Genomic DNA, 72,089 nt, shown 5'->3' with positions numbered 1-72,089 from the left:
GAAACGGAAACATGGTACGTATCGGAAAATATTATTGGAAATGGAAATATTACCAGAATCGGAAATATTGCCGGAAACGGAAATATTGTCAGAATCGGAAATATTATCGGAATCGGAATATAATTCCGGAAACGGAAATATTCAATATTTGTTCGAAACGGAAATTGATTCCGGAATCGGAAATATTAAATATTGTTCGTATCGGAAATGAATTCCGGAATCGGAAATTTAATCGGAAGCGTATCGTACGAATAAGCATCGGACGAGGCCTGCCGGACGAGGGCCCAGCACGAAGCCAGGCCATCGCCCAGCAAGCCAAGCGCGCCACACGAACAGCCAAGGCCACGCCAGGCCCAGCGCAAGGCCAGGCCCAGCAGGCCGTGGCAGCGCGCACAGCGCGCGCAGCGCGCGCAGGAGCTACGTGGGCTTGTAGCTCGCGTAGGCCTCGCTGCGTGGGCTGCTGCTCGCACGCACGCGCATGGGCGGCCCATCGTGGCTGCCGTGTGTGTGTGCGTAAGTGTTTGTGTTCATGCACGATTCCTAAAACATGCAGAGTTCGGTTAATGATTAAATTCCTAATTCTATTTGATAAATTAATTAATTAGAGTTCTTGTAGGATTCTAGGTTTAATTAATTTGTATCTGAATAGGATTCCAATTCCCTTTCCATACCCCTATAAATATGTGGCCTGGGTTCACAATTTATAACGAGTTTAAAAGTATTCAAAGTGAGTTTTTGAGAGAAAAATTCAATCACACATCTTGCTCAAAAGTGCCGAAAATTCTAGTACCTTGAGGGCGATTCTAGTTGGTCAATCTTAAGGCGGATCCGGACGTGCTGTGGACTATCTACGGAGGGACGACACTTGGAGTCCTAAAGACTTGTTCTTGTTCGGTTCGGGCGCAGCTAGGGAAGGCACGCAACAAAGAGTATGCATCTAAATTATGCTATATGATTATGTGTAAATAATATGTAATCCTGGGTTAATGGTTGTTTCCGCATGATTTATGTAATATCATATGTATCATAACCTAACATGAGGACATTGCTGATTTTGGCTTGGGGGAGGTATGTGTTATTGCTTTCTAGAGTAGTTTATCGCTTTTGAAAAAAAAATAAAAAAAATACGTTCCGATAAAATACAAAATCATGCTTCCCTGTGCCCCTTGATTGAAAATTGTTTTGATTCTTGGTTTTTGATGACGAGCAATGTTGATATGTTAGCCATGATTTGATATTTGATTACTTTGATGCCTTGATATGAGTCAACTTTGACCAACTATTTGTGGACTTGGTGCTTGGCTAGTTGATTTGTTTAGGAATGTGTGATAGCTTCCTAGTGTGTCATTGATTTTGAGTATTGATTTGGAACTGTTAGTAATGTTTTATGACTCATATACATGCACATTGAGGAGGACGAAGGCATTTTTCTATTTAGGTAGCCTTCAGATGAAATTAGATACATTTGTTCCCTCTTTTCTGCCCATGTTGTTGCTTGAGCCCCTTTATTCGGTGACTAGCCATATGACAAGCCCATGAAAGCCCCATTGGTTACTAGTCCCAAGCCTAGCTTGGGGGAGCTAATAGTAGTGAGGCGAGGGAGTTGTAGTGTGCTACATTTTGAGCACAAAGTGAGTATTGAAAATGGGAGTTCTTCTTATCATGTTTATTGTTTGAAAAGGAAAAAAATAATGAAGAGTGAAAGTGATGAGAAGAATAGAAAATGTGAAGGCTTCCAAAAGAAAAAAAAAAAGGAGATCGAGCAAAAAAGAGAAAAAATTCATTACTCTCAGAAAAATTCAAAGCATTGTTTCACTCAAGTATTGTAATTTCTTATCTTTATGAGTGATTGATTTTAATTGTGAAAGAAAGGCAAGAAAGTATAGTGTGGTTTGTTTGTTGTTTCATCATGTGTTGAGTGGGAGAGTTGTGGTCATCATTTGTTGTTGATCATGGTTTTGCTAGGATTTATGCTCCCCAAAGCCAAGGCTTTAACCTCACATTTTACCCAAATTTACCGCACCCTTACCTAAGCCTATCATTACAAGCTTTGAAGACCTTCCGACCTTTGTGCATAGAGTCATATTAATGTGAAAGTAGTTGTTTACCAATGCAAGTTATGACATGACACATTCCTGTTAGGTTATGATACATATGACAATTCATAAATCATGCGGAAAAACCATAAAGCCAGGAAAACATATTATTTACACATAATCATTTAGCATAGTTTAGATGCATACACTTTGTTGCGTGCCTTCCCTAGCTGCGCCCGAACCGAACAAGAACAAGTCTTTAGGACTCCAAGTGTCGTCCCTCCGTAGATAGTCCACAGCACGTCCGGATCCGCCTTAAGATTGACCAACTAGAATCGCCCTTAAGATACTACTTATTTTCGGCTAAATGGGCAAGAGTTATGGCTGATTTTTCTGCTTAAAAATCCTAGCTTTGAATACTTGAAAACTTATGTATAAATAATGATCCTAGGCCCTTATTTATAGAGGTATGGAAAAGGAATTGGAATCCTATTAGGATACTAATTTATTTAATTAGAATCCTGCTAGGACTCTATTTAAATAAACTTTATCTAATAGGTTTAGGATTTAATCTTTTATCGAATCCCGATAGCTTTAGGATTCGCACACGAGCATCGCACGAGCACCGTACACCCGCGCAGGCCTTGCGGCCCACGCTAAGCGCACAGCGCTCGGCCTATGCTACTGTCCGCGCGCGCCCATGGCTTCGGCTGGGCCTGGCTTGCGCTGGGCCTGGTCGAGGCTTTGGCGTGTGTTGGTGATGCGTGTGGCTTGCTGGGCGATGGCCTGGCTTCGTGCTGGGCCTTCGTCTAGCGAGCCTCGTCCGATGCTAATTCGTACGATACGCTTTCGATTAAATTCCCGATTCCGGAATTTATTTCCGATACGAACAATATTTAATATTTCCGATTCCGGAATTAATTTCCGTTTCGAACAAATATTTAATATTTCCGTTTCCGGAATTATTTTCCGATTCCGATAATATTTCCGTTTCTGACAATATTTCCGTTTCCGGCAATATTTCCGATTCCGGCAATATTTCCATTTCCGATAATATTTTCCGATACGTACCATGTTTCCGTTTCCGGCAACATCTACGACTTGGATAATATTTATATTTCCGATACGATCCATATTTCCGTTTCCGGCAATATCATCGTTTCCGGAGTATTCATTTCTTGCCTGTGACGATCTCAGCTCCCACTGAAACCAAGATCCGTCGATTCCGAATATCCATAGATGGAGTATTTAATGCCATTAAATACTTGATCCGTTTACGTACTATTTGTGTGACCCTACGGGTTCAGTCAAGAGTAAGCTGTGGATTAATATCATTAATTCCACTTGAACTGAAGCGGCCTCTAGCTAGGCATTCAGCTCACTTGATCTCACTGAATTATTAACTTGTTAATTAATACTGAACCGCATTTATTAGACTTAACATTGAATGCATACTTGGACCAAGGGCATTATTTCCTTCAGTCTCCCACTTGTCCTTAGGGACAAGTGTGCATTTCCTAATTCCTTTGTCGCTCGATGCTTGCTCTTGAACATAAGGTAAGAGTTGTCATCCTTATTATGTCCAGAGGTGTTCCTCGGTTTCAGAGTTCAACTGATCAAATAAACAGATAATCATAGCCTATGATTCATCCGAGCACGGCCATGCATTTCACAGTTTCTAGCTCTCCGAGTGGCCTTGTACAACTTTTAAGCATCTCATCCCGATTTATGGGAGGACAATCCCAATCTTGCGATCTTGAGATTAGACTTCGTTTGATAGGTGATTACCTGAGCGTTGCCTTTATAGCCTCCTTTTACGGTGCGACGGTTGGTCAACGTCAAAGTAACCAGTTCTCAAACAAGTAATCTCAAATCACTCAGGTATTGAGGATTTAGTGTCTAATAATTTTAATGAAATTTACTTATGACAGATTTTCATCTCTTACAGTAAAGTTTCATAGGTCTTGTCCGATACTAGTCTTCCCAAAGTAAGTATCTATGCAAATGATTATGACATTGCCATGTCCACATAGTTCAAGAAACAGAACTACTAGTCATCTTGCATTCTAATCGTCTAACGTTTTCTATGCGTCCAATTTTATAGAAAACTCCGACTAGGGACCATTTTCAACCTTTGACATTCAAGTTCACTTGATAGACATTTCTTAGTCACAGGATTGGTCCTGACAGTCTATCTTGAATATATCGTCAAATTGAAGGGACTCATCATTTAATACTAAACCAAGATTAAATGGAATATGAAAATACATTTCATATATGATAAATGTTCAACCCCTAATGTTTTACAACCATGGGCCTCGAACCCATCTTTAAAACATTTCATGGAATTCAAAGCTATGCTTGATTTCCAGTGCTACAATGTGAGTGTTGCTTCTCACTTGTTGCATAGGTTTAGTTATCATGCTTTGCCAATCTTAATATCTTTTTCATCGAATGATATTCGAGATAGGATGATAAGATCTTTTGAGTTTGTTTATTATGTGATCTAGTCTTTCTTACTTCGATAGTGGTTCTACGCATTTTGCAATGAAGAGCCATCAAGTTAGCAGACATGTGATCCACCCAAGTTCAATGAAGAACTCATTAATATAAACAACTCTGTTTTATTGCTTCTTAGGCAATAAGTACTTTTACTTCAACTGTTTAGGTTGCTAGTGATGCTTTGCTTGGATTTACTTATCCAAGCAGTTCACAGACATGTGGAAGACTTTCCAGCTGTATCTTAGAACATAGAAATTAATATTTTAATTTCCCACGCAACAACTCATGGTCTCCAATCCATGTTGCCATTTCAAAACACGATGCTCTATAGCTCGTCCTTATCAATGGTTAACTCCAAAGGGTCTTGCTTGATCCTTTGCCAGTGTTTATGCGTGTAGCATCAATATTTAGCATATCTTTATTTCCTTGAATCAAGAACTATTCCTATGTACCTTTTCAAGTACTATATGTATTCTTGATCTCAATCTAGTTGATCTTCACTTAGATCAATAGAGATTGGTATATGTTCGTCATGCCTAAAGTCATACGATACGTTTTTGGCGATCCTCATATTATATCATACATGATAAATTCTTTTGCAGAATAATTCCCAATTGAATTCTATTCATGTAACTTTAGCTTATCTAGTTTCAGTAGATACTAAATTCAGCTAAATTCTTTGACATATAATATAGGTTAAGAATCTCATTTAGACTCTTTGATGTTTAACTTAGTAAATGCTTATACATAGTTCAAACATCCTTTACTTAGATTTATTCACATGGGTCGAATATCTCCAATGGAGACTTTCGTGTTTGATTTAATAAATGCCATTACTTAATCCAAAACAATATCATAAGATCTTTGTAAATAGATCTTAATACCCAGTATGTACTAAGTTTCGCCATGGTCCATCATTGATGAATAATCTCAAATCTAAGTCATTAGCATTTTAATGTTATTTTACAATAGAGAGATATGTGTGTGATACACATAGGACCAATTAAGTTTTTATGTACTCCCACTAAACTTCTTATATATCTATAAGAATCATGTATATTTTATGAAACTAAAATACTTATTAGCTTCATTAAAATATAATTCAAATTCCCAATTGCTTGCTTAAATCTGTACTTAGATTTTATAAGCTAGCTTTCTCTTTCAAGCATTTATTTGGATCCACAAATCCTATGACATACCATGTACATAGTTATTCCAACATTTGATTGAGGAATAAGTTTTGTCATCCAATTGCCATATGTACCAATATGCAATCATTGCTTGATTTATAGACTTGAGCATTACGATTATGCATGAGGTTTCAACACAATCCACGCCGTGAATTTGCTTGTAACCTTTAGCAACTAATCTAGCTTTGTGTGTGAACACAATTTCATGTTTGATGGTTTTTATCCTTAAAACAAACTTGCAACCAATAGGTGTGAAACTATTCTTGCAAATCAACAAAATTTCAATTTTGTCATCAAAACATTGAGTATGTTTTATGGCCTCTAACCATTTAAAACATTTGAGTCTATATATATGGCCTCTAACCATTTTAGGGAATCTGGGTTTCGTCATAGCTTTCTTACAGGTCACAAACTCATTAATCTACATGATAATAGTTTGACTGCAAGTTGTCGGTTTCTTCACTATCTAATAGAAGAATCTCATAGTTTCATTGACCAGAACTCTATGTTTCTTTACTATCTAATAGAAGAATCTCATAGTTCCAGTGACTTGAACTCTATGCCTACTTGGGTATAGAACATCAAACGATAGAATATCAACAGGCACTTTGAGAGTCCTTTGAATATTATATTCTCTTTGAAGCACTTGTAAAGTCTTCTAAGAGATGTCTATTCTTTAAAGCCACTTCTAAAGTCCTTAAAGAATAAGTTCGGTTTTTCTGAAGCACTTCGAAAAGCCTCCGGAATGTCCGTTTATGTTTGTTGTTCGCCTCGAAGACTTTCGAGGTCTATTTTCTCCCACTTGTCATTTTGGAAAGGAATCTCCAAAAGGACATTATTTCTAGCAAACAAACATTATGTTCTCAAAAATTCGTGGTAGAAACAATACCCTTGTGTCTCATTTGAATAAATCACAATGAAACATATATCTAGACTTGGGCCTTAGTTTGTTGAATAACAAACACTAAGCTCCCACTGAGTTTAGCAACTGTTTAAATATATATATTTGAAAAGATATCCTGAAATTACTTTTCAATGGCTTTGACGAATTTGGTTTAGTTTGGTGGTAGTTGAGCATTTTGTTTTAGAAATTATAGGAAAGGTCTTTATGATTCATCATTGATCGAATCAAGTACTAATTGACTTCGATTATTCCAACTAAGATATGCCATATCTTATGGACCTAGATTGTGAAATTACAACACACAATCATTGATGATCATATTTGGTCTCAAGTAATCATCAACATGATCTAACCTAGATCTTTATGATTTCTTGCCAAGTGGATTTTATACTTCTGAATCTTTGAACTAGCCAAACAAATTCAACTTATATCACATTTGAGTAAATAAACCTATATTCACTCAAATCCATGTGGAATAATAAAGTCATAAAATCTTTCTTTAGCTTTGAACTCTATTGTCTAGGCGTTCTAACAATAGTTCATATCTTTTGTTACTTTCAACAAGTAAGACTAGTTGTCTTAAAATGATCTAGAAATCAATCAACTTTCAAAAGTCCATCAAAATAGAGCTTTTGAATGTTAACTTGTTGATATGGTCTAAGCAACAATGCCAAAGATTAGTGGAACTCAAATCAAGGGGTTGATTTGAACCTAGTAAAGTTCTTTAAAGAGTTGTTTGTTTTAATCAAGCATATTGACTCAACCCGTAAATGACCATTTCATTCAAATAAACAAACAAACATTTGTTTTTGTTTTTCTTGAATGTGATTCTTTCTGTGTTTGAAGCAGAAATTTAGGTATGCTGATTATGGAACAAAATAGCCATTAAGTTCCAGCCTTTGAAAGGACTTAAAACAAACTAGATGACCCTACAACTAATGTAGCATTGCCATGCTTCATTTCCCACTTGTAGGTCATTAGTGTATCCTAGCTTCCATCGTTTGAGTTATTACCGAAGTAAGAACCTCAAGCGGTATATGATACCAAGGAAGTTTGATTGCTAGGTCACTGTTCTTTAAACATTTACTTTTAGGTAGAAACGGAATTGTAAATTCCTTTCATTTGTTCCTTGTTTTCCTATTTCTTGTACCCTTTCTTATAGTTTTAAGAATTGAATTCTCTAGTGTTGACTTTTATACTTTGTTAGACATGTCCAATGTCACTCCAACAAAGTTCTTACCATTTATGTTGAATATTCTGCTTCAACTAGATGATCTTACCAGAAGCTTCTAAAGTTCTCTAAGCATCGATCTATTCGAATGTCTAGGGTCTAGACTCATTCGAGAATTAAATGGAAAAAGATATTAGGTTGTTAACCATTGGTAAAGCTGAGCGTTTAAGCTCAATGCTTTATGATCTCAAAACTACAGTGTATTTTGAATCCACAAGCACCAATCGGTTCGCCATTCGATTTTGATACTCGAAAACAACCATAAAAGTCATTAAAAGAAACGTACATTTAAATTGCTCATTTTCTCTCATTTCCGTGAATCGTTCTTGGATTCATTACCAATAGGAAATTTACTGTTACCTTTCTAAAAGGATTTACCGCAGTGCAAGATTTTTAATTATAAACAATAATTAAAACATACATTGAAGAATGCAAAGTCTAAACATTTATCATGAATAATAACTTGAAAATGAAAGCAATCATGCAATTTAAACAAGTCATTAGCATTTTATTCGAATTATGTGTTCCGGTAGGTGTGAATAAAATGATTCCAAGACCCTAAAATCATTGAAGAACTAAGCACAGTTTGTCGACTTAATCCTAAAACATCTTAGGTAAGCAAAAGCCTTTTGCTAATAGTCTAGAAACTATTCTTGGTTGATAGGTACGTCTAAGAACTTATTAGGTAAACCTATCGATTTTGCCACGACATAAAAGGACTCCTTACTTATATCGTTGAGTTTCACCAAAACTAACATGTACGCACAATTATTTGTGTACCTTGCCCCTTTAGGACCAATAAGTAACACCTCGCTGAGCGAAAACTATTACTAGATTAATGTAAAGGATATCCAAGTAAGTGTATATTTTGGCATGGCACCTTTTAACTCAATTTTTTAAGTTAGGAACTTAAGGCTCTTACTATGTTGGTTAGATTTTAAGTGAACTAAAATCCTTAATCATGCAACATAATCAAGCTTTGATCTCATGCATAATTAAGACATATTTAAAGCAATAAATAACTTAAAGCATGCATAAGATAAATGTGATCTAGTATAGCCCGACTTCATCTTGAAGCTTTAACTTCAAAGTCCGTCTTGAAAATCTCCGTGGGAGGCACCATTTTCTTCAAATAGAATAAGCTATAATTAAAACTAATTACAACTATTTGATGGTACGCAGACCATATTTGAATTGAAAAACAACTTTGGTCCTTTAGACCAATTACATTCAAATTAATGGTACGCAGACCATATTTTCTATCCTATTTGGGCCATACTAGTCACTTCATAACCTGCAAAACAGTACATATACAATATATACCATTCATCCATTCATTAACATGAATGGCCCACATAGCTGGTTAGTAAAACACATTATGCATCACATAAACATTTGCATCAATTAATCAAGGGCACCAATAATCTACAAATTATTCAGTCCTTATTAATTCTAATCAAGTTGTTTTAACCTTAAGGTTTTGTAGACCTAATCAAGAGTTTATGACTAAAAGGGGCTCCCACTTAAACCAATAAATTCATATGCTTTACTAATTTTAAACATAAAAATGTATTTCTAGTCTAACCGGAAACATACAAATTTAATTAAAATTTAAAGCTCATATAAATTTATAATTGAATCCACAAAGTTTAATTTAATTTCAGTCGTATTTAAATTAATTCATGATTTTAATTTTAGAAAAATAATTAGAATAAATAAAATTTATTACAATATTCAAAATTAAAATCCAAGAAAATAATTTAAATTATTAATTTTAAAATTAATTAAAATTACGTAAACTGAAAATTTCAAATTAAAATTTCAAAACGATCTAATCTCAACGCAACAATCCCACGCAACACACGCCCATGGGCCACACGCACACAGCCATCGCTGCCATGTGCGCGCAGCCCATGCGCTGCGTCGCATCGCTGCTGCTCACCATCGCAAGGCATCAATCGAACACGCGAGTTGGTGCTCGCTGCGCGCGCCAGCGCTCGATGCACGAGCATGCTGCCGCAGCCCATCGCTGGGCGCAGCGCTCGTCGCACGCAAAACAAGCACTCGCACGCCATCGTTGGGCGCAGCGCTCGTCGCACGCACAATAGCGCTCGCACGCCATCGCTGGGCGCAGCGCTCGTCGCACGCACAATAGCGCTCGCACGCCATCGCTGGGCGCAGCGCTCGTCGTACGCACAACAGCGCTCGCTGCGCGCGAGCGATCGATGCTTGGCGCAGCACTCGTGGCACGCGAGCTTACGCTCGCTGCGCGCGAGGCTCCGCACGCTTGCGCGAGGCAGTGCGCGCTGTGGCGCAGCTCGCTTGCTGCCCACACGCGACTGCTCGTTCCTCGCTCTCGCCCTCGCCCATTCGCCCATTGCATACAGCCCACGACACAAGGCAGGGCTGCTGCCTTGTGCTCGTGCACCATGGCCTTGCTCATTGCATTCGTACCGCATGGGCGACGTGTTAGGTTATGATACATATGACAATTCATAAATCATGCGGAAACAACCATTAAGCCAGGAATACATATTATTTACACATAATCATTTAGCATAGTTTAGATGCATACTCTTTGTTGCGTGCCTTCCCTAGCTGCGCCCGAACCGAACAAGAACAAGTCTTTAGGACTCCAAGTGTCGTCCCTCCGTAGATAGTCCACAGCACGTCCGGATCCGCCTTAAGATTGACCAACTAGAATCGCCCTTAAGGTACTATTATTTTCGGCACTTTTAGGCAAATGTGTGACTGAATTTTTCTCTCAAAAACTCACTTTGAATACTTGAAAACTCGTTGTAAATATGTGACCCTAGGCACCTATTTATAGAGTTATGGAAAAGGATTTGGAATCCTATTAGGATACTAATTTATTTAATTATAATCCCACTAGGACTCTAATTAAATAAACTAAATCTTTTAGGATTAGATTTAATCATATGACGAATCCCGGTAGCCTTAGGATTTGAGTAACACACTTCGAGTAATACGCTAGCACCGCACGCAGGCCTTGCGGCCCACGCACAGCGCCAGCCCACTCGTCGCAGCGCCGCGCGCGCGCCCAAGCTTCGGCTGGGCCTGGCTTTTGCGCTGGGCCTGGTCGCATGCTTGGCGTGTGGTTGTTGCGCTTGGCTTGCTGGGCGATGGCCCGGCTTCGTGCTGGGCCTTCGTCTGGCAGGCCTCGTCCGATGCTAATTCGTACGATGCGCTTCCGATTAAATTCTCGATTCCGGAATTCATTTCCGATACGAACAATATTTAATATTTCCGATTCCGGAATTAATTTCCGTTTCGAACAAATATTTAATATTTCCGTTTCCGGAACTATTTTCCGATTCCGATAATATTTCCGATTCTGACAATATTTCCGTTTCCGGCAATATTTCCGATTCCGGCAATATTTCCATTTCCGATAATATTTTCCGATACGTACCATGTTTCCGTTTCCGGCAACATCTACGACTTGGATAATATTTATATTTCCGATACGATCCATATTTCCGTTTCCGGCAATATCATCGTTTCCGGAGTATTCATTTCTTGCCTGTGACGATCTCAGCTCCCACTGAAACCAAGATCCGTCGATTCCGAATATCCATAGATGGAGTATTTAATGCCATTAAATACTTGATCCGTTTACGTACTATTTGTGTGACCCTACGGGTTCAGTCAAGAGTAAGCTGTGGATTAATATCATTAATTCCACTTGAACTGAAGCGGCCTCTAGCTAGGCATTCAGCTCACTTGATCTCACTGAATTATTAACTTGTTAATTAATACTGAATCGCATTTATTAGACTTAACATTGAATGCATACTTGGACCAAGGGCATTATTTCCTTCAGTCTCCCACTTGTCCTTAGGGACAAGTGTGCATTTCCTAATTCCTTTGTCGCTCGATGCTTGCTCTTGAACATAAGGTAAGAGTTGTCATCCTTATTATGTCCAGAGGTGTTCCTCGGTTTCAGAGTTCAACTGATCAAATAAACAGATAATCATATCCTATGATTCATACGAGCACGGCCATGCATTTCACAGTTTCTAGCTCTCCGAGTGGCCTTGTACAACTTTTAAGCATCTCATCCCGATTTATGGGAGGACAATCCCAATCTTGCGATCTTGAAATTAGACTTCGTTTGATAGGTGATTACCTGAGCGTTGCCTTTATAGCCTCCTTTTACGGTGCGACGGTTGGTCAACGTCAAAGCAACCAGTTCTCAAACAAGTAATCTCAAATCACTCAGGTATTGAGGATTTAGTGTCTAATAATTTTAATGAAATTTACTTATGACAGATTTTCATCTCTTACAGTAAAGTTTCATAGGTCTTGTCCGATACTAGTCTTCCCAAAGTAAGTATCTATGCAAATGATTATGACATTGCCATGTCCACATAGTTCAAGAAACAGAACTACTAGTCATCTTGCATTCTAGTCGTCTAACGTTTTCTATGCGTCCAATTTTATAGAAAACTCCGACTAGGGACCATTTTCAACCTTTGACATTCAAGTTCACTTGATAGACATTTCTTAGTCACAGGACTGGTCCTGACAGTCTATCTTGAATATATCGTCAAATTGAAGGGACTCATCATTTAATAAACCACAAATTAAATGGAAAAATGAATTCTTTTCATTTATTGTGAATGATTAACCAATAATGTTTTACAAAGATTTAAACTCTAAAACTTTAAAACATTAAACAGAGACATCAAAGCCATTCTCCAATATGCTTGATTCCCATAGCTGCAGTGTGCGAGTTGTGCTTCGCCTGCGGCAGAGGTTTAGTCAATGGATCTGATATGTTGTCATCAGTTCCAATCTTGTTTATCTCGACTTCTTTTCTTTCAACGAACTCTCGTAGAAGGTGAAATCTACGAAGTACATGCTTGACTCTCTGGTGGTGTCTAGGCTCCTTTGCCTGTGCAATAGCTCCGTTATTATCACAATACAGGGCTATTGGTCCTTTAATGGAGGGGACTACACCAAGTTCACCTATGAACTTCCTTATCCATATAGCTTCCTTTGCTGCTTCATGTGCAGCAATGTACTCCGCTTCAGTTGTAGAATCCGCAATGGTGCTTTGCTTAGCACTTTTCCAGCTTACTGCTCCTCCGTTGAGGCAGAAGACAAACCCAGACTGTGATCTGAAATCATCTTTGTTGGTTTGGAAACTTGCGTCCGTATAGCCTTTAACAATTAATTCATCATCTCCACCATAGACCAGGAAGTCATCTTTGTGCCTTTTCAGGTACTTCAGAATATTCTTGGCAGCAGTCCAATGCGCATCTCCTGGGTCTGACTGGTATCTGCTCGTAGCACTGAGTGCGTACGCAACATCCGGGCGTGTACATATCATAGCATACATTATTGAACCAATCAATGATGCATATGGAATCCCATTCATTCGTCTACGCTCATCAAGTGTTTTTGGGCACTGAGTCTTGCTTAGAGTCATTCCATGAGACATGGGTAGGTAGCCTCGCTTGGAGTCCGCCATCTTGAACCTATCAAGCACCTTATTGATATAAGTGCTTTGACTAAGTCCAATCATCTTTTTAGATCTATCTCTGTAAATCTTGATGCCCAATATGTACTGTGCTTCTCCTAGATCTTTCATCGAAAAACATTTCCCAAGCCAAATCTTGACAGAGTTCAACATAGGAATGTCATTTCCGATAAGTAATATGTCATCGACATATAATACTAGGAAAGCAATTTTGCTCCCACTGACCTTCTTGTATACACAAGATTCGTCTGCGTTCTTGATGAAACCAAAGTCACTGACTGCTTCATCAAAACGTATATTCCAGCTCCTGGATGCCTCCTTCAATCCGTAGATTGACTTCTTTAGCTTGCATACCTTTTTAGCATTCTTTGGATCCTCAAAACCTTCAGGCTGTGTCATAAACACAGTTTCTGTTAAAACGCCGTTTAAGAAAGCAGTTTTGACATCCATCTGCCATATTTCGTAATCGTAATATGCAGCGATTGCTAACATTATCCGAATAGACTTTAGCATTGCAACTGGTGAAAAGGTTTCATCGTAATCCACACCGTGGACTTGCCTGTAACCTTTTGCAACCAATCTAGCTTTGAAAACTTCAAGTTTCCCATCCTTGTCCTTTTTCAGTTTGAAAACCCATTTGCTTCCAATGGCTTGGTAGCCATCTGGCAAATCGACCAAATCCCATACTTGGTTTTCAGACATGGAGTCTAATTCAGATTGCATGGCTTCTCGCCATTGCTTGGAGCTAGGGCTCGTCATAGCTTGTTTGTAAGTCGCAGGTTCATCACTTTCAAGTAATAGAACGTCATAGCTCTCGTTCGTCAAAATACCTAAGTACCTTTCCGGTTGAGATCTATATCTTTGCGATCTACGCGGGGTAACATTTCTAGATTGACCATGATTCTCACCAGATTCATCTAAAGATCTCTGAGTTTCATCCTGAATGTCATCTTGAGCATTCTCTAGAGTTTGTTGTTCGACTCGAATTTCTCCGAGGTCTACTTTTCTCCCACTTGTCATTTTGGAAATGTGATCTTTCTCCAAAAAGACACCATCTCGAGCAACAAACACCTTGTTCTCAGATGTATTGTAGAAGTAATACCCCTTTGTTTCCTTTGGATAGCCCACAAGGATACATTTGTCAGATTTTGGATGAAGTTTGTCTGAAATTAATCGTTTGACGTATACTTCACATCCCCAAATCTTAAGAAAAGACACATTTGGAGGCTTTCCAAACCATAACTCATATGGAGTCTTTTCGACAGCTTTAGACGGAGCTCTATTTATAGTGAGTGCAGCTGTATTTAGTGCATGTCCCCAAAATTCTAATGGAAGTTTGGCCTGACCCATCATTGACCTGACCATGTCTAGCAAGGTTCTGTTCCTCCGTTCTGACACACCGTTCCATTGTGGTGTTCCTGGAGGAGTCAATTTTGATAGAATTCCACATTCTTTCAGATGGTCATCAAATTCATAGCTCAGATATTCACCGCCTCTATCAGACCGCAGTGCCTTAATCTTCTTGCCTAATTGATTCTCTACTTCACTCTGAAATTCCTTGAATTTGTGAAAGGATTCAGACTTATGCTTCATTAGGTAGACATAACGATATCTACTGAAGTCATCAGTGAAAGTGATAAAGTAGCTAAAACCACCTCTAGCATTTGTACTCATTGGTCCACATACATCTGTATGGATTAAACCCAATAGTTCATTTGCTCTTTCTCCAACTTTAGAGAAAGGTTGCTTTGTCATTTTGCCAAGTAAACATGATTCGCATTTACCATAATCCTCTAAGTCAAATGGTTCTAGAATTCCTTCCTTTTGAAGTCTTTCTAAGCGTTTCAAGTTTATATGGCCTAATCGACAATGCCACAGATAGGTGAGATCTGAATCATCCTTTTTTGCCTTTTTGGTATTTATGTTATATACTTGTTTGTCGTGATCTAATAAATAAAGTCCATTGACTAATCTAGCAGATCCATAAAACATCTCTTTAAAATAAAACGAACAACTATTGTCTTTTATTAAAAAGGAAAATCCCTTAGCATCTAAGCAAGAAACTAAAATGATGTTTTTAGTAAGACTTGGAACATGGAAACATTCTTCCAGTTCCAAAACTAGCCCGGAGGGCAACGACAAATAGTAAGTTCCTACAGCTAATGCAGCAATCCGTGCTCCATTTCCCACTCGTAGGTCGACTTCACCCTTGCTTAACTTTCTACTTCTTCTTAGTCCCTGTGGATTGGAACATAAGTGTGAGCCACAACCTGTATCTAATACCCAAGAAGTTGATTTAGCAAGTATACAGTCTATAACGAAAATACCTAAAGATGGAACGACTGTTCCGTTCTTCTGATCTTCCTTTAGCTTCAAGCAATCTCTCTTCCAATGCCCCTTCTTCTTGCAGTAGAAGCATTTGGATTCAGAAGTGGGTTGACTGACCTTCCTCTTTACAGATTTGGCGCCAGTTTGCTTAGTTGGGCTGGCCTTGTTGCCACCTTTCTTAGCATTCCTCTTCTTTCCAGATTTCTTGAACTTGCCCCCACGCACCATAAGCACATCCTGCTTATCACTTTTGAGCGTCTTTTCAGCGGTCTTCAGCATACCGTGAAGCTCAGTGAGCGTTTTGTCCAGACTATTCATACTGTAGTTCAGTTTGAACTGATCATACCCGCTATGAAGAGAATGGAGGATGGTGTCTATAGCCATTTCCTGAGAAAATTGCTGATCCAGCCGACTCATATTCTCAATGAGTCCAATCATTTTGAGAACATGTGGACTTACGGGCTCGCCTTTCTTAAGCTTGGTCTCAAGAATTTGCCTATGAGTCTCGAATCTTTCGACTCGAGCCAGATCTTGGAACATGTTCTTCAACTCACTGATGATTGTGAAAGCATCTGAGTTGATGAACGTTTTCTGCAGATATGCACTCATGGTGGCGAGCATTAGACATTTCACATCCTTGTTGGCATCAATCCAACGATTGAGGGCTGGCTGAGTGACCCCGTCGCCTGCGGCTTCGGGCATCGCCTCTTCTAGGACATACTCCTTTTCTTCCTGCATAAGAACTATTTGCAAGTTCCTTTGCCAGTCAAGGAAGTTTTTCCCGTTCAACTTCTCCTTTTCGAGAATTGATCGAATGTTGAATGAATTGTTGTTTGCCATATTAAAAACTACAATTGAAAAGAATAAACAAATAAATAACCATTCACAGTTTCTCTTAATAAACTTAAATTCTAGCATACATGCATCATTCAATGTTTATTAAGCATTTTATTCAAGTTATGTGTTCCGGCAGGTGTGAATAAAATGATTCCAAGATCCTAAAATCATTGAAGAACTAAGCACAATTTGTCGACTTAATCCTAAAACATCTTAGGTAAGCAAAAGCCTTTTGCTAATAGTCTAGAAACTATTCTTGGTTGATAGGTACGTCTAAGAACTTATTAGGTAAACCTATCGATTTTGCCACGACATAAAAGGACTCCTTACTTATATCGTTGAGTTTCACCAAAACTAACATGTACTCACAATTATTTGTGTACCTTGCCCCTTTAGGACCAATAAGTAACACCTCGCTGAGCGAAAACTATTACTAGATTGATGTAAAGGATATCCAAGCAAGTGTATATTTTGGCATGGCACCTTTTAACTCAATTTTTAAGTTTGGAACTTAAGGCTCTTACTATGTTGGTTAGATTTTAAGTGAACTAAAATCCTTAATCATGCAACATAATCAAGCTTTTGATCTCATGCATTTTAAGACATATTTAAAAGCAATAAATAACTTAAAACATGCATAAGATAAATGTGATCTAGTATGGCCCGACTTCATCTTGAAGCTTTAACTTCAAAGTCCGTCTTGAAAATCTCCGTGGGAGGCACCATTTTCTTCAAATAGGATAAGCTATAATTAAAACTAATTACAACTATTTGATGGTACGCAGACCATATTTGAATTGAAAAACAACTTTGGTACTTTAGACCAATTACATTCAAATTAATGGTACGCAGACCATATTTTCTATCCTATTTGGGCCATACTAGTCACTTCATAACCTGCAAAACAGTACATATACAATATATACCATTCACCCATTCATTATCATGAATGGCCCACATAGCTGGTTAGTAAAACACATTATGCATCACGTAAACATTTGCAGCAATTAATCAAGGGCACCAATAATCTACAAATTATTCAGTCCTTATTAATTCTAATCAAGTTGTTTTAACCGTAAGGTTTTGTAGACCTAATCAAGAGTTTATGACTAAAAGGGCTCCCACTTAAACCAATAAATTCATATGCTTTACTAATTTTAAACATAAAAATGTATTTCTAGTCTAACCGGAAACATACAAATTTAATTAAAATTTAAAGCTCATATAAATTTATAATTGAATCCAAAAAGTTTAATTTAATTTCAGTCGTATTTAAATTAATTCATGATTTTAATTTTAGTAAAATAATTAGAATAAATAAAATTTATTATAATTACAATATTCAAAATTAAAATCCAAGAAAATAATTTAAATTATTAATTTTAAAATTATTTAAAATTACGTAAACTGAAAATTTCAAATTAAAATTTCAAAACGATCTAATCGCAACGCAACAACCCTACGCGACGTACGCCCATGGGCCACACGCACACAGCCATCGCTGGCCATGTGCGCGCAGCCTATGCGCTGCGTCGCATCGCTGCTGCTGCTATCCTTCGCAAGGCCTCATGCGAGCTGGTGCTTGCTGCGCGCGCGCCAGCGCTCGATGCACGCGAGCCATGGCTCGCTGCTCTCGCTCGCCAGCGCTCGCTGCATGCCTTCCCTAGCTGCGCCCGAACCGAACAAGAACAAGTCTTTAGGACTCCAAGTGTCGTCCCTCCGTAGATAGTCCACAGCACGTCCGGATCCGCCTTAAGATTGACCAACTAGAATCGCCCTTAAGGTACTATTATTTTCGGCACTTTTAAGCAAATGTGTGACTGAATTTTCTCTCAAAAACTCACTTTGAATACTTGAAAACTCGTTGTAAATATGTGACCCTAGGCACCTATTTATAGAGTTATGGAAAAGGATTTGGAATCCTATTAGGATACTAATTTATTTAATTATAATCCCACTAGGACTCTAATTAAATAAACTAAATATTTTAGGATTAGATTTAATCATATGACGAATCCCGGTAGCCTTAGGATTCGAGTAACACACTTCGAGTAATACGCTAGCACCGCACGCAGGCCTTGCGGCCCACGCACAGCGCCAGCCCACTCGTCGCAGCCCCGCGCGCGCGCCCAAGCTTCGGCTGGGCCTGGCTTTTGCGCTGGGCCTGGTCGTATGCTTGGCGTGTGGTTGTTGCGCTTGGCTTACTGGGCGATGGCCCGGCTTCGTGCTGGGCCTTCATCTGGCAGGCCTCGTCCGATGCTTATTCGTACGATGCGCTTCCGATTAAATTCTCGATTCCGGAATTCATTTCCGATACGAACAATATTTAATATTTCCGATTCCGGAATTAATTTCCGTTTCGAACAAATATTTAATATTTCCGTTTCCGGAACTATTTTCCGATTCCGATAATATTTCCGTTTCTGACAATATTTCCGTTTCCGGCAATATTTCCGATTCCGGCAATATTTCCATTTCCGATAATATTTTCCGATACGTACCATGTTTCCGTTTCCGGCAACATCTACGACTTGGATAATATTTATATTTCCGATACGATCCATATTTCCGTTTCCGGCAATATCATCGTTTCCGGAGTATTCATTTCTTGCCTGTGACGATCTCAGCTCCCACTGAAACCAAGATCCGTCGATTCCGAATATCCATAGATGGAGTATTTAATGCCATTAAATACTTGATCCGTTTACGTACTATTTGTGTGACCCTACGGGTTCAGTGAAGAGTAAGCTGTGGATTAATATCATTAATTGCACTTGAACTGAAGCGGCCTCTAGCTAGGCATTCAGCTCACTTGATCTCACTGAATTATTAACTTGTTAATTAATACTGAACCGCATTTATTAGACTTAACATTGAATGCATACTTGGACCAAGGGCATTATTTCCTTCAATTCCGAGTCGACTATTAGGTTGAGTGCATGTTCTTTTAAACACACGAGTGTTGTGAGTTTGGGAGGGCATTGTTCACATACATATTGGGAGGAGAGCGAACGGGTACATCTTTTACCCGCCACATAAATTAGTGAAGAGTGTGTAAGCACTAGTCTTGAATTCCATTGTGCACTTTGTGGTTCGCTCTGCTTTGACGATTGTTAGGGAGGATTTGTGGTCGAATGGATTTGATTGGTTGGCATTGATGCATGCTTGTTGAATTTCACCTTGAATCGTATCCATTGTTTTAAGATGTGTTTGGGGTAAAGTTAATTTATGTATTCATCGATGATTTCTTTTCTTAGGGACAAGCAAAGATCTAGCTTGGGGGAGTTTGATATGTTCATATTTTATAGTGTTTTTACCCCCGTCCCTTAGTACTTTTTGATCTCAAATGAGCTCTTCGGAGCGATTTTTAGTACTAATGTGCTCCTTGTAGTGTGTTTGTAGTTTCAGGTTCATCATTGTAGAAATTACCATATTTTTGTACATTTCCTACTCATTTAAATCAATACAAGAGATTATGTACTTTCGAGAGCACAAACATTAAGTTGGAAGAGTTTTGAAGCAAAGCGAATAACGAAAGAAGTAGAAAAATGACTGTAGTCCACTATTTTAATCATAACTCACGTTCTACAACTCCAAATAAAGTAATTTTAATTGGGTTGGATTCTAGACTTCAATAGCTTTCCAACAAGTGGTCACTCGCCTAATTCCGACGAATAACAAAGGAGATATGGCGTTTTGAAGATAGAGGATCGTGCAGTTTATACGTGCGCCCGATCAGGCGGATGGGCGCCCGATCCGGATCGGGGGGTCATTCTGGGCGCTGTTCTGGACATTTTGCAACCGCCCGATCGGGCGACGCCAACCCCTGATGCTTTTTATCGTTTTTTTTTTTACGGTTTTGGGCTTTATTTTGGGCGAACTATAAATACTAGCCCCTTTTATTTTTAGTGGCACCTTTTATTTCTAGGATTGAACCTTAGTTTATTTTCCTTAAGCTTTAGTTGTCTCTCAAAATTTATGCAACCACTTAGTTTAATTCTCAATAAAAATCGAAGCTTTCATTTTCCATTGTTCTTGAATTAGGTATTGCTCTTATTTTTATTCAATTGTATTGCTTTAGTAATGCTTTCAATTATGATTATCAATTTGTTTATTGTGAATATGCTTGAGTAATCTAATTTCTAGGGTTGGGAATCCATGAATAATATGAAGGGATGATTGAATGATTTTGATTGTTGGCATTATAATTGATTCCTATTGATTGGTTTAATTCACTATGCAATTAGATTTGAGCAGGTTTAATTGTAATAGTCATGCAATATCAAGTTAAGATTCGAGAGATGCAATTTGATGTTTAGGCTTGTGTCAATAGGTGGAATTAGAGTTAATACGTAGCGAGAGCTCGTTAATTCTAAGTCTATGATTAGTATCGATTCGAGAGAGCATGCTAGTCTAATTAATTACTTTGTTGATTATCGTGATTGTTTATCGTCCTGGATTGTTATTTGTTGGTGAACCTATTCCCTAGATTCATTAATATCTTGATTCTTAATTGTTTAATTATCGTCGTAGTCTTAGCAAACCATCAACCAAACTCTTGTTCCCAATAGTCTAGACTAATTGATTAATAGTAGAAACAACGTCTGTTTCCCTGTGGATTCGATCCTGACTTCCCTTGCTACCTAACTAGTGGACTTAGGTTTATTTTTTATAAGGTGATACGACTTTAGCCTGTCAGTTTGATGTTTGGGAGAAAGTAAATATAAAATATTTTATATTATTGGGTTGAAGTCCAAACCCTTGGTGTTTGATAAACATGCTCTAATAAAATGTTATTCTATTTTTTAATTATAATTTGTCTTGTTTTGCGCTTCTTCACCCGTAAAAGACGTGTGTTTTATACCCTCTCCGTCCCTTAATACTTGTACCGGTTTGACCGTTGCGGAGTTTAAGACACTTGAGTTGACTTATTAATTTAATTGGTGTTAGTTGGTAGTGGAGTATTTTTTTAATATAGTTAGTGAAAAATGTGTAAGGGTGAGGAGTGGGGAGTGAGCGCAATTTGGATTATACACCTGGGTGCACAGTGCTCATTGTGCACCCTGTTGAACATTTATTTAAAATCTAATGTTCCATTGAGAATGATTTCAATGTACATGTACTACTGAAATATTTAAACTATATGTTCAATGGATTGAACTATATGTTCATTGGCTATATGTTCTTTGGGTATGAACAATATGTTATTTGTATTTGAATTGTATGTTCTTTGTAAAATAGGGTGCACAATGAACATTGTGTACCCGATTGCATAAATCATATTTTGGGGAGTGAGGGTGTGGATTTTTAAATGATTTTTTTGTAGGGAGTATGGTGTAGGTGAGTTAGTAGGTAAGTTTGAGAAATAATATAATATTGATAAAAAAAATTCATTTATAATAGCGGTACAAGTATTAAGGTACGGTCCAAAAAGAAAAGCAATACGAGTATTAAAAACGGAGGGAGTAGTAACAATTTTGAAAAAATATAAAATAACATAAAATCAGTTTTCAGTGAGTAAAAAAGTTCCCTAAAAACAAAAAAAAAGTGAAGCTTCTGGAATTTGATTACGTGACATGACTCAAAAGTCAAAACCATCAAACAACAAATCAACGGCAAAGATCGATTGTTCTGCAATTGGCAAGTACACAGACTCTCAAACATTTTGCCTGAACTTTTTAGGTTTTTCTCAATTATTTCCTCTGAAAAATCAAATATTGTGCTGTTTCTCTCTTGCTTGATTCAAAGAGAGAGACAATCAATCAATCAATCAACCAATCAAAGAAATGGGGAGTGGAAGTGTGAAGAATGCGGCATCAAAAGAGGAGGTTGAGAAGGCGGTGAACGAGGGTGTTCCTGTCATTTTACACTTCTGGGCAACTTGGTGTGACGCCTCCAAACACATGGACCAAGTTTTCTCTCACCTGTCCACCGATTTCCCTCATGTCCATTTCTTCAGGGTATTTCCTTTTTTTAATTAATTTTGTTTTTCTCTAATTTTATGATGTTGGGTTTTGCTTTTTTGGTTGTAAATGTCTAAAATAAATTTAATTTATTTGGTTAATTATTTGTGGGTTTATTTTAGTTTGTTGATCAAGCAAGTATGCTCTGCAAGTTGGGTTTTTATAATGACTGAATAGGATTAATTTTTTATGATTTCTTTGTTCTGATTTGGTGTTTAATGGCATTGACACTTTGCTTAGTAACAATCTGTCAATTTCTGGTTTTTAATTTTCGGGTGTGGAGATGGTAGTGACCTTTATATGGCACAAGGATGTGGGTTTCATTACTCAAAAGAACTAGTCTTTAAACTCGTGCTACTCAAACTTTTAAAAAAGGAAAAAAAAGAACTTGAGCCCTATTTTGTTCACCTTATTTCTTTCATCGTCATTATCATTACCCCAATGCCTCAAAGAGGCTCCCGCAAGAAGTAGGGTAAGGGGGGTCGGACGTACGCGAGCGACCTTACCTCTACAATTGCAGGTTGTTTTCAATTGACCCAAATGCGATAACGGATGACCATGTTCTACTTCAAGGAAAGGAAGCGGGAAGGTTTTAAGAGCCATTTTGATTTAATCCATTACATCTCAAAGCCAAAATAACAAATGAATCTTTGGCCCCATCAGATATAGACAAGGTTCACCTTATTTCTTTATTTTAGAAAAAATAAATTCAGTTAAGCCCATGAAAATAAGGGCTACTCAAGTTCAGTATACAACTAAAATAAGTTCTAACTAGTGAAAATCATGTAAATACGCACCCTTATTGTAAATTTCGAGGATCTCACTGAGTACTAATGATGTTATTATCTATATGTAAAAGAACTAGCCTTTAAACTCGTGCTACAGTAAAAAAAAAAACTTAAGCCCCATTATGTTCACCTTATTTCCTTATTTTAGGAAAAATTAATTCAGTTAAGTCTACAAAATAGGGCTAAGTTAAAATCAGGTAAATAGAACACACCCTTATGATTGTAACTATCAAGGGTCTCATAGAGACTAATGATGTTATGATCTATGTATCAAATAATGAAGAATAAGTTATGCGGAATGTACAACTAGAGATTGCATAGATGGCCTTCAAGTTAGCCAGGGTCCATACCAAAAGATTTGCTATTTGCTACTCGTATTTGAATTCAATTTTATTAGAGTTCTAAATCCCTTTTTTTCCCAGCTTTTCTCTAAACACTAGTTTAAATTGTAACAATAGGTTCTTTAGGGACATTGGAAACCATTGGGTTGACTTTGGAGATGTGAATAGTAGTTTTATCAGGTTTCTGGTAGCAATGGTGATTGGTGCACCAATTTTGCTGTCTTTTATTTGGAGCGGGGGGGGGGGGGGGGGGGGGGGGCGGGGGATGTTATTTGAGTGTCATAGAAAGGATTTAGCTGTGGTTTGATTGCACCACAATTGTGTATTTTGTATATGTGAGTGATATGAATTTGGGGGTGATGATTTCTCTTTCATGTGTAATGAATTGATCATTATACTTGGCTGGAGAAGAGTCTGAGAGAAGATGATCATTATGGGGTAGTGGATAGTGATATGTTTGAAATGACATCTGATTTTTTATGCATTGATATGCTTGTATGGATTGGTTCTATACTTCTATGTTGTTGTGGGGAATGTTGTTGACTTGTTGTGTATGCATTTTAATGGTCATCAGATCCTACTATACTAGGACTGACAATTTTTTACATATTCTGAAAGAGATGAGAAAAAGTAATGTACATATAGCTCAATTTTTATTTATTTATTAGTTTATTGAAAAGCTTAATTTCTTAGATTTGTTATCTTTTTAACTTGTCTAGATTATAGGAGTGGATGGTAGACTAGGTAAAGGAATTTTCTGGCTGGGTGGAGGGGGGGGGGGGGGGGTTGGTGGTTGTCAGATTTCGGGACAAAATAAGTGTTTGTTAAGGGTGTGAATGTGTGATCCTATCTGCGAGCTTATGTGAACTTGACCGGAAGGGTTGGTGGAGTGGCAGATGAGTCAAATGGCCGTTATTTGATCTGGTTTATGTCTAACTCTCTTTGGCACAACTTGATTAAAAGCTTGTATGGTCTTTTAGAGGACCAGGGATGTACTTGTAAGGTTTCAGGGTTTCATGATGGAGGCTCTTCTTAGAGGCTTCATATCTGGTTTTCCCCGTGTGGGTATTTGTTTTAGGAAACATTGTCCGGCAGGGGAAACTAGTCCAGCGAATTTTTTTTCCTGTGGATTAAATTGTCCTCACTTAACTAGTATCCTATACTTTTTTTTGGGAGGGCAGTAGGTATTAGTCGTCTGCAATTTTTACTTGAGGGCACATATGATTGATGATTGTAGTTAATTAGAATGGGTGAAGGTGTTTAGCTTACTACAAGGCTTGTGGTTGCATATTTTATCAAGCATCACGTGTGTGATGGGAGATCGCTCTATTAGTTATATTTATGTTAATAATTTTTCGGTTTAAAAATGGGGAAGTTGAGCAAAGGATTTATGAAGTTAAACCACGAGGGTCCAAGCAAAGGTGCATGCATCACATACTAAGGTGCACCTTTGTGTGAAATACATGTAAATTATTTTACTTCATTTATTTGCAACAAAGGTTTCATACTCTTTGTATTTCTTTGGGTGAGGGTCTTAGGTTTGTTTCTGAGGAGTAGCTACAAGAAAGAAGATTCGATACAAAGAAGGAAAAGAGTGAAGAATAGAAGATAGGTTTCGGAGCTAATAAAGTTGTTTCTTTTTTTTTGTCAAGGATACAAAGTGTCTTTCTATTTTATTGCCTTCTGGTAATTTGTAGTTAGCACTTAGTTGTGATTCGTTTTATTGGATTCTTGTCATACACCGAGATCCAAGGTGGTCCATTTATGTGAAGGTTCTTATAGTTTTTGACAAGTGATGAAGATGGACGTGTTGGTTCTTTGGCGAAGGAAAGTTAATCACACTTAGTAGTTTAGGTTGTTGGTAGGCATGCTGTCTATTTCGCCTAAAAGAGAGTTTGAGTGCAAGATTTCAGAGATCATGTAGGGGCACTTGTGTTAGTGCTGGATTAAAGGATGTTGGGATTTAATTCTTGGAAAGGACTATCAGTATTCAGTAATTATACCTTTTGGTCTATTATATATTCACTCAGTAGTTTTCTTATTGTGTACCATCCATACAGATGAAGACATGAATATTTTTGGTAGTCAGCTATTTTCATCGGTTAGATGGGGGTAATGAGAAGTTAGGGTAGATGTAATAAGATTGTCCAGGTATGCTAAGAGAAAGGCGTCTGTAGCTCTTAATTCTCAGCCGTTGTAACACCATGTGAGTTTTTTTCCTCTATCAGAGCCAATTATTGGCATTAACATTATCAGGCATTAAAATTTACAGAATTTGTACCATGCTAAAAAGAAGTCCTCTACATTTGAAGCAAACAGTTTTTTTCGTGCTTAGACTTTGTACTCCTACCTTATTTTCACTGATTCAGGTCTAATAAGTTCAAATAAGATAAAAGTTTTAATAAGTTAAGATAAGACAAGTCTAGGACTAATAAGTTCATATAAGATAAGTAAAATTTAAGGGAAGAGAACACTACCTTATTGTGTTTAAAAGTAAAATATTCATATAATTTGTGTATAAATATATATATATATATATATATATATTAAAGCATACTATATATGTTGATTTTCATGATATTTTTAGTGTATATTATGAACCTTACCAGATTGTTAATTTTCATGATTGCGCAATAAATGCCCGTTAATAATGCTCTTGGATAGCTGTGTCTTTATTTGCTTTTGAAAAAAGTGCTTCCTTGTTACTGTAATACCCGTCTATTTCTTTGGTCATATTTTGTTCTTTTAGTACCTTACTTTTTCTGGAAATTTGATTTGCCTTTTGTAAAAATTATCTCTATGGGTGGCGTGGGTGATAATTGCTGCATTGAAAAACGTGGATGAGATTATTTACTCATTTGGAGCTTCAGCTGTTGCTGACACATTGTGGAATAATTTCTAAATTGTGTGGATTGTTGGTTTACACTTGCGTGAGAGCTGGTTTATACACCCCCTTTTTGTAGGTTGAAGCCGAGGAGCAACCTGAGATTTCGGAGGCTTTCTCTGTTTCTGCTGTGCCTTACTTTGTCTTTTTTAAGGTAAGTTCACAAGCTGTTTTATGAATTGACATAGCTGGGTATTTGGGCTATTATCATTTTCTGTGCTTATTGTGTGTCCTATGTCTTCGCACTCTTTTACTTATCATTTGCTGTGCTTATTGTGCATCCTATGTCTAGGACACTCTACACCTTAAAATTTGCTCAATGCCTGTGCGCTGTAATGCAGATTCCTCTTGGAATACGGTTGGGTAAATAAGATGTAACTTCACCTGTACGACTGCAAAGATGTTCTTGAAATCTTAGCTTTGCAACTGCCAGGAGGATATTTCATTTAGAAGCTAGAGTCTGACGGAAAATGACTGACCTGCTACTTTCCTGCTAGAGAAAAACTTGATATAGTGAAACATTTCATCTAATATACCGTACTTCAAAACCTTGTGTTTTGATTGGAAAATGGGTGCGGGAGGCCTGAGGGACTACCACGATGGCGGGTCCAAGGGTGAGTAGCTGGAATCATATAAGGGCTGTAGGAACATTCCGAATACTTCATCCATAAACATAAATATATACTTTTAATTAGAAAGAACAGGGCCTTAATTATTCAGGGAACGTTCCTTCCCCATATGGAGTTCGGAACCCAAAGGCAAAAGCTTCGCTTTAGCGACTACATACCAAAAGCTTCGCATAAGCGACTTCATCTTAAGCTTCGCATTAGCGTAAACAAAAGCTGCCCACCTCTGGAGTCTGGACATTACTATTCCAAAGTTTTGCTTTTTTTCAGCCAAAAGTCCAAATCTCCAAACAGTTTAGATAACTAGGGGTTCTAACCAGGGACTGTGCGAATCCAGTAGACTCTTTAGAGTTTTTGTTGTTGATGTTCAATTGAAATTTGGGTCTACACATTGAAATGCTATGGGGCGTTTGGTATTAAGGATTGTGGGGTGGGTATCATGGGAATTAAATGGTGTGAAGTCATCAAGTATGTCCCGATCCTTTGTTTGGCCTATGGAATAAATTGTGTTTAAAACTTTTAAATGATTTTTTTTTACTCAGCAGGAGAAATCTCACCTATTCTGTCCCCACCAGGTATTACTTTAGTGAGGTTAAGGGGGTTTTAATCTCCATCTTCATCCTCATCCACACAAATAGTACATGTCCTCATAAACAAACATGGGAATGCTGAAAATCGTGAGATAGCTCATATTTGGGACTTGGGACTTGGGAGTGTATATTCCGATCCACGCTCTAATCCTTCTATTAACATTTCTAATATTAACTCTATGCCAGCTTGTACGCTAAGGGAGGGGGGAAAGGGAGAACTGTCTACACTTGTGTTCAACCAGTTTCTCTTTGGAATGCTGCTTACTACTTATGCACAAATCTATCTGTTTGGTAGCTCCTGTGCTGAAGCAGTTTTTATACTACGATCAGAAATTGATGGGTAAAATATGGCGTTCAGTAGAACAGAACACCAGATAAATAAGGGGCACAGGATTTTAAGTTTATAATCACTGTAATGACCTAGTTTATCCAATATGCTTTTCTTATTTCTTGTTTCATCAGGATGGCAAGGCAGTTGATACGTTGGAGGGAGCAGATCCGTCGAGCTTGGCGAACAAAGTTGCTAAAGTTGCTGGATCAGTCAACCCTAACGAACCCGCTGCACCTGCCAGTCTTGGACTGGCTGCCGGATCTTCTGTTCTCGAAGCAGTGAAAGAGCTTGCTAAAGACAATAGGACAATTCCTGTCGGTAACCAGACTGGTCGCAGTGATGATCTCAACAAGAAACTACTAAAGTTGATTAATTCTCACCCAGTTATGTTATTCATGAAAGGAACCCCAGAAGAGCCACAATGTGGTTTCAGCCAGAAAGTTGTTGATATTTTGAATAAAGAGAAAGTCCAATATGGAAGCTTTGATATCTTTACTGACCAAGAAATCCGAGAAGGATTGAAGAAATTCTCCAATTGGCCAACGTATCCTCAACTGTACTGCAAGGGTGAGCTTCTTGGTGGGTGTGATATCGTCATTTCTATGCATGAGGGTGGTGAGTTAAAAGACGTTTTCAGAGATCATGAGATAGATCCCACTGACAGGAAACCAGTAGAATCTGGAAATGGGAAGGGTGGTGTAACAGCATCAACTGGTTTAAGTGCATCTGTTACTTCCCGTCTTTTAAGCCTCATCAACTCGAGTCCTGTCATGCTTTTCATGAAAGGAACGCCAGAAGAACCAAAATGTGGTTTCAGCCGAAAAGTGCTTGAAATTCTTAAGCAAGAAAAGGTGGAATTCAAGAGTTTTGATATTCTAACCGACAGTGAAGTTCGACAAGGGCTCAAGGTTCATTCAAACTGGTCAAGCTACCCGCAGCTATATATTAAGGGTGAACTCATTGGTGGGTCTGACGTTGTATTGGAGATGCAGAAAAGTGGTGAACTAAGGAGGGTTTTGGCTGAGAAAGGGGTTATTATTCCTCAAGAATCACTCGATGACCGTCTGAAGAAATTGGTGAGCAGTTCGCCTGTTGTACTATTCATGAAGGGCAACCCTGATTCTCCCAAGTGCGGTTTCAGCTCTAAGGTGGTGAACGCCTTGAAGGAGGAAGGTGTTGCATTTGGATCGTTTGATATTTTGAGTGATGAAGCAGTTAGACAAGGGCTCAAGAATTTCTCAAATTGGCCTACTTATCCTCAGCTCTACTACAAAGGGGAGCTAGTAGGAGGTTGTGACATCATTTTGGAGTTGAAGAACAATGGAGAGCTCAAATCAACTCTTTCGGAGTAGGTATAATGTGAACTACATAGTGTCTGAAAATAACACAGGTCAGCAACTTACTACATAGGAGTTTTGCATTATGATTAATGGCCAAATGTGATTTTTCCAACACTAAACATGTTTCAGCAATTCGCGGTGTAGTTTGATGTTTTGACATTTGAGGTTGCTTTCTTTGTAGTTGTTTAGTTGTGATGGTTTTGAAGAGTATAAGTAAATTGTAGCAATTCCTTAATGTGGTTATGTTATGGAATTAGGCTAGGGAACTCAAGCTTTTAATTTTGTCATTTAATAGCTTTCGTTGTTTTGATAAAAGAAAAGGAATATTTGATAAAATAATTCAATCTTTGCCCGCTCTTCTATTAACGGTACGACAAATCGATTGATTCTAAATAATCCAACGTTTAAGACGAGTCTTCTAATAACAGGTTAAGTGAGAATTTCACTTGCTTAAACAGGTTAACTTGGTGACGTGGCAGTTTATAAAGTTAACCAACCCCTTCCCTACTATTAAAAACCCCCTCCCTTCCTGCTTCGCCTCTCCTTTAAAATCCCACCACCAATGTCTCTTTCTTTCTCCCCTTCCTCGTGCTCAACACAATTTTCCACCAACCGCCGTAAATGAGGATCATCGTCGTGCTAAAACAAGTTTGTTTGCCTGAAAACCATATTGTGCGAAGATTAGCTTCTTCTACCGTGGTCTTGTTGATGCTAAATTTGGAGTTATATTGAGTTCTAATTGATTTAGGTACTTTTTATTGGTGTTGATTTGTGATTCGAATTGGACATCAAATTGTTAGATTTTTCATATGCTTAATTTATTTAAGCATGAATTTTGATATTGGAATGACATGTGATCACATTGTTGGTGGGGATATATTGCTAATTGGGATGTTTGTGACTTCCATTGTTCCCATTTCACCCTCCAACCCCGATCTTATGTGTGACAATGGATTCATATTTCATCGGAATAAGACCCGCTCTAAAAGATGAGCATCCCTAGTAATCGGGTCACTGGAGCTGGAGCCTCTAACTATCATCGCTTCCGAAGAGTCAAGGGAGATTGTTATTTAGCCCTTTTTTTTTATTTCGATGCTTCAATTTATTTCATTTTATCTCCCATCCAAAACGAGGATAATAAGGAGAATTACATGTGCACCAATCTACCATCACCGACAAGAACAAGCTTGAAGCTTGGGTAATCAACAGTTCGTTGATTTGGCAAAGCTATACCCACAAAACAAAAAAAACCACAACTAAAATCAAAAGTATGAATAACAATAAAATTCAACTAATAATATCAAATTAATTATCAAAACAGTACATAAACTTTTTTTGTTTTTTTGAAATAGTAGATAAACTCATCATTTTGGTGTTTCGATTAAGATGGAAACAAAGAGGAGGGGGAGTGAGAGAGGAGCAAGTTCCTCTGCTTCATGCCTCCTCCGGAAGAGGGAAAAAGAGTCAACAATTACTTGTTGACCTATCTTAGCAGGTTACTAGTCATTTGACCTGTTATTAGAAGCGTCTCTTTAAACGTTGGATTATTTAGGATTGACTTGTCGTGTTGTTAATACAAGAGCGGGTAAAGGTTAAATTGTTTTTATCAATTTTTTCAAAAGAATACTTATTCAGTGTTTATTTACAAGAGAAACAATTGTGAGTCGGTTGTTTGCTCAATGCATTTGTATTCTCTCCGTCTCAAAATAATAGCTACAAGAGCTAATAATAAACGAGGTCCAATTTTTGTACCATTTTAGTACATTTTCCAACAACGACAAGCACTTACCCTCTCTCGTAAACAGTTGTTTCCCAACTCTTAAAAGACGTTCATCTAGAGGAGTTTCGAGGTTTCTCTTTCTTGGACGAGAGGAGCTGGGATCAACCAATGTAGACAGCTGAAGACGATACGAGAACGGATTGACAACCTCACCTCCTTAAATAAGACTTGGATTTTTATTTTATTTTAAAAAAAGAATTGAAGATACAACAAAAGTTAGGATAGTCTTCTCTCAAACTGTATCCTAACTTTTCTAAAGAAATAAAATGAAATTTATCGTCTATGTATGGATCAATGTCTAGATGGGTCTGGAAGTGATGACCTAAAGCGACGATATAATCTGATGCACGATTGGCTTCTTGATAGAGTGGCGAAAAGAAAAAAAAAACTATCAAAATGATTTAAAAGTTGTTTGACATTTTTCATTAGCACTTGAATCTTCCACATACACTGAACTTGTCACTACAAAATACTAATGATCAACAAGTTATCACCCTCGATAAAAACATGGCATATATTATTTTCAATGGCTAACAAAAGACCATTACGAAGAGCCATTGCTTCAGCGAGAAGTGGAGAAGAAGTTTCAAGATTGTAAGTTCGACTAACACCATGAATTATGTGAATGCCCAAGGTTTGAATCACTGTCGCAAGGTTGTAGGAGAGGTGTCGGAATTGGACCAGGTAATACTGGCCGCATATTAGAACGAAGGGGTTGTCGCGTGTTGAACCTGCAATCTATAGTAACATCAGTCTTAGTCACTACGCCAAGACCTCAATTCTATATATGCAAAGCCTACTTGAAAGTTACAAAGAAATTAAAGGGCATGTTTTATTATAGAAAATGTAAACATGGTACATGTATGGAACCAGCGTTTTGTACCAACCCATCAATAAGGCATACTCCCTCCATCGAATATTAGTGCCCTTTTGACATTTAATTTCACCTATAAATAGGAATGTTAAAATATTATAAAAATTTGTTATTATGAAACTACACATTGAGATGAATAAAACAAGGTCTCCCGTGAATATAATTTGAAATATGTATTGAAAAAATCAGAAGATTATCTTCTATCATGAATAATGTTAAGATTTCAAGTTGGATTAATATTCGAGAATGAAGGGAGCAGTATTTGAAAATAATCCATTTGAGCCGGACAAAACTTCATTATATAGTAGAGTTGAGAGTCCTACTAGCTTTAAATTCCCTAAATCTTTAAAATATTATCTTTCTTATTGAGATAATTGACACCACAAATTTACAAAATTTCAGTGTCCTACAACATGATAATAAAACAAACCATGTAATTGGCTCATTCCTCCGGCTAGACAACATCAGATTATCTCCTAGAAAATAAGATCAGAAAATCAGAAAAGTTTATCAAAATTTTACAGAAAAAAGAGGGGGAAAGTTTGTAAATTCCTTGATAAAAGAATGCTTGTGACCATTGGGACATGTCACTGCATCTTTACGGTTTCAAATGCAGTTAAAATGCACCTCATTCTCGAAAATATCTGCATTGCCTGAATCAATCAACGAGCTTCAGTGAACTGCGTTATCATAAGGGTTCAGATAATGAAGCTTTCTGTTGTATCGTACTAAGGATAATTCGCGTCTCTTCATCTTCCTTTATTTTATCAGCCTTCATCTTCTCCAAAAGCCCATCCACATCCTTCCCATTTCGAACATGTGACTTGATTAGAGCATGATACATCTGTCTACTCACAGGAACTGCTTTCCTCAATAATTTGACAAAGGATTCTACATCTTCAACACTGCCTTCATCACCAATCCAATTAAGAAGACTATAACTGACTTGTTGATTAATTTTCCAACCCTTATTCTCAACATAAAATGATAAACCTGCCTTCATGCAGTCAACTGCTTTATGCATCTCACCCTTTTCCAGGTACCTTGCTGCTAATAAGCCCCAAGTGTTGGGACTAGAACCCTTTTCTTTCTCTGTCAACAGCATTGCCTCTGCTTTCTCAAGCAACCCCTTGTCTATATGAGCTACAGTTACAATATTACGAACCCGGAAATCATAGCAATTATCAGATAACTCCCACTCCTCCAACACTTTCTCAGCTGCTTCTACCGCGTCAATCCTCACAAGTGATTCCAACACGTTAATATAATCCCTGTTGATACATCTCTTACAAGCACTCTTCTCTAGTTCCCACAGCCTTAAAATTTCATCCTTCTTTTCTAATTTGGCATAAAGAGTAATCAGATGATTATAAGCAATACCATCTTTTGTATCCACTCTTACCTCTGCCTTTTTCAGGGCATCGATTGTGTTGTCTGTGAGTCCTGCTTTGATGTAGTAATTAGCAGCAACTGCATAGGTGTTCCAGTCCACTGCCATGTGAGGTTGAGTCTCTGCTTCTTTCAAAATGTTTTTTACCGCCTCGATATCAGATTTTGCTCCATATGAATTGATGCACAGTCTGTAGCTGTAATTATCAGGTAAAACCTTGTTTTCCTTCATTTCAGCTAGCACCTCAGGAACCTTCTCGTATTGTCCAAGATTCGTGTATAGGCACATAATGACATTATAATTGAGAGCTGTAGATGCAAAACCCATCTCCTTCATCTTCTGAAAGTGTGACAAGGACTTTTCAAGTTGGCGTTGTCGCGCGTAACAGTGAAGAAGAGCGCCATATGTCTTATTGGTTTTGTCTTGTTCAGGTAAGCTATTGAAATAGCTCTCTGCAGACAGAAAACCACGGACTCTACCAATGAGATCCAACTGTACTGCATGTTCAACTGATGTGAATTTACAAACCCCTTTCTCGTTCATCCATTCTGAAACCTGCAACAATGGGTAAATTATAAGCTTAGAACGCCGTTAAAATTAAATAAGTAAATTTCTCTCTCCGTCCTCTTTTGTTTGCTCCATCCTCTATACATCAAGTTTTTTCTCTCTACTTTCTCTTTGGAGTCCATCCCCAGAACCAACTTTATTCTCTCTACTTTTTCATTCTCGTTATAAGTGTGTCAAACCCCAATGGGGCAAACAACATTTTGACAATATGTAATAAGTTTTGACGCGTTCTTCCCAACTCCTACAAGAAAACTTTGATTGATTCGGCCAAAAAGCATGCAGCTCCATCAGCCAAACAACATAACAACACAGTATTGACTAACATGCCTCATCCAGATCATTGTTAGGGAAAAGAAATATAAGAAACAAATATCCAAATTGAATTAAGCTCTCAGCATTTGTTCCTCTCAAAATTTGCAGCCTCACATGTATAAGCAGCTTTATTAACATGGTTTAATTTCAAAACACATACACAAAGCTCTCAGCAACTTCTAGTCCGATGAACAACAAGAACATTAGAACAACCAGTGTAGATCCCACCAATAACAAAGCCAGGGAGCTCCAAGTGCAAACAACTACGAGGTATTATTCTATTAAGAGAGTGAGAATTGAAAATAAAATTAAGAGATAAAAGAATCGCATCATTGATAATAGACAACAAACAACCCAGTGTACATGACTTCTACTCCCGGCTGGATAGACTATTTCATCATATGAGGCATACTATTCCACAAACAACATAGCGCAAAGATAACTCGAATTTATTATAGTTTATGAAAATCAAGTAATAACCCCTACAAAGCTTCTTTCCATATCACACTTGTGCTTTAATTCCACAAAACAGGGACAAGGAAATGCATAAAAAAGAGAGCCAATTTATGCATTTAGCACATCCCCAACTTCAAAGATTCATACAAAGGTATCCAATGGTAACTATCCTTCTTCAAAATATACCCACTGATTGGGTACGGCCAACCCTTTGATTGAACAATATTAACTGATAAAAAAGGTGCAAAGCCCTTCCTTGCAACCAAGAATGTTAGAGATCATTCATCCAAGTCAAAGCTATTCGCTACTGGATAAAGTGGTCTCCAGGAATCAGTTCAAACACGATAGGTACTAACAAAAACCCAAGGGCACATTACATTACTCCCTCCACTATGTTGCCAGGGATAATTCTTATCTAAAAAACTTCACTATTTCCCTCTCTTTCCCTATAAGATCATCATTCCTTCCATAAATATCATTGCCAGGAAGGTTTTAAGGTCTCAGAGAAGATTTTCTCCCCGATGCTATAAATCCACTCCTTCCGTAAATATTTTTTCTTTTGCACATAGAAGAAGGATCTTTATGCAAGATTGGATTCAAAAGAAAAGGACATCTATAGACTTGCTCGAATGCGAGATAGAAAGACGCTAGATATCAGGAGGATTAAATCAACAAGTTTTGGTGGGAGATAAGGAAATCAAGGATAGATGAAGGTTATACTTTGATAACTTGTTCAACTGGGATCAAGGGCGCGATATTGGAGATACAAATATCCCTCATGATATGGTTAACCTAGACTTTATGCGAAGAATTCAAAAGAGAGAAGTCGAAATGGCATTGAAAAAGACGGGACGCAAGAGGACAGTGGGGCCCGATGGCATACCTGTCGAAGTCTGAAGATGCTTGTGAGAGAGAGGGGTTGTATAGTTAAAAACTCTTTTCAACAAGATTTGGAGAAGTAATAGGATGCCATTAGAGTGGAGGAAAAATACTATCATCCCCTTGTACAAGAATAAGGGTGATGTCCAGGATTGTGCCAACTATCAACGAATCAAACTAATGAGTCATACTATTGAACTATGGGAGCGGATTATTGAGCAAAGATTAAGGAGAACTGTGAAAATTTCGGAGAACCGGTTTGGATTTTATAACTGGGAGATCGACTATGGAGGCTATTCATCTTATAAGGCAACTAATGGAGAATTATCGTGATAAGAACAAGGATTTACATATGGTTTTTATTGATTTGGACAAGGTGTATGATAAGGTACCGAGGAAAATTCTTTGATGGGCATTAAGTAGGAAAGGAATTCGGAGGAAATATATTGATATCATCAAGGACATGTATGAGTGAGTTAGCACAAGTGTGAGAACTAGTGTTGGTAAGACCGAATAATTCCCCATTACGATTGGAGTGCATCAAGGTTCCGCATTCTTTTTGCTATAGTCATGGACGAATTGACGAGGTCAATACACGATGTTATACCCTGGTGCATGATGTTTGTATATGATATTGTGTTGATTGATGAAACAAAAGGAGTGGAAAGTAAGTTGGAGGTATGGAGACAAACTTTGGAATCTCGAGGTTTTAGGCCGAGTAGAAACAAGACAGAATATATGGAGTGTAATTTTGGTGGAGTCCAACACTGATAGACAGGGGGATTACCTTCGATGGGAAAATTGTCCAAGGCTCTGAAATGTTCCGTTATTTATGATCTATTATCCAAAATATGGGGAATTGGATGGCGATGTGGCTCATAGAATCAAATCAGGTTGGTTGAAGTGGAAAAGTGCCACGGGGTTCTTATGTGATTCAGGCATACCCCAAAAATTGAAGGGAAAATTTTACCACACGGCTATTCGACCACGTTGTTTTACGGCACGAAATGCTCGGCAATGAAACATTGTCACATGCATAAGATGAATGTGGCGGAGATGCGCATGTTACGTTGGATGTGTGGGCATACAAGAAAGGATCGTCTGAGGAATGAGATTATTAGGAACAAAGTAGAGGTTGCACCGACTGAGTTTAAGATGATGGAAAATCGTTTAAGATGGTTTGGGCATGTAAGCAGAAGATCAAGTGATGCCCCAGTTAGGAGGCAAGTGGTAAAGTGATAGAATTGCAAGGGGTAGGGAAATACCTAAGAAAACTTGGAAGAATGTGATTGAGCACGATATGAGCCTTTTCAGGATTGAGGAAAATATGGTGTTGGATAAGACAGAGTGGCGGGAGAGAATATACATTGATGACTTCATTTGACTTATACAACTTCCATTTTGACTCTTCTTACTATTTTTTTTTTTACATGCTATTTTGAAATGTACATATTTTACTTATTTATGTATTTTAACTTTTAATTATTTTAATTATCCCTTATAATATTCTTTCTGTAATATATTTATATTCTCCTCTTATCTAACTTTCATTAATTCCACTTTCTCCTTCTTCCTTATTTATCCTTTTAACTTTCCGCTCCTTTCTGGTTTGAATGGTGACCATGACGATGAAAATGACGATCTCCTACGACGATTCATGTTAGCCGACCCAGAACATTTTGGGACTAAGGCTTTGTTGTTTTTGTTGTTGTTGTTGTTGTTGCACATAGAAGAAGGACGGGAACGAGGCGAATTGATCAAATGCTAATTCAACAAACCAAGCCATAAGACATTGTTTCATACAGAAGCATTCACTACTCCCACAAAGACAAACATACCTTCTATTGGTAATTAAAAGTTCAAATCTTTGCTAATTGAAAAAACCACCACCAATACCCCCTCCAAAAACAGAGTCACAGACACACAAACTATTGCAAACACTAATTCATAAATCCCAGTGAAGCCTAATCCCGTCTTGCTATATGCATACATCTCTGTTGAGAACCAAGTTATTCACAAAGCAATCAACCTAATAACTATGACTGGAATTTTTACTTATCAAAAACAAAAACTATGACTGGAGTATATAATTCTTGAGGACGATGCATTACGAAAAAGACAAGAGGAACAGAGGGAATATGCTAGGTTTGTAAGAACGGAAACAACATCTCTAATACAATGCCCATTAATACAAAGAAGCCTTGGCTTGCATGCTGTAAGCGATCTATTTGAGAAAACCTCATTATTATAATTCCAAAATTGTTGGAATTTTTAGTTAATTAATTAATTAATATCTAGTCAACTAAAAATATATGGTCCATTTGAAACTATCCTTTGAAACCACTCACCAACGTACACCAATTTTGTAGGGGTCTTTGATGGCAAGACTCTACAGATAGTGAAATAGTCAACATAAATATTAGCATAATCTTTTTATAATTAGCAAATGTAATTATTCCTTTTGTATAGCTAATTAGGTCTTACTCCGTATAATCTAGCCTAGTATTATGTTGTCAGTTATACTTCTTTGTATATATTGACTATCAATTATCAATACAAATCACGGATTAATCTTCCTACATGGTATCAGATTAGGTTTCCTTCTTCGCCTCCTAAACCTAGTCGTCGTCTTCTTCTTCCCTCACCTCTTTTCAATGGCTGACAAGAATTTTCATTCCGCTTTGACTATCACAAATGTGAAGTTTTGATACCTATCAGTCAATCACTCTTGACATGCCCTTGACATGGAAAGCGGCCATTATCATGAATGGGCAACACACTTCAAGGTTCTAGCCCGTGTCCACTCCATCCTTGGGCACATTATTCCACCAACTGACACCACTAACTCGCTGCTTACTAAGCAGCCGACTCTATGGAAGCGGCTCAATGCGATGGTTCTCCAATGGATATACGTCACCGTCTCCCATGATATTTTAACCTCTTGTGCAAGATGATGATGTTATGGAGAAGGCTTGCAAACTAGTTGCTCAAATTTTCAAGGATAACAAGAACACAAGGGCGGCGTACCTTGAGAAAAAATTCACCACCACAAAATTGGCCAACTTCGCTCGATTACGGTCTATTATAACAAGCTGAAGTCTTTCGCTGATCACCCAACGTTGGGTCGCCTATCTCCGACCGACGTATGTCTTGCGCCTCCTTGCGGGCATATGCACTTTGTCACAACAATTCAACAAAAGACGTGTTGTCCTCTTTCTCTGAATCTCAAGCTCGAAGATGCTGCCGCCAAGGATTGAGCCCGAGATGAGATTCTGGTCCCGCGGCCCTCATTGTTGATGATGATGCTCCCCCACCGCCACCTGGAGGTAATAATAACCGTAATTATCATAACCGTGATAATAATCGTGGGGAAAGAGGAATAACAAAAACAACAACCGCGAGAAACCCGTCGGTGGCGGTCAGACCAGCCCCGTCGTCAGCGGGGCCGGAGGCCCTACAACAATGGGCACTAGCCCCCAACAAGGGCTGGCAGCAATGTCCCTCGATGCCAAGGCCCAACGGAATTCTTGGTTGCAGGCCCACGCCCTTCCCTTCCCAGCAGCCCTATTCCATGCATGGGTCATCATATCCGGGTATGCTCTAACAGACATAGAGGCCGCCATGCACACTTTATCCATGCACTAACCGCATGATAATTGGTACATAGACACTGGCTTCCCACATGACTGCCAATACAGGTACTCTCACATCTTATTTTAATTCGTGGATATAGTCATACATCCGTAACCCCACTTAATCCCCCATTACATCTCAAAAATGTTTCACATGTTCCAAAACTCATCAAAAACCTTATTTCACATGACAATAATGTTTCTGTTCAGTTTGATCCTCTTGGGTATACAGACGGGGTGCCGCCTAATGAGATGTGAGAGCACCGGGAAATTGTATCCCATCACTGCCACAAAAAGGACAACTCCAACATCAACCTTCATTGCCGCATCACCTTGCTTATGGCATTCTCGACACGGGCATCCGGAAATATTTTCCTTATCTCTCTTCGTAGTAATGCTTTAATTCAATGTAATAAGACCCAGACTTCTTTTTATACTTCTTGTCCTTTGGGGAAACACATTATATTGTCCTTTCATGATTCATTGTCATTCACTACTATGCCATTTGATGTCATCCACAGTGATTTATGGACCTCTCCCGTTTTGAGTTCTAATGGGCATCATATTATGTTTTCTTTCTTGATGAGTATAGTAATTTTCTTTGGACTTTTCCAATCTATAACAAGTCCCAAGTTTATTCTACTTTTTTATCCTTGAAGGCATTAATACCAAACTCAATTTGACATAAAAATATTCAATGTGATAATAGGCGAGAGTTCGATAATGGACATTTTCAAGCTGTTTGCACCATTACTGGGTTAAATTTCAGTTTTTCTTACCCCTATACCTCCCCTTAAAACGGTAAGGCGGAAAGAAAAATAAATTCCATTGAAAACATTGTGCACACTTGAAATAGTCAACGTAAATATTAGCATAATCTTTTCATAATTAGCAAATGTATATTATTCCTTTTGTATAGCTAATTAGGCCCTATAATCTATCCTAGTATTATGTTGTCAGCTACACAACTTCTTTGTATATATTGACTATCAATTATCAATACAAAGAAGTAGATTAGAGGACCTAATTAATTATACAAAAGCAATAATATACATTAGCTAATTATAAAAAAATTATGCTAATATTTACGTTGACTAAATTAAAAGGTGATAACTATAAGGTGTGGAGAGAAAGAGTGCCCCTACAGTTAGGACGGATGGACATTCACTATGTTATTCGGAAAGACGAACCAACTAGTATTACTGAGATATTTATGAAAAGTGAGAGAGGTCTAACCGCCTTTCCGTTATGTTCATAAAAACAAAGATAAGGGCCCTTATTCGTGGTTCCGTCGATCAGCATACCAATGTCAAAAGTCTTCTTAAGGCCACCGATGAGCAGTTTGTATCTTCTGACAAAATTCTTGCTAGAACTTTAATTATGCAGTTTTCATCCATAAGGCTTACCGAGACTAAGGGAGTTTGTGATCACATCATGCGCATGAGGGACATTGCAACACTTGGAAGTTGTCATAACTGACTATTTCCTTGTGCATTACATTTTGTGCACTCTTCCACATCAATTAATATGGCCCTTTTATGGTCTCTTACAACACACATAAAGATAAATGGTTAATTAATGAGCTTATGACCATGTGTGTTCAAGAGGTGGGAAGATTGATGATGGGGGAGGGTGAAAAGGTGAACCTTACTACTTCTGTTAAGACAAAGGATCACGTTAAGGATAAGGGAAGATCCCAGCAAATCAAGCTATTAGCTATTAAGGAGTCTTCGTGTTTCTTCTGTAAGAAAAAGGGACACATGAAGAAAGACTATGTGAAGTTAAAGGTTTGGCTTAAGAAGAAAGGTAATTTTCTTGCGTTTGTTTCTTATGAATCTAATATGGTTAGTGTGAATAATAATACATGGTGGATTGACTTTGGGACAACAATCCATGTTTCGATACCTTGCTGGGTATGACAAACCAAGGAAACCAATGGGCAGTGAATATCATATCTATTCCGATAATTAGATGATTTCACGTGTAGAGGTCGTTGGGACATGCATCTTAACCTTAAGTAGTGGTTTCATTTTGCATTTAGAAAGGACATTTTATGTTCCAAATTTATCTTGAAATTTGATTTTAGTTTCAAGACTTGTACCTTTTGGATTTTCCTTTAATTTCTCATATTCTTGTTTTAGTTTAATTAGAAATTCTGAAATTATTGTTTATAGTATTTTGTCTGATTTATGCCGTCTTGAATTGCAAAATGATGTCGCTCATAGTTCCTTGCCTTTTAAAAATGGTTTTAAAACGATGTTTTATAAATGAAAATTCCTCCATGTTATGGGCTTATGGCACCGGAGATTGGGACATATATCCATTGAGAGTGTCAAGTACCCCGTCCTTTACTAATCTCTTGACTCTTAATGGATTAGTAAAGGACGAGGTACTTGACACTCTCAATTGATATATGTCCCAATCTCCGGTGCCATAACATGGAGAAATTTTTATAAATAATACATTGTTTTAAACCACTGCTAACATGCAAGGAACTATGAGCGATATTATTTGCAATTCAACACGATATAAACCATCAAACAAAATACCATAACCAATAATTTCAGATTTTCAAATCAAACAAAAACATAATCTGAAAAATTAAAGGAAAATCTTAAAGGTACAAGTCTTGAAACTGAAATAAAACGTCTAGAGAAATTTGGAACATAAAATGTCCTTTCTAAATGCAAAATGAAGCATCATGTCCCAACGGCCTCTACATCAAACAAAATACCATAACCAATAATTTCAGAATTTCTAAACAAACAAAAACATAATCTGAAAAATTAAAGGAAAATCTTAAAGGTACGAGTCTTGAAACTGAAATTAAACGTCTAGAGAAATTTGGAACATAAAATGTCCTTTCTAAATGAAAAATGAAGCATCATGTCCCAATGGCCTCTACATGTGAACTTATCTGATTGCCAGAATAGATATGATATTTACTTGCCACTAGTTTTCTTAGGTTTGTCATAACATGAAGTTATTTGAAACATGGATTGTTGTACCAAAGTCAATTAATCATGTATTATTATTCACATTAACCATATTAGATTCATAAGAAACGAACGCAAGAAAATTAACTTTCTTCTTAAGCCAAGCCTTGAACTCCACACGGTCTTTCTCAATGTGTCCCTTCTTCTTACAGAAGTAGTAAGGTTCAGCTTTTTCACCTTCCTCCGTCATCAATCTTCCTTCCTCTTGAACCATAGTATAAAAACTCGCCCGAGTTAACTCGGATTTTCAAGTTGGCGAGACGAGATTTTCCGAGTTATCATGTAGTTTTCAAATAAGGCGATATTTCGCTCGATTCGTACGTTCCCGTACTAAAATCGGCCGAGTAAACATTATGAACTCTTTGCGAGGGCTTCCGAGTTCTCCCTGAAGGTCAACTTTAAGTTCTTGTGATTGTGACAATATTTCTCTCACTTAAGAAACCGTGTGGGTTTTGTATTTTCTTAAGTGGTAAACGTTTTGGGTGGTGTTGTGGGACAGTTGTAGGCTTGGTAGACTCACTTATCTTACTAGTTATACGACAGTCGTAGGTCACTAATTTTGATTCATGCATTATTTACTCATAGATTTTCCATAAAATTAACATAGTTTAAGGTAACATAGTTTAAGGTAAGATAATTTAAGGAAATATAATTTAATGAATTTTTTTTTACTTTTGATCTATGACCCCACCAAACCATATAATTGAAAAATGGAACTATTTTCTTCCAGAATCACGTGATGGTAATTGGGCAAAGGAATTTACCTTTTTTAAAAAATATAAACACTTTTAAATTCATGACATCAACTTTTTCCCACTACCAAATTAAGGCACTACTACTACTCTGTAAATTTTTGTCATTAGGCAACCGAAGAGAATAACTTGTTTTACACACCAAAAAAATTATGACTTGTAAATACAAATCTTATTTAATATAATATTTCTGATAATCTCTATTTATTACCTATAAAAATCATAAAATCAAATTCCTACCGCAACAACCGCAACCCGGTCCACGACCAACCAGCAGTTCCGTTACCGCAACACCGCGACCGTTCCCGCGACCGAGACCGAGTTTTCTTGAACACACATGGTATTGGTCGTAAGCTCATTATTGACCATTTATTCTTATGTGTGTTGTAAGAGACCTTAAAAGGGTCATATAGATGTTGAAGAGTGCACAAAATGTAATGCACAAAGAAAGAGTCAGATATGGTAAGTTCCAAGTCTTTAAGTTGGCTGCAATGTCCCACATGCGCATAATGTGATCACGCACTCCCTGAATCTCGGTAAGCCTTATGGATGAAAGCTGCATAATTAAGGTGTTAGCAAGAGCTTTGTCAGAAGATACAAATTGCTCATCGATGGCCTTAAGAAGACTTTTGATATTGGTATGTTGATCGACTAAACCATGAATACTTTGTTGATTAAAAGACTTGTTTTAGTTGCATTAAAGGAAAGCAAACTAACAAATCTAAAAAGGGTGCTAAGAAGAGATCTGACCTATTAGTAATCATACGTACGGATATTCATTGTGCGGACATGAACGCTAATGACCTGAAACACTTTATCACCTTCACTGATTTACTTGCTCCATTCCAAAGATGAAGCTTTGAATGTCTTTAAATTGTTTAGGGCTGAAGCTGAGACACAATGTGGTAAGCACATTAAGATCGTGAGATCAGATAGAGGTGGAGAGTACTATGGTAAATACACTAAGAATGGACAAACATGTGGTCCATTTGCGTAATTTCTTCAAGAGCATGGGATTGTTGCCCAATAAACTACGCCTGGTACTCCAGGCCAAAATGGTGTAGTAGAAAGAAGAAATAGGACCTTAATGGACATGGTGAGAAGTATGCAGAGTAATGCTAAACTTCCACCATTTTTGTGGATTGAAGTTTTAAGATGACATTGTATATATTAAATGGTGTTCTTTCCAAGGACAGCTCTAAAACACCTTTTGAGTTGTTCAGGGGATGGAAGCCGAGACTACGTCATGCACATTTGGGGATGCCTGTCACAAGTAAGAATTTACAACCCACGAGAAAAGAAGCTTGACCCGAGGACTATTAGTGGGCATTTAATTGGATATCTCGAAAAATCTAAGGGTTATAGATTCAATTGTCCATCCCACAACACCAGAATTGTGGAACCAAGAAATGCTAAATTTCTTGAGAATGACTTAGTTAGTGGGAGTGATCAATTATGAGACATTGTTCCTAAAAACAATCATGTTGAAGTTCCACCCTCTGATTCAAGGGGTAAGATGGTTGTCATTCACACCACTCCAGTTTGATTGCGTGTTGATACCCAGTGACGGAAATTCCACAATATGCTAATAACGATTTGAAAGATCATGAAGAAAATGAGGAGTATGAGGATTATCAACGCATTGATCTAGTTCCTTTAAGAAGATTTGCTAGAATGAGGAGATCAACTATTTCTGATGATTAACAGGTGTATTTGCAAGAATCGGATGGTCATGATGATGTTGACAATGATCCAATCACGTTTTCACAAGCCGCAAGTTCTAAGGATTTAGGCATGTGGATGAGTGCCATGAAAGATGAGATGGATTCTATGGCATCTAATCAAGTTTGGGATCTCGCCAAGTTGCACGATGGTATAAAAGCCATTGGATGTAAATGGGTCTTTAAGAGAAAGACAGACTCAGGGGCAACATCGAGAGACATAAGGCTAGACTAGTTGCTAAAGGATTCACTCAAAGGGAAGGAATCAATTACACAGAGACTTTCTCTCTTGTATCAAAGAAAGATTATCTCCGAGTGATTGGCCTTAGTGGATCATTTTGATTATAAGTTACATCAAATGGATGTGAAAACTACATTTATCAATGGCGATTTAGAGGAAGAAATTTACATGAAACAACCTAAAGGATTCTTCTCTAAAAAGGGTGAAAATTTGGTTTGTAAGCTAAATAAATCCATATACAAACTGAAGCAAGCTTCTCGTCAATGGTATATGAAGTTCCATCGAGTGATAAATTCATTTGGTTTTGAAAAACATGTCAGGGATCAATGCATACACTAGAAGCTTAGTGGGAGTAAGATTTGTTTCCTTGTGTTGTATGTGGATGATATTTTACTACTCCCTCCGTCCCGGAATACTCGACCCGGTTTGACCGGCAAAGAGTTTAAGAGACTTGAATTGACTTATTTAATTTAATAGGTAGTAGTTGATAGTGGGGTATTATTTTAATGTAGTTAGTGGGATGTGGGTTAAGAGGTGGGGTTGGGGAGAGTAGGGGTTGAATTTTTAATTATTTTTTGTATGGAGTAGGGGGTAGGTGGGTTAATAGGGGTGGAGTGAGAAATAATATAATATTGTTAGAATATTTCCATTTTTAGAAACAGGTCAAGTATTAAGGGACGGCCCGATAAGGAAAACAGGTCAAGTATTTCGGGACGGAGGGAGTAGCAACTAATGATAAGAGGTTGTTATATGAGGTAAAACAATTTCTTTCAAATAAATTTGATATGAAAGATTCTAAGAGAATTCGTCGCTTTGATTCGTGTATGAAGTTTTTTTTGGTTAAAATGGACCAAGTGGGAGAATGTTGGAATTTTTAGTTAATTAATTAATTAATATCTAGTCAACTAAAACATATGTCCATTTTAAGCGGGTGGTTACATATGATCAAGGAACTACCCATGATCTTTTCCCCACTTTTGAAACCACGCACCAAAATACACCAATTTTGTAAGGGTCTTTAATGGCAAGACTCCACTATAAGAATGGATGTTTTATTCTGAAAAAGGCCACTGAATCTACTCTCTAAAAATTCGGAAACACCATCTGATTATTGAGAGTGAGGGTTTGGCACCGGAAGTCAGAAATAAAGATTGAATTTGTTACACGGGATTGCGGCAGAAGAAGGAGACAATACAATAGCAATGGTTGGAGGCATTCTTGATCCTTTTATAGCTTCCGCTTGTATACTACTGTTCGTATTCGGATTGGATGAACATAATAAGTTTAACTGACTTGTTTATAAAAAATTCTTCAAATTAGTATATATGCTTTGGGTTCGTGGCTAATCAAGAGCATCAACGAGGCAGGAGTGCAGGACGGACTTTAATCCTTGGGGTGTCGTTGCCTTGCAGAAGTTTATAGGGATGAAATGGTTGAAGCATCTCAGTCCGCTGTGGCAGGGAAAACAGAGATGTCCGATGTTTACAAATTGTGAACCTGCAAATGCAGTACTCCGTCGTAGCTAGTAGGTTCTCCCTTTCTAAGTTTCTCAATTTGGCATTTAGCTAGTAGGTTCACCCAAGAATCATATCTAATCAATATTCAGTAAATATAGCCACTGTTCCAAATGTAATTTCAAAGTTCAAACCTATCAAACACTTCAAAGCCTGGTTTCCCATCAATACCAATTATTCATCACGACTCATGCTCATGGATGTGCACGGTTTTACCCTCCTTTACCCATCTTTCCAAATTCAAAACCAAGTCTCTATAACTTCACAAATACCAACAAACACAAAATTTATGTCCACAAACAAAAACACAACCCAACAACAATTACCATGTGATTTCAAACACACCCACCATTCCAAAATCAAAAACTGGCACCACAACTTACAACCCAATTATCCACATTCTATTCACAATTTCATTTCTACGAAACAACCCCTCTATCATAACAATCAAACATACCCGATATTCAAAATCTGTCAACTTTTGCTAAAATCATAACAAAATGCTGCAATTATAGTATACCTCGAGAGCTTGAGTAAACCGCTTTCGCTTGCGGAGATCATGGATGATTCTCATAAGTTCGTCGAAGCTAAGATTCTTGCCCTTATCAACCCAACCATCAAGCTCCGGCTTCACGCTGATTCCGGGACTTCCAAGCGGGCTTATCTTCGAATACAACGTCTCACTCCCTTTTTTTGCACGAATGTGGTAGCTCCTTTCACCATTGATGAAGCTTGAGCTCAAAATTAGGGCTTTTTCTGATGAACTTTGAGATTGATTTAGCCTTGAAGTTAGTCGATTTAGGAACCCCAAAAGCTTGGAGCTCATTTTTTTCCCGAAATGAGGTTTCAATTTGGGGAAATTTTAGAAAATGGATGAAGAAATTGAATGTCCTTTTCTTTTTGTTGTAGGGTTTTTGACGAAGGTTTAAAGGAGTTGGGGTTTTGGTTTGAGGTTTATGGGCTCTCAAATTATTATTTGTATGTTCTCTCTATACTATTCATGGGTTTAGTTTGCCAAATTGGTGGTAGGCCCAAGAAACCCTAGATAGAGGTAACAAACATGTTGTTTGGGTCTGATATAGGTAACTATATTTGATTTGTTCGGGACCATTTTAGGTCACCCAGTTTTGTGCACGGTAGGGGTGCAAATGAGCCGAGCCGATCAATAAATTTCTCGGGTTCGTTTAAAGCTCGTTCATGTTCGTTCATTTGGCTATACCCGGGTACAGCCAAAGCTGGCTGTACCCCCATCCAAAACGATGTCGTTTTGTGTTGTTTAAAATGAACATTAATATACTGGTACAAAAATGAACATTTAATATTTCGAAAATGAACATTTATTTATTTATTTGGAATGAACATTTACTATTTTGGAAATGAACATTTATTTATTTGGAAATAAACTACAAAAATGAACATTTACTATTTCGGAAATGAACATTTATTTATTTATTTGGAATGAACATTTACTATTTTGGAAATGAACATTTATTTATTTATTGGGAAATAAACAATATAGGCGCTTGTAAAAACATAAAAGACCAATGAAGTGAACAATTTCATTATGAACATTAACCATAGAACAAACCAATAAACAAGAAAGAACAAATAATTCAACAAAAAAGAACAAACAATATAAAAAAGAACATAAAATTCCAGAAAAAAGAACAGCCAATACTAAAATTATGAACAATTTTATGATGAATTTTAAAGCCAACATGAAAGAACAAACAATACAACAAGAAAGAAAAAATACTGGTACAAAAATGAACATTTACTATTTCGGAAATGAACATTTATTTATTTATTTGGAATGAACATTTACTATTTTGGAAATGAACATTTATTTATTTATTTGGAAATAAACTACAAAAATGAACATTTACTATTTCGGAAATGAACATTTACTATTTCGGAATTGAACATTTATTTATTTATTTGGAATGAACATTTACTATTTTGAAAATGAACATTTATTTATTTATTTGGAAATAAACTACAAAAATGAACATTTACTATTTCGGAAATGAACATTTACTATTTCGGAATTGAACATTTATTTATTTATTTGGAATGAACATTTACTATTTTGAAAATGAACATTTATTTATTTATTTGGAAATAAACAATATAGGGGCTTGTAAAAACATAAAAGACCAATGAAGTGAAAATTTTCATTATGAACATTAACCATATATTTATTGTGAACAAACAAATAAACAAGAAAGAACAAATAATTCAACAAAAAAGAACAAACAATATAAAAAAGAACATAAAATTCCATAAAAAAGAACAAACAATACAACAATTATGAACAATTTTATGATGAATTTTAAAGCCAACATGAAAGAACAAACAATACAACAATAAGTTTGATGAATGAATTTAAAAAACAACAAGAAAGAACAAACAGTACAACAAGAAAGAACAAACAATACAAGAAGAAAGAGTAAAAGATTAATGAAGAGTTTAATTATGAACATTAACGTACCATATGATTATTATAAACAAACAAATAAACAAGAAAGAACAAACAATATAAAAAAGAACATAAAATTCAAAGAACAAACAATACAAAAAGAAAGAATAAAAGATTAATGAAGAGTTTAATTATGAACATTAACCATATGATTATTATAAACAAACAAATAAACAAGAAAGAACAAACAATATAAAAAAGAACATAAAATTCCAGAAGAAAGAACAAAATATACAACAATTATGAAAATTTGATGATGAATTTAAAAAACAACATGAAAGAACAAACAGTACAACAAGAAAGAACAAACAGTACAATAAGAATGAACAAACAGTACAATAAAAAAGAACAAACAGTCGACAAGAATGAACAAACAATATGAGCGTGTCGTTTTTGGGGGGTACAGCCAGAGCTGGCTGTACCCGGGTACAGCAGTTAGCGATTGCTATTCATGGGTTTAGTTTGCCAAATTGGTGGTAGGCCCAAGAAACCCTAGATAGAGGTAACAAACATGTTGTTTGGGTCTGATATAGGTAATTATATTTGATTTGTTCGGGACCATTTTAGGTCACCCAGTTTTGTGCACGGTGTTAGGTTATGATACATATGATATTACATAAATCATGCGGAAACAACCATTAACCCAGGAATACATATTATTTACACATAATCATATAGCATAATTTAGATGCATACTCTTTGTTGCGTGCCCTCCCTAGCTGCGCCCGAACCGAACAAGAACAAGTCTTTAGGACTCCAAGTGTCGTCCCTCCGTAGATAGTCCACAGCACGTCCGGATCCGCCTTAAGATTGACCAACTAGAATCGCCCTTAAGGTACTAGAATTTTCGGCACTTTTGAGCAAGATGTGTGATTGAATTTTCTCTCAAAAACTCACTTTGAATACTTTGAAACTCGTTGTAAATTGTGAACCCAGGCCACATATTTATAGGGGTATGGAAAGGGAATTGGAATCCTATTCAGATACAAATTAATTAAACCTAGAATCCTACAAGAACTCTAATTAATTAATTTATCTAATAGAATTAGGAATTTAATCATTAACCGAGCTCTGCATGTTTTAGGAATCGTGCATGAACACAAACACTCACACACACACACACACGGCAGCCACGATGGGCCGCCCATGCGCGTGCGTGCGAGCAGCAGCCCACGCAGCGAGGCCTACGCGAGCTACAAGCCCACGCAGCTCCTGCGCGCGCTTCGCGCGCTGTGCGCGCTGCCTCGGCCTGCTGGGCCTGGCCTTGCGCTGGGCCTGGCGTGGCCTTGGTTGTTCGTGTGGCGCGCTTGGCTTGCTGGGCGATGGCCTGGCTTCGTGCTGGGCCCTCGTCCGGCAGGCCTCGTCCGATGCTTATTCGTACGATACGCTTCCGATTAAATTTCCGATTCTGGAATTCATTTCTGATACGAACAATATTTAATATTTCCGATTCCGGAATTAATTTCCGTTTCGAACAAATATTTAATATTTCCGTTTCCGGAATTATTTTCCGATTCCGATAATATTTCCGATTCTGACAATATTTCCGTTTCCGGCAATATTTCCGATTCTGGCAATATTTCCATTTCCGATAATATTTTCCGATACGTACCATGTTTCCGTTTCCGGCAACATCTACGACTTGGATAATATTCATATTTCCGATACGATCCATATTTCCGTTTCCGGCAATATCATCGTTTCCGGAGTATTCATTTCTTGCCTGTGACGATCTCAGCTCCCACTGAAACCAAGATTCGTCGATTCCGAATATTCATAGATGGAGTATTTAATGCCATTAAATACTTGATCCGTTTACGTACTATTTGTGTGACCCTACGGGTTCAGTCAAGAGTAAGCTGTGGATTAATATCATTAATTCCACTTGAACTGAAGCGGCCTCTAGCTAGGCATTCAGCTCACTTGATCTCACTGAATTATTAACTTGTTAATTAATACTGAACCGCATTTATTAGACTTATCATAGAATGCATACTTGGACCAAGGGCATTATTTCCTTCAGTCTCCCACTTGTCCTTAGGGACAAGTGTGCATTTCCTAATTCCTTTGTCGCTCGATGCTTGCTCTTGAACATAAGGTAAGAGTTGTCATCCTTATTATGTCCAGAGGTGTTCCTCGGTTTCAGAGTTCAACTGATCAAATAAACAGATAATCATAGCCTATGATTCATCCGAGCACGGCTATGCATTTCACAGTTTCTAGCTCTCCGAGTGGCCTTGTACAACTTTTAAGCATCTCATCCCGATTTATGGGAGGACAATCCCAATCTTGCGATCTTGAGATTAGACTTCGTTTGATAGGTGATTACCTGAGCGTTGCCTTTATAGCCTCCTTTTACGGTGCGACGGTTGGTCAACGTCAAAGGAACCAGTTCTCAAACAAGTAATCTCAAACCACTCAGGTATTGAGGATTTAGTGTCTAATAATTTAATGAAATTTACTTATGACAGATTTTCATCTCTTACAGTAAAGTTTCATAGGTCTTGTCCGATACTAGTCTTCCCAAAGTAAGTATCTATGCAAATGATTATGACATTGCCATGTCCACATAGTTCAAGAAACAGAACTACTAGTCATCTTGCATTCTAATCGTCTAACGTTTTCTATGCGTCCAATTTTATAGAAAACTCCGACTAGGGACCATTTTCAATCTTTGACATTCAAGTTCACTTGATAGACATTTCTTAGTCACAGGACTGGTCCTGACGGTCTATCTTGAATATATCGTCAAATTGAAGGGACTCATCATTTAATAAACCACAAATTAAATGGAAAAATGAATTCTTTTCATTTATTGTGAATGATTAACCAATAATGTTTTACAAAGATTTAAACTCTAAAACTTTAAAACATTAAACAGAGACATCAAAGCCATTCTCCAATATGCCTGATTCCCATAGCTGCAGTGTGCGAGTTGAAGGAAATAATGCCCTTGGTCCAAGTATGCATTCTATGTTAAGTCTAATAAATGCGGTTCAGTATTAATTAACAAGTTAATAATTCAGTGAGATCAAGTGAGCTGAATGCCTAGCTAGAGGCCGCTTCAGTTCAAGTGGAATTAATGATATTAATCCACAGCTTACTCTTGACTGAACCCGTAGGGTCACACAAATAGTACGTAAACGGATCAAGTATTTAATGGCATTAAATACTCCATCTATGAATATTCGGAACCGACGGATCTTGGTTTCAGTGGGAGCTAAGATCGTCACAGGCAAGAAATGAATACTCCGGAAACGATGATATTGCCGGAAACGGAAATATGGATCGTATCGGAAATATGAATATTATCCAAGTCGTAGATGTTGCCGGAAACGGAAACATGGTACGTATCCGAAAATATTATTGGAAATGGAAATATTACCAGAATCGGAAATATTGCCGGAAACGGAAATATTGTCAGAATCGGAAATATTACCGGAATCGGAAAATAATTCCGGAAACGGAAATATTAAATATTTGTTCGAAACGGAAATTAATTCCGGAATCGGAAATATTAAATATTGTTCGTATCGGAAATAGATTCCGGAAATGGAAATTTAATCGGAAGCGTATCGTACGAATTAGCATCGGACGAGGCCTGCCGGACGAAGGCCCAGCACGAAGCCAGGCCATCGCCCAGCAAGCACGCACGCCACAGCCCAGCGCGCACAAGGCCGCACATGCGTGGGCCGTGCTGCGCGGGCTGCTGCTCGCACGCGCATGGGCAGCCCTTGTGGCTGCCGTGTGTGTGTGAGTTTGAGCTCATGCGAGATTCCTGAATCTGCAAGAGTCAGTGTATGATTAAATGTCTATTCCTATTGGATAAATTGATTAAGTAGAATTCATGTAGAATTCTAATTCCAATTAATTCGCATCCTACTAGGATTACGATTCCTTTTCCATAACTCTATAAATAAAGGCCTAGGGGTCATAATTTATACAGAAGTTTTAAGTATTCAAAAGTGAGTTTTTGAGAGAAAATCAAACACACATCTTGCTCAAAAGTGCCGAATTTTCTGAGTACCTTAAGGGCGATTCTAGTTGGTCAATCTTAAGGCGGATCCGGACGTGCTGTGGACTTTCTACGGAGGGACGACACTTGGAGTCCTAAAAGACTTGTTCTTGTTCGGTTCGGGCGCAGCTAGGGAAGGCACGCAACAAAGAGTATGCATCTAATTATGCTATATGATTATGTGTAAATAATATGTTTCCTGGGTTAATGGTTTTTCCGCATGATCTATGTAAATGTCATATGTATCATAACCTAACAGTGGTATCACGAGCCCCTTATTATTTTCATAATCTAAATTGCATGAACATGGTTAAATATTACAAATTTGCAAGAATTAAAAGGGGTGATTAATTTTCGTAATTGTTAATTAATTGCAAATTGCGTTTATTTAATTATATGTACGCAGTTTTTCGGCAGTTTCTTCATTACTCATCCGAATTGAGTGATTTTTGTGTCAATTCCGCATGTAAAAGGCATTCTAAAATTTTGACAAAAATAGTATTTTTCTGCCGAACCCAGAATTCTCAAATTCGAAGCCTAACTATGACTTTTCGAAGGTTTTAGTTTTTCGAATGCAAAATTTCGTAAATTTAAGATGTTAAATTAAATATTTGCGATTCCTGTTGATAAATCTTGAATTTTTGATTGACCTACTGCATATGTTTAACAAGTTTGAATGCCTAGTCTTGTTAATTATGCAATCTAATTTGTAATTATGATTAATTTGTTGAAAATTAGAATAATTTAGAATTAATTTGATTTTCATAATTAATTGTAATTTAATTAGAAACCTATGATTAAAAACCACCATAAAAATTGTAAATTTACGATAAATTTTTAATTTTTATGACCTAGACTTGAATCCATATCAATCGGAAATCAATTGGATAATAAATTTTCGATTTTTCGCCCTAAAATTATGAAATTAATAATATTTATTAATTTGTCATTAATTTTAAATATAAATTTTAAATTTTTATGCGATTCGTTCAAATAACTTGCACGCACGAAGCAATGGACGCTTCGTGTTACCCTTAAGGGGTGTTGTATAATGCGGGCATGCGACGACGAGCAAGGGAGCTCGTCGCCCGTGCGGCACGAATGCAATGAGCAAGGGCGTAGTGCACGAGCGCAAGGCAGCAGCCCTGCCTTGTGTCGTGTGCCACGAGCAATGAACGTATGGGCATGGGCGAGGGGCGAGCCAAGGCAGTCGCGTGTGGGCAGCAAGCGAGCTGCGCCACAACGCGCGCTGCCTCGCACAAGTGCGCGCAGCCTCGCGCGCAGCGAGCGCAAGCTCGCGTGCCACGAGCGCTGCGCACAGCATCACTCGCGCGCGCGCAGCGAGCGATCTCGCGCGCCAGCGAGCGATGGCTCGCGCGCGCGCAGCGAGCGATCTCGCGCGCCAGCGAGCGAGCCAGCGCGCCCAGCGAGCGATCTCGCGCGCGTACTGCGAGCGATAGCTCGCGTGCGATGGGGCGCTGTGCGGAGGCTTGCGTTGGGACAGCAGCAGCTATGCTACGAGCGCATGGGCTGCGCGCACATGGCCAGCAATGGCTGTGTGCGTACGGCCCATGGGCGTGCAACGCGTAGGGTGTTTGCGTTTCGATTAGATCGTTTTGAATGTTTAATTTGAAAATTTCAGTTCACGTAATTTTAATTAATTTTAAAATTAATAATTTGAATTAATTTCTTGGATTTTAATTTTGAATATTATAATTATAATAAATGGAATTTATTCTAATTATTTTACTAAAATTAAAATCATGAATTAATTTAAATGCGACTGAAATTAAATTAAATTTTGATTCAATTATAAATTTATATGAGCTTTAAATTTTAATTAAATTTGTATGTTTCCGGTTAGACTAGAAATACAATTTTATGTTTAAAATTAGTAAAGCATATGAATTTATTGGTTTGAGTGGGAGCACTTTTTAGTCATAAACTCTTGATTAGGTCTACAAATCCTTAAGGTTAAAACAACTCGATTAGAATTAATAAGGACTGAATAATTGGTAGATTATTGGTGCCCTTGATTAATTGCTGCAAATGTTTACGTGATGCATAATGTGTTTTACTAACCAGCTATGTGGGCCATTCATGATAATGAATGGGTGAATGGTATATATTGTATATGTACTGTTTTGCAGGTTATGAAGTGACTAGTATGGCCCAAATAGGATAGAAAATATGGTCTGCGTACCATTAATTTGAATGTAATTGGTCTAAAGTACCAAAGTTATTTTTCAATTCAAATATGGTCTGCGAACCATCAAATAGTTGTAATTAGTTATAGCTTATCCTATTTGAAGAAAATGGTGCCTCCCACGGAGATTTTCAAGACGGACTTTGAAGTCAAAGCTTCAAGATGAAGTCGGGCCATACTAGATCACAAATATCTTATGCATGTTTTAAGTTATTTATTGCTTTTAAATATGTCTTAAAATGCATGAGATCAAAAGCTTGATTATGTTGCATGATTAAGGATTTTAGTTCACTTAAAATCTAACCAACATAGTAAGAGCCTTAAGTTCCAAACTTAAAAATTGAGTTAAAAGGTGCCATGCCAAAATATACACTTGCTTGGATATCCTTTACATCAATCTAGTAATAGTTTTCGCTCAGCGAGGTGTTACTTATTGGTCCTAAAGGGGCAAGGTACACAAATAATTGTGAGTACATGTTAGTTTTGGTGAAACTCAACGATATAAGTAAGGAGTCCTTTTATGTCGTGGCAAAATCGATAGGTTTACCTAATAAGTTCTTAGACGTACCTATCAACCAAGAGTAGTTTCTAGACTATTAGCAAAAGGATTTTGCTTACCTAAAATGTTTTAGAATTGAGTCGACAAACTGTGCTTAATTCTTCAATGGTTTTAGGGTCTTGGAATCATTTTATTCACACCTGCCGGAACAATAAAATCGAATAAAATGCTAATAACTTGTTTGAATTGCATGGATGCTTTAATTTCAAGTTATTATTCATGATAAATGTTTAGACTTTGCATGCTTCAATGTATGTTTTAATTATTGTTTATAATTAAATATCTTGCACTGCAATAAATCCTTTTAGAAAGGTAACAGTAAATTTCCTCGATTGGTAGTGAATCCAAGAACGATTCACGGAAAAGAGAGAAAGTGAGCAATTTAAAATGTACGTTTCTTATATCGACTTTTATGGTTGTTTTCGAATATCAAAATCGAATGGCAAACCAATTGGTGCTTGTGAATTCAAAATACATTGTAGTTTTGAGATCATAAAGCATTGAGCTTAAACGCTCAGCTTTACCAATGGTTAACAACCTAATATCTTTGTCCATTTAATTCTCGAATGAGTCTAGTCCCTAGACATTCGAATAGATCGATGCTTAGAGAACTTTAGAAGCTTCTTGTAAGATCATCTAGTTGAAACAGAATATTCAACATAAATTAAAATGGAAAAGAACCTTGTTGGTGACATTGGACATATCTAACAAAGTATAAAAGTCAACACTAAAGAATTCAATTCTTAAGACTATAAGAAAGGGTACAAGAAATAGGAAACAAGGAACAAATGAAAGGAATTTACGATTCCGTTTCTACCTATAAATTTATGTTTAAAAGAGGAGTGACCTAGCAATCAAACTTCCTTGGTATCATATACCGCTTGAGGTTCTTACTTCGGTAATAACTCAAACAATGGAAGCTAGGATACACTAATGACCTACAAGTGGGAAATGAAGCATGGCAATGCTACATTAGTTGTAGGGTCATCTAGTTTGTTTTAAGTCCTTTCAAAGGCTGGAACTAAATGGCTATTTTATTCCATAATCAGCATACCTAAATTTCTGCTTCAAACACAGAAAGACTCACATTCAAAGAAAAACAAAAACAATGTTTGTTTGTTTATTTGAATGAAATGGTCAATTACAGGTTGAGTCAATATGCTTGATTAAAACAAACAACTCTTTAAAGAACTTTACTAGGTTCAAATCAACCCCTTGATTTGAGTTCCACAAATCTTTGGCATTGTTGCTTAGACCATATCAACAAGTTAACATTCATAAGCTCTATTTTGATGGACTTCTGAAAATTGGTTGATTTCTAGATCAACTTAAGACAAGCTAGTCTTACTTGTTGAAAGTAACAAAGAATATGAACTATTGTTAGAACGCCTAGACGATAGAGTTCAAAGCTAAAGAAAGGTTTTATGACTTTATTATTTCACATGGATTTGAGTGAATATAGGTTTATTTACTCAAATGTGATATAAGTTGAATCTGTTTGGCTAGTTCAAAGATTCAGAAGTATAAAATCCACTTGGCAAGAAATCATAAAGATCTAGGTTAGATCATGTTCATGATTACTTGAGACCAAATATGATCATCAATGATTGTGTGTTGTAATTTCACAATCTAGGTCCATAAGATATGGCATATCTACGTTGGAATGATCGAGGTCAATTAGTACTTGATTCGATCAATGATGAATCATAAAGACTTTTCCTATAATTTCTAAAACAAAATGCTCAACTACCACCAAACTAAACCAAATTCGTCAAAGCTATTGAAAAGTAATTTCAGGATATCTTTTCAATTATATATATCTAAAGAGTTGCTAAACTCAGTGGGAGCTTAGTGTTTGTTATTCAACAAACTAAGGCCCAAGCATAGATATATGTTTCATTGTGATTTATTCAAATGAGACACAAGGGTATTGTTTCTACCACGAATTTTTGAGAACATAATGTTTGTTTGCTCGAAATAATGTCCTTTTGGAGATTCGTTTCCAAAATGACAAGTGGGAGAAAATAGACCTCGAAAGTTTTCGAGGCGAACAACAAACATAAACGGACATTCCGGAGGCTTTTCGAAGTGCTTCAGAAAATCCGAACTTATTCTTTAAGGACTTTAGAAGTGGCTTTAAAGAATAGACATCTCTTAGAAGACTTTACAAGTGCTTCAAGGAGAACAGAATATTCAAAGGACCTTCAAGTGGCTATTTGATATTCTATTGTTTGATACCCTAGTAGGCATAGAGTTCAAGTCACTGGAACTATGAGATTCTTCTAGATAGTGAAGAAACATGGAGTTCAGGTCATTGAAGCTATGCAATTCTTCTATTAAATAGTGAAGAAACCTACAACTTGCAGTCAAACTATTATCATGTAGATTAATGAGTTTGTGACTTGTAAGAAAGCTATGACGAAACCTAGATTCCCTAAAATGGTTAGAGGCCATATATAGACTCAAATGTTTTAAATGGTTAGAGGCCATAAAACATACTCAATGTTTTGATGACAAAATTGAAATTTTGTTGATTTGCAAAAATGGGTTCACACCTATTGGTTGCAAGTTTGTTTTAAGGATAAAAACCATCAAACATGGAATTGTGTTCACACACAAAGCTAGATTAGTTGCTAAAGGTTACAAACAAATTCATGGTGTAAATTGTGTTGAAACCTCATGCATAATCGTAATGCTCAAGTCTATAATTCAAGCAATGATTGCATATTGGTACATATAGCAATTAGATGACAAAACGTATTCCTCAATCAAATGTTGGAATAAACTATGTACATGGTATGTCATAGGATTTGTGGATCCAAATAAATGCTTGAAAGAGAAAGCTAGCTTATAAAATCTAAGTACAGATTTAAGCAAGCAATTGGGAATTGGAACTGTATTTTAAGTGAAGCTAATAAGCATTTTAGTTTCATAAAATATACATGATTCTTATACATAAGAAGTTTAGTGGGAGTACATAAAACTTAATTGGTCCTATGTGTATTACACACATATCTCTCTATTGTGAAATAACATTCAAATGCTAATGACTTAGATTTGAAATTATTCATCAATGATGGACCATGGCGAAACTTAGTACATATTGGGTATTAAGATCTATTTACAAAGATCTTATAATATTGTTTTAGATTAAGTAATGGCATTTACTAAATCAAACACGAAAGTCTCCATTGGAGATATTCGACCCATGTGAATAAATCTAAGTAAAGAATGTTTGAACTATGTATAAGCATTTACTAAGTTAAACATCAATGAGTCTAAATGAGATTCTTAACCTATATTATATGTCAAAGAATTTAGCTGGATTCAGTATCTACTAAAATTGAATGAGCTAAAGTTACATGAATAGAATTCAATTGGGAATTATTCTGCAAAAGAATTTATCATGTATGATATAATATGAGGATCGCCAAAAACGTATCGTATGACTTTAGGCATGACGAACATATACCAATCTCTATTGATCTAAGTGAAGATCAACTAGATTGAGACCAAGAATACTTATGGTACTTGAAAAGGTACATAGGAATAGTTCTTGATTCAAGGAAATAAAGATACGCTAAATATTGATGCTACACGCATAAACACTGGCAAAGGATCAAGCAAGACCCTTTGGAGTTAACCATTGATAAGGACGAGCTATAGAGCATCGTGTTTTGAAATGGCAACATGGATTGGAGACCATGAGTTGTTGCGTGGGAAATTAAAATATTAATTTCTATGTTCTAAGATATAGTTGGAGAGTCTTCCACATATCTATGAACTGCTTGGATAGGTAAATCCAAACAAAGCATCACTAGCAACCTATGCAGTTGAAGTAAAAGTAATTATTGCCTAAGAAGCAATAAAACAGGGTTGTTTAAAGTTCTTCACTGAACTTGGGTAGATCACCTATCTGCTGGCTTGATGGTTCTTCATTGAAAAATGCGTGGAACCACTCTTGAAGCAAGAAAAACGTCTGCTAACTTAATGGTTCTTCATTGCAAAATGCGTAGAACCACTAATGTAGTAAGAAAGACTAGATCACATAATAAACAAACTCGAAAAGATCTTATCATCATATCTCGAAGAACATTCGATGAAAAGGATATTAAGATTGGCAAAGCATAATAACTAAACCTATGCAACAAGTGAGAAGCAACACTTACATTGTAGCACTGGAAATCAAGCATAGCTTTGAAATTCCATGAACTGTTTTAGAAGATGGGTTTGAGGCCCATGGTTGTAAAACATTGGGGTTGAACATTTATCATATATGAAATGTATTTTCATATTCCATTTAATCTTGGTTTAGTATTAAATGATGAGTCCCTTCAATTTGACGATATATTCAAGATAGACTGTCAGGACCAGTCCTGTGACTAAGAAATGTCTATCAAGTGAACTTGAATGTCAAAGGTTGAAAATGGTCCCTAATCGGAGTTTTCTATAAAATTGGACGCATAGAAAACGTTAGACGATTAGAATGCAAGATGACTATTAGTTCTGTTTCTTGAACTATGTGGACATGGCAATGTCATAATCATTTGCATAGATACTTACTTTGGGAAGACTAGTATCGGACAAGACCTATGAAACTTTACTGTAAGAGATGAAAGTCTGTCATAAGTAAATTTCATTAAATTATTAGACACTAAATCCTCAATACCTGAGTGATTTGAGATTACTTGTTTGAGAACTGGTTGCTTTGACGTTGACCAACCGTCGCACCGTAAAAGGAGGCTATAAAGGCAACGCTCAGGTAATCACCTATCAAACGAAGTCTAATCTCAAGATCGCAAGATTGGGATTGTCCTCCCATAAATCGGGATGAGATGCTTAAAAGTTGTACAAGGCCACTCGGAGAGCTAGAAACTGTGAAATGCATGGCCGTGCTCGGATGAATCATAGGCTATGATTATCTGTTTATTTGATCAGTTGAACTCTGAAACCGAGGAACACCTCTGGACATAATAAGGATGACAACTCTTACCTTATGTTCAAGAGCAAGCATCGAGCGACAAAGGAATTAGGAAATGCACACTTGTCCCTAAGGACAAGTGGGAGACTGAAGGAAATAATGCCCTTGGTCCAAGTATGCATTCTATGTTAAGTCTAATAAATGCGGTTCAGTATTAATTAACAAGTTAATAATTCAGTGAGATCAAGTGAGCTGAATGCCTAGCTAGAGGCCGCTTCAGTTCAAGTGGAATTAATGATATTAATCCACAGCTTACTCTTGACTGAACCCGTAGGGTCACACAAATAGTACGTAAACGGATCAAGTATTTAATGGCATTAAATACTCCATCTATGAATATTCGGAACCGACGGATCTTGGTTTCAGTGGGAGCTAAGATCGTCACAGGCAAGAAATGAATACTCCGGAAACGATGATATTGCCGGAAACGGAAATATGGATCGTATCGGAAATATGAATATTATCCAAGTCGTAGATGTTGCCGGAAACGGAAACATGGTACGTATCCGAAAATATTATTGGAAATGGAAATATTACCAGAATCGGAAATATTGCCGGAAACGGAAATATTGTCAGAATCGGAAATATTACCGGAATCGGAAAATAATTCCGGAAACGGAAATATTAAATATTTGTTCGAAACGGAAATTAATTCCGGAATCGGAAATATTAAATATTGTTCGTATCGGAAATAGATTCCGGAAATGGAAATTTAATCGGAAGCGTATCGTACGAATTAGCATCGGACGAGGCCTGCCGGACGAAGGCCCAGCACGAAGCCAGGCCATCGCCCAGCAAGCACGCACGCCACAGCCCAGCGCGCACAAGGCCGCACATGCGTGGGCCGTGCTGCGCGGGCTGCTGCTCGCACGCGCATGGGCAGCCCTTGTGGCTGCCGTGTGTGTGTGAGTTTGAGCTCATGCGAGATTCCTGAATCTGCAAGAGTCAGTGTATGATTAAATGTCTATTCCTATTGGATAAATTGATTAAGTAGAATTCATGTAGAATTCTAATTCCAATTAATTCGCATCCTACTAGGATTACGATTCCTTTTCCATAACTCTATAAATAAAGGCCTAGGGGTCATAATTTATACAGAAGTTTTAAGTATTCAAAAGTGAGTTTTTGAGAGAAAATCAAACACACATCTTGCTCAAAAGTGCCGAATTTTCTGAGTACCTTAAGGGCGATTCTAGTTGGTCAATCTTAAGGCGGATCCGGACGTGCTGTGGACTTTCTACGGAGGGACGACACTTGGAGTCCTAAAAGACTTGTTCTTGTTCGGTTCGGGCGCAGCTAGGGAAGGCACGCAACAAAGAGTATGCATCTAATTATGCTATATGATTATGTGTAAATAATATGTTTCCTGGGTTAATGGTTTTTCCGCATGATCTATGTAAATGTCATATGTATCATAACCTAACACGAGTTGTGCTTCGCTTGCGGCAGAGGTTTAGTTAATGGATCTGATATGTTGTCATCAGTTCCAATTTTGCTTATCTCGACTTCTTTTCTTTCAACGAACTCTCGTAGAAGGTGAAATCTACGAAGTACATGCTTGACTCTCTGGTGGTGTCTAGGCTCTTTTGCCTGTGCAATAGCTCCGTTATTGTCACAATACAGGGCTATTGGTCCTTTAATGGAGGGGACTACACCAAGTTCACCTATGAACTTCCTTAGCCATATAGCTTCCTTTGCTGCTTCATGTGCAGCAATGTACTCCGCTTCAGTTGTAGAATCCGCAATGGTGCTTTGCTTAGCACTTTTCCAGCTTACTGCTCCTCCGTTGAGGCAGAAGACAAACCCAGACTGTGATCTGAAATCATCTTTGTCGGTTTGGAAACTTGCGTCCGTATAGCCTTTAACAATTAATTCATCATCTCCACCATAGACCAGGAAGTCATCTTTGTGCCTTTTCAGGTACTTCAGAATGTTCTTGGCAGCAGTCCAATGCGCCTCTCCTGGGTCTGACTGGTATCTGCTCGTAGCACTGAGTGCGTACGCAACATCCGGGCGTGTACATATCATAGCATACATTATTGAACCAATCAATGATGCATATGGAATCCCATTCATTCGTCTACGCTCATCAAGTGTTTTTGGGCACTGAGTCTTGCTTAGAGTCATTCCATGAGACATGGGTAGGTAGCCTCGCTTGGAGTCCGCCATCTTGAACCTATCAAGCACCTTATTGATATAAGTGCTTTGACTAAGTCCAATCATCCTTTTAGACCTATCTCTGTAAATCTTGATGCCCAGTATGTACTGTGCTTCTCCTAGATCCTTCATCGAAAAACATTTCCCAAGCCAAATCTTGACAGAGTTCAACATAGGAATGTCATTTCCGATAAGTAATATGTCGTCGACATATAATACTAGGAAAGCAATTTTGCTCCCACTGACCTTCTTGTATACACAAGATTCGTCCGCGTTCTTGATGAAACCAAAGTCACTGACTGCTTCATCAAAACGTATATTCCAGCTTCTGGATGCCTGCTTCAATCCGTAGATTGATTTCTTTAGCTTGCATACCTTTTTAGCATTCTTTGGATCCTCAAAACCTTCAGGCTGTGTCATAAACACAGTTTCTGTTAAAACGCCGTTTAAGAAAGCAGTTTTGACATCCATCTGCCATATTTCGTAATCGTAATATGCAGCGATTGCTAACATTATCCGAATAGACTTTAGCATTGCAACTGGTGAAAAGGTTTCATCGTAATCCACACCGTGGACTTGCCTGTAACCTTTTGCAACCAATCTAGCTTTGAAAACTTCAAGTTTCCCATCCTTGTCCTTTTTCAGTTTGAAAACCCATTTGCTTCCAATGGCTTGGTAGCCATCTGGCAAATCGACCAAATCCCATACTTGGTTTTCAGACATGGAGTCTAATTCAGATTGCATGGCTTCTTGCCATTGCTTGGAGCTAGGGCTCGTCATAGCTTGTTTGTAAGTCGCAGGTTCATCACTTTCAAGTAATAGAACGTCATAGCTCTCGTTCGTCAAAATACCTAAGTACCTTTCCGGTTGAGATCTATATCTTTGCGATCTACGCGGGGTAACATTTCTAGATTGACCATGATTCTCACCAGATTCTTCTAAAGATCTCTGAGTTTCATCCTGAATGTCATTTTGAGCATTCTCTAGAGTTTGTTGTTCGACTCGAATTTCTTCGAGGTCTACTTTTCTCCCACTTGTCATTTTGGAAATGTGATCTTTCTCCAAAAAGACACCATCTCGAGCAACAAACACTTTGTTCTCAGATGTATTGTAGAAGTAATACCCCTTTGTTTCCTTTGGATAGCCCACAAGGATACATTTGTCAGATTTTGGATGAAGTTTGTCTGAAATTAATCGTTTGACGTATACTTCACATCCCCAAATCTTAAGAAAAGACACATTTGGAGGCTTTCCAAACCATAATTCGTATGGAGTCTTTTCGACAGCTTTAGACGGAGCTCTTTTTATAGTGAGTGCAGCTGTATTTAGTGCATGTCCCCAAAATTCTAATGGAAGTTCGGCCTGACCCATCATTGACCTGACCATGTCTAGCAAGGTTCTGTTCCTTCGTTCCGACACACCATTCCATTGTGGTGTTCCAGGAGGAGTCAATTCTGATAGAATTCCACATTCTTTCAGATGGTCATCAAATTCATAGCTCAGATATTCACCGCCTCTATCAGACCGCAGTGCCTTAATCTTCTTGCCTAATTGATTCTCTACTTCACTCTGAAATTCCTTGAATTTGTCAAAGGATTCAGACTTATGCTTCATTAGGTAGACATAACCATACCTACTGAAGTCATCAGTGAAAGTGATAAAGTAGCTGAAACCACCTCTAGCATTTGTACTCATTGGTCCACATACATCTGTATGGATTAAACCCAATAGTTCATTTGCTCTTTCTCCAACTTTAGAGAAAGGTTGCTTTGTCATTTTGCCAAGTAAACATGATTCGCATTTACCATAATCCTCTAAGTCAAATGGTTCTAGAATTCCTTCCTTTTGAAGTCTTTCTAAGCGTTTCAAGTTTATATGGCCTAATCGACAATGCCACAGATAGGTGAGATCTGAATCATTCTTTTTGGCCTTTTTGGTATTTATGTTATATACTTGTTTGTCGTGATCTAATAAATAAAGTCCATTGACTAATCTAGCAGATCCATAAAAAATCTCTTTAAAATAAAACGAACAACTATTGTCTTTTATTAAAAAGGAAAATCCCTTAGCATCTAAGCAAGAAACTGAAATGATGTTTTTAGTAAGACTTGGAACATGGAAACATTCTTCCAGTTCCAAAACTAGCCCGGAGGGCAACGACAAATAGTAAGTTCCTACAGCTAATGCAGCAATCCGTGCTCCATTTCCCACTCGTAGGTCGACTTCACCCTTGCTTAACTTTCTACTTCTTCTTAGTCCCTGTGGATTGGAACATAAGTGTGAGCCACAACCTGTATCTAATACCCAAGAAGTTGAATTAGCAAGTATACAGTCTATAACGAAAATACCTGAAGATGGAACGACTGTTCCGTTCTTCTGATCTTCCTTTAGCTTCAAGCAATCTCTCTTCCAATGCCCCTTCTTCTTGCAGTAGAAGCATTCGGATTCAGAAGTGGGTTGACTGACCTTCCTCTTTACAGATTTGGTGCCAGTTTGCTTAGTTGGGCTGGCCTTGTTGCCACCTTTCTTAGCATTCCTCTTCTCTCCAGATTTCTTGAACTTGCCCCCACGCACCATAAGCACATCTTGCTTATCACTTTTGAGCGTCTTTTCAGCGGTCTTCAGCATACCGTGAAGCTCAGTGAGCGTTTTGTCCAGACTATTCATGCTGTAGTTCAGTTTGAACTGATCATACCCGCTATGAAGAGAATGGAGGATGGTGTCTATAGCCATTTCCTGAGAAAATTGCTGATCCAGCCGACTCATATTCTCAATGAGTCCAATCATTTTGAGAACATGTGGACTTACGGGCTCGCCCTTCTTAAGCTTGGTCTCAAGAATTTGCCTATGAGTCTCGAATCTTTCGACTCGAGCCAGATCTTGGAACATGTTCTTCAACTCACTGATGATTGTGAAAGCATCTGAGTTGATGAACGTTTTCTGCAGATCCGCACTCATGGTGGCGAGCATTAGACATTTCACATCCTTGTTGGCATCAATCCAATGATTGAGGGCTGCCTGAGTGACCCCGTCGCCTGCAGCTTCGGGCATCGCCTCATCTAGGACATACTCCTTTTCTTCCTGCATAAGAACTATTTGCAAGTTCCTTTGCCAGTCAAGGAAGTTTTTCCCGTTCAACTTCTCCTTTTCGAGAATTGATCGAATGTTGAATGAATTGTTGTTTGCCATATTAAAAACTACAATTGAAAAGAATAAACAAATAAATAACCATTCACAGTTTCTCTTAATAAACTTAAATTCTAGCATACATGCATAATTCAATGTTTATTAAGCATTTTATTCAAGTTATGTGTTCCGGCAGGTGTGAATAAAATGATTCCAAGATCCTAAAATCATTGAAGAACTAAGCACAGTTTGTCGACTTAATCCTAGAACATCTTAGGTAAGCAAAAGCCTTTTGCTAATAGTCTAGAAACTACTCTTGGTTGATAGGTACGTCTAAGAACTTATTAGGTAAACCTATCGATTTTGCCACGACATAAAAGGACTCCTTACTTATATCGTTGAGTTTCACCAAAACTAACATGTACTCACAATTGTTTGTGTACCTTGCCCCTTTAGGACCAATAAGTAACACCTCGCTGAGCGAAAACTATTACTAGATTGATGTAAAGGATATCCAAGCAAGTGTATATTTTGGCATGGCACCTTTTAACTCAATTTTTAAGTTTGGAACTTAAGGCTCTTACTATGTTGGTTAGATTTTAAGTGAACTAAAATCCTTAATCATGCAACATAATCAAGCTTTTGATCTCATGCATTTTAAGACATATTTAAAAGCAATAAATAACTTAAAACATGCATAAGATAAATGTGATCTAGTATGGCCCGACTTCATCTTGAAGCTTTGACTTCAAATTCCGTCTTGAAAATCTCCGTGGGAGGCACCATTTTCTTCAAATAGGATAAGCTATAACTAATTACAACTATTTGATGGTTCGCAGACCATATTTGAATTGAAAAATAACTTTGGTACTTTAGACCAATTACATTCAAATTAATGGTACGCAGACCATATTTTCTAGGAAAAATTACTTTAAATAATCCAACCTTTGGACGATTCTCCGTTAATAATCTAACCTTTGGATTATTATCTAATAATCCAACCTTTGCACCCCATTAACTTTTATTAAACCCGAGTGACCGGAAACCGGTAAAAAAGGTCAACTTTTTTTTTTAGTTTTTTTTCCCTTAATTACCTCCTTCTTCCTAACTCCTCTGCCTTCATAGCTGTTTTTAGATGTCTCTTCTTCTTCCCTCCCAACTAGTGCCATAATACCAGCCCACCAGAAAATTAACCCCACTCAATAAATCCTATACCCGCCTCCCTGAAACACCAACCCACCCTCGAAACCCGACCTCTCTCCACTGCCTTCATCTTCATATGCGACCACCATCAACACCTTAATTAATTACATTCATGGACGCCCTAACTCCACCTCCAACCAATCTTCCATCAAAATCGACCAAAAAGATCGTCTCTGCCACCGCAACAAGCTGGAGAAGGCGGAGAGAGAAAATCAAAACTCCTCACACCCAACCTACCACAGACGTCGTAGCCGCTGTCGCACATGACTCGTTGGAATGTCGTACCCAAATCATAAGTTTCAAACTTTTGAGTGAATTTGGAAAATATTCAGACAACTGTTTTTGAATTTAGGCATGAATTACAATAACTGGTGTTTAATATCAAACTAATTAAACTTATTAACAATTTAGCTTATGAAATCAAAAGTTACATCTAAACAAATAAATTTGGGGCTTGTGGTGTTCTTGGTAGGTGGTGGCGGAAGATGGTCTCAGTGGAACCATGAGTTGTTGTGGGGTGTGTTGAAGGAGGAGGAGAAAGAAAGGGATGGTGGTGGTGTTGAAGTTGTTGTCATCGATGTCGTTAATGGTGATTATTGTTGTTTCGCGTAGATGACAGAGAAAACATTGAAGATGATGTAGATACGAAGTGTTGTTTCCTTTGTTGGTGGGGAGGAAGTCAAGAGGAAGGAAACCAAAAAAAAAAAAAACCAGAAAGAAGACAGAAGGAAAACAAAAGAGAAAAAAAAAACTATACATTTTCAAAATAAAAATAAATTATGACGAATATTCGCATGACACGTGTACAAGTTACCTGTTGTATCGGGTTGGTGACCTGTTGGGTGCAATAAAAGTTAATGGGGTGCAAAGGTTGGATTATTAGATAATAATCGAAAGGTTGGATTATTAACGGAAAATCGTCGAAAGGTTGGATTATTTAAAGTAATTTTTCCTATTTTCTATCCTATTTGGGCCAAACTAGTCACTTCATAACCTGCAAAACAGTACATATACAATATATACCATTCACCCATTCATTATCATGAATGGCCCACTTAGCTGGTTAGTAAAACACATTATGCATCACGTAAATATTTGCAGCAATTAATCAAGGGCACCAATAATCTACCAATTATTCAGTCCTTATTAATTCTAATCAAGTTGTTTTAACCTTAAGGATTTGTAGACCTAATCAAGAGTTTATGACCAAAAAAAAACGCTCCCACTTAAACATATAAATTCATATGCTTTACTAATTTTAAACATAAAAATGTATTTCTAGTCTAACCGGAAACATACAAATTTAATTAAAATTTAAAGCTCATATAAATTTATAATTGAATCCAAAAAGTTTAATTTAATTTCAGTTGTTATTTAAATTAATTCATGATTTTAATTTTAGTAAAATAATTAGAATAAATAAAATTTATTATAATTACAATATTAAAAATTAAAATCCAAGAAAATAATTTAAATTATTAATTTTAAAATTAATTAAAATTACGTGAACTGAAATTTTCAAATTAAACATTCAAAACGATCTAATCGTAACGCAAACACCCTACGCATTGCACGCCCATGGGCCGCACGCATACAGCCATTGCTGGCCATATGCGCGCAGCTCATGCGCTCGTCGCATAGCTGCTGCTCTACCAATCGCAAGCCATCGCACGCTGTGGTGCTCGCTGCGCGCGCGCCAGCGTTCGTCGCACGCGAGCCATCGCTCGCAGTGCGCGCTCGCCAGCGCTCGCTGTGCGCGCGAGCCATTGCTCGCTGTGCGCGCGAGCCATCGCTCGCTGTGCGCGCGACATCGCTCGCTAGGCGCGCGACATCGCTCGATAGGCGCGCGAGATCGCTCGCTGTGCGCGCGAGCAACGCTGGGCGCAGCGCTCGTGGCACGCGAGCTTGCGCTCGCTGCGCGCGAGGCTGCGCGCTCTTGCGCGAGGCAGTGCGCGTTGTGGCGCAGCTCGCTTGCTGCCCACACGCGACTGCCTTGGCTTGCGTTTCGCCCATGCCCATTTGATCATTGCTCGTGGCACACGACACAAGGCAGGGCTGCTGCCTTGTGCTCGTGCACTACGCCCTTGCTCATTGCATTCGTGCCACACGGGCGACGAGCTCCCTTGCTCGTCGTCGCATGCCCGCACTATACAACACCCCTTAAGGGTAACACGAAGCGTCCATTGCTTTGTGCGTGCAAGTTTTATGAACGAATCGCATAAAAAATTTAAAATTTATATTTAAAATTAATGACAAATTAATAAATAATATTAATTTCATAATTTTAGGGCGAAAAATCGAAAATTTATTATTCAATTGATTTCCGATTATCATGGATTCAAGCCTAGGTCATAAAAGTTTAAAATTTATCATAAATTTACAATTTTTATGGTGGTTTTTAATCATAGGTTTCTAATTAAATTATAATTAATTATGAAAATCAAATTAATTCTAAATTATTCTAATTTTCAACAAATTAATCATAATTACAAATTAGATTGCATAATTAACAAGGCTAGGCATTCAAACTTGTTAAACATATACAGTAGGTCAATCAAAAATTCAAGATTTATCAACAAGAATCGCAAATATTTAATTTAACATCTTAAATTTACGAAATTTTGCATTCGAAAAACTAAAACCTTCGAAAAGTCATAGTTAGGCTTCGAATTTGAGAATTCTGGGTTCGGCAGAAAATTAATTAAATAAACGCAATTTGCAATTAATTAACAATTACGAAAATTAATCACCCCTTTTAATTCTTGCAAATTTGTAATATTTAACCATGTTCATGCAATTTAGATTATGAAAATAATAAGGGGCTCGTGATACCACTGTTAGGTTATGATACATATGATATTACATAAATCATGCGAAAACAACCATTAACCCAGGAAAACATATTATTTACACATAATCATATAGCATAATTTAGATGCATACTCTTTGTTGCGTGCCCTCCCTAGCTGCGCCCGAACCGAACAAGAACAAGTCTTTAGGACTCCAAGTGTCGTCCCTCCGTAGATAGTCCACAGCACGTCCGGATCCGCCTTAAGATTGACCAACTAGAATCGCCCTTAAGGTACTAGAATTTTCGGCACTTTTGAGCAAGATGTGTGATTGAATTTTCTCTCAAAAACTCACTTTGAATACTTTGAAACTCGTTGTAAATTGTGAACCCAGGCCACATATTTATAGGGGTATGGAAAGGGAATTGGAATCCTATTCAGATACAAATTAATTAAACCTAGAATCCTACAAGAACTCTAATTAATTAATTTATCTAATAGAATTAGGAATTTAATCATTAACCGAACTCTGCATGTTTTAGGAATCGTGCATGAACACAAACACTCACACACACACACACGGCAGCCACGATGGGCCGCCCATGCGCGTGCGTGCGAGCAGCAGCCCACGCAGCGAGGCCTACGCGAGCTACAAGCCCACGCAGCTCCTGCGCGCGCTGCGCGCGCTGTGCGCGCTGCCTCGGCCTGCTGGGCCTGGCCTTGCGCTGGGCCTGGCGTGGCCTTGGTTGTTCGTGTGGCGCGCTTGGCTTGCTGGGCGATGGCCTGGCTTCGTGCTGGGCCCTCGTCCGGCAGGCCTCGTCCGATGCTTATTCGTACGATACGCTTCCGATTAAATTTCCGATTCCGGAATTCATTTCTGATACGAACAATATTTAATATTTCCGATTCTGGAATTAATTTCCGTTTCGAACAAATATTTAATATTTCCGTTTCCGGAATTATTTTCCGATTCCGATAATATTTCCGATTCTGACAATATTTCCGTTTCCGGCAATATTTCCGATTCTGGCAATATTTCCATTTCCGATAATATTTTCCGATACGTACCATGTTTCCGTTTCCGGCAACATCTACGACTTGGATAATATTCATATTTCCGATACGATCCATATTTCCGTTTCCGGCAATATCATCGTTTCCGGAGTATTCATTTCTTGCCTGTGACGATCTCAGCTCCCACTGAAACCAAGATCCGTCGATTCCGAATATTCATAGATGGAGTATTTAATGCCATTAAATACTTGATCCGTTTACGTACTATTTGTGTGACCCTACGGGTTCAGTCAAGAGTAAGCTGTGGATTAATATCATTAATTCCACTTGAACTGAAGCGGCCTCTAGCTAGGCATTCAGCTCACTTGATCTCACTGAATTATTAACTTGTTAATTAATACTGAACCGCATTTATTAGACTTATCATAGAATGCATACTTGGACCAAGGGCATTATTTCCTTCACACGGTAGGGGTGCAAATGAGCCGAGCCGATCAATAAATTTCTCGGGTTCGTTTAAAGCTCGTTCATGTTCGTTCATTTATTAAATGGGCCGAACTTGAACAACTTTTGAAGCTCGCTTAATAAGCGAGATTGAACATGAACATAGGTACGCTCGTTCATTTAAGTTCATGAACACCTCGTTTATTAATGTTCATGAACAACTACTTCATTTATTTTCATGAACAACTCGTTCATTTATATTCGTGAATAAGCTCGTCTAATTATGTTATGTATCATATGTACTATATATACGTTTTTTAAATATAGATAAAAATCATGTTTTTGACTTTTGACATCTATAATAGAATACAAATATTTTAAAATAAAATTTTAATTGCTAATTAGTGCTCTTTCCAAATCATGTTTGGAGGGGGATCGAATTTTATACGATTATCTCCAATTCTCCATATTTCGTACTCTTATTTTCTTTAAAAAGTTTCACAGAATTTATAAAACATTCAAAACCCAAACTCCAAAGTCCAAACACTAAAAGCGTGATATTCATTATTTAGCAAAGAAAATTAAGGAGCCTAAAGGGGTAGAAC

General features: G+C 37.6%; 2 protein-coding genes across 2 annotated transcripts; one reads left to right on the top strand and one right to left on the bottom strand.

Annotated features, from left to right (window-relative positions):
- The first annotated feature begins 22,089 nt into the window (after positions 1–22,089).
- Positions 22,090–29,745, top strand: LOC110793280 (monothiol glutaredoxin-S17). The gene is made up of 3 exons (XM_021998140.2): positions 22,090–22,494; positions 26,590–26,664; positions 28,189–29,745. Exons 1-3 carry the CDS (start codon positions 22,321–22,323, stop codon positions 29,407–29,409), a joined length of 1,470 nt encoding a protein of 489 aa, XP_021853832.1. The 5' UTR covers positions 22,090–22,320; the 3' UTR covers positions 29,410–29,745.
- Positions 29,746–32,393: 2,648 nt separating this feature from the next.
- On the bottom strand, positions 32,394–47,465 carry LOC110793279 (pentatricopeptide repeat-containing protein At4g21705, mitochondrial). The gene is made up of 2 exons (XM_021998139.2): positions 47,032–47,465; positions 32,394–33,996 (listed from the first exon to the last, which is right to left on the bottom strand). The coding sequence occupies exons 1-2, from the start codon at positions 47,335–47,337 to the stop codon at positions 32,740–32,742; spliced, it is 1,563 nt and encodes a 520-aa protein (XP_021853831.1). The 5' UTR covers positions 47,338–47,465; the 3' UTR covers positions 32,394–32,739.
- Between the last annotated feature and the right edge of the window lie 24,624 nt (positions 47,466–72,089).

Source organism: Spinacia oleracea, chromosome 6 (assembly GCF_020520425.1).
Source record: "Spinacia oleracea cultivar Varoflay chromosome 6, BTI_SOV_V1, whole genome shotgun sequence".
In the NCBI taxonomy this organism is placed as follows: Eukaryota; Viridiplantae; Streptophyta; class Magnoliopsida; order Caryophyllales; family Amaranthaceae; genus Spinacia; species Spinacia oleracea.
This window is presented reverse-complemented; position numbering and strand designations above follow the sequence as displayed.

Coding starts and splice junctions, on each gene's coding strand:
- LOC110793280 (XM_021998140.2), top strand. CDS start 22,321: ATGGGGAGTGGAAGTGTGAAGAATGCGGCATCAAAAGAGGAGGTTGAG. Junction 22,495..26,589: donor CTCATGTCCATTTCTTCAGG/GTATTTCCTTTT, acceptor CCCTTTTTGTAG/GTTGAAGCCGAGGAGCAACC. Junction 26,665..28,188: donor CTTACTTTGTCTTTTTTAAG/GTAAGTTCACAA, acceptor TTGTTTCATCAG/GATGGCAAGGCAGTTGATAC.
- LOC110793279 (XM_021998139.2), bottom strand. CDS start 47,337: ATGAGCTCCAAGCTTTTGGGGTTCCTAAATCGACTAACTTCAAGGCTA. Junction 33,997..47,031: donor GGTTTACTCAAGCTCTCGAG/GTATACTATAAT, acceptor CCATTGTTGCAG/GTTTCAGAATGGATGAACGA.